The 72089-nt window shown below is 37.0% G+C and overlaps 6 protein-coding genes across 6 annotated transcripts; all 6 read left to right on the top strand.

Annotated features, from left to right (window-relative positions):
- The first annotated feature begins 3388 nt into the window (after window positions 1–3388).
- LOC113766264 (cytochrome P450 71A2-like) lies at window positions 3389–5721 on the top strand. The gene is made up of 2 exons (XM_027310474.1): window positions 3389–4309; window positions 4940–5721. The coding sequence occupies exons 1-2, from the start codon at window positions 3389–3391 to the stop codon at window positions 5549–5551; spliced, it is 1533 nt and encodes a 510-aa protein (XP_027166275.1). The 3' UTR covers window positions 5552–5721.
- Window positions 5722–24093: 18372 nt separating this feature from the next.
- On the top strand, window positions 24094–25065 carry LOC113766263 (cytochrome P450 71A3-like). Its single transcript, XM_027310473.1, has one exon. The coding sequence runs from the start codon at window positions 24094–24096 to the stop codon at window positions 25063–25065; it is 972 nt and encodes a 323-aa protein (XP_027166274.1).
- Window positions 25066–26402: 1337 nt separating this feature from the next.
- LOC113766262 lies at window positions 26403–30732 on the top strand. The gene is made up of 3 exons (XM_027310472.1): window positions 26403–26573; window positions 26671–26726; window positions 30681–30732. The coding sequence occupies exons 1-3, from the start codon at window positions 26526–26528 to the stop codon at window positions 30730–30732; spliced, it is 156 nt and encodes a 51-aa protein (XP_027166273.1). The 5' UTR covers window positions 26403–26525.
- LOC113764540 (DNA polymerase I A, chloroplastic/mitochondrial-like) lies at window positions 27089–29067 on the top strand. Its single transcript, XM_027308458.1, has 3 exons — window positions 27089–27976; window positions 28138–28329; window positions 28436–29067. The coding sequence occupies exons 1-3, from the start codon at window positions 27089–27091 to the stop codon at window positions 28631–28633; spliced, it is 1278 nt and encodes a 425-aa protein (XP_027164259.1). The 3' UTR covers window positions 28634–29067.
- Window positions 30733–46633: 15901 nt separating the features above from the next.
- LOC113766261 (cytochrome P450 71A2-like) lies at window positions 46634–48866 on the top strand. Its single transcript, XM_027310471.1, has 2 exons — window positions 46634–47554; window positions 48185–48866. The coding sequence occupies exons 1-2, from the start codon at window positions 46634–46636 to the stop codon at window positions 48794–48796; spliced, it is 1533 nt and encodes a 510-aa protein (XP_027166272.1). The 3' UTR covers window positions 48797–48866.
- Window positions 48867–57275: 8409 nt separating this feature from the next.
- LOC113766260 (cytochrome P450 71A2-like) lies at window positions 57276–59545 on the top strand. Its single transcript, XM_027310470.1, has 2 exons — window positions 57276–58196; window positions 58881–59545. The coding sequence occupies exons 1-2, from the start codon at window positions 57276–57278 to the stop codon at window positions 59490–59492; spliced, it is 1533 nt and encodes a 510-aa protein (XP_027166271.1). The 3' UTR covers window positions 59493–59545.
- The last annotated feature ends 12544 nt before the right edge of the window (window positions 59546–72089 follow it).

Genomic DNA, 72089 nt, shown 5'->3' with positions numbered 1-72089 from the left:
AGTTACAAACATTTCAGTCAGTGACAAAGCCAAGATTTTTTTCTACACTGGGGCTAAAATTTTTCTAGAGGGGGTAAAATGGATACTCTGTTTTTATAATAGAGAAAAGCCATAAAGAGTTAGTGTTTTATTGAAAAATGAATTTATTTTTATTTCAGCCGATAAATAAATTTGTTTATGAAAAAATGGGTACTCTGTTCTTATAATGGAAGAAAACCATAAAGAGCTAGTGTTTTATTGAAAAACGAATTTTTATGTATTTTATCCGCTAAATAAATTTGTTTATGGGAAAACATCTTTAAAGAGGTGGCATTTGATGGGAAAATGATACTTTAGGATACCAATGGATAACAGTTAAAACACAATCACAGATTTGACATTTTAAATAGTGAAGAATCGGTTCCGTTTGGATTATATATTTTTTGAGATATTTTTCAAAAAGAGCCCTATAGTCCTTCGAACATGAACTACAAGTACGCTATTCTTTTCCCTTTTAGATCATTCCTTTTGACTTATGTGCTTTCTCATAAAACATTTTCATTCATTTTTTTTAAATGCAAAAAAAATTAATGAAATATGTATAAATCGAAAAAAATACTATTTTAATTATTGCTACTTTGCTTATACGTTGCAAGACTGATAAGAAAACCATGAAGCGTTGCTATTTTTATGAATGATAACTTTTCCCGTAAATGGCCTGCTCTTTATGGCTTTCCTTTATTATATGTCAACGCACCTGCTTTTAACGAGCATTTTACATCTAATTTACTTAGTACTGTAAACAATGATATTCAGAATGTTTCTTTCCCTTTTAGACCAACTATTTTGACTTGTGATTTTTTGTGCTCCGAGAAAAAAGATTTTCGCTTACTTTCTTTTAAACTGCAAAAGAAAAAATTAATTTCCCTATAAATTTCAAAAATACTTGTTTATTCACATACGATCAAGTATGTATACAAGTATATTAACAGTACTTACTAAGTAACGTACTCAGTTTTAATCATTAACAATACATTTTAGTGTTATTTCAAATAACACTAAAATATGGGCTTCGTATAAGTTTTTTAAGCATTATACAATATTTTGGCCATAAATTAGTATGTTTTTGTCATTAATCAAATTTACTATGTTATAAGTAAAAATCACTATTTATGTATAAAAACATACTTTTACTTCAAATGAACTTGCTCCCTCAAAAGTATATTTGGGATATGCTATTGTAATTTATCTCTTTAAAAAGTATGTTTCATATTACTTACAATTTACCTTTTGGACTGCAAAAGTTACTAATTTATTACGTTAATTTACTATTTTAGATGAGAAATTTACTTCCTTATTTTTACCCATAATCCTATTTAAGTGGATAGGTCTAACGGGTAATCAAATGGTTGCTAAAATTTTTAGAACCTATTATATCATGTCTAAAACTGTTTTGGTTACCGAAACGATACTTATGGGACCATTTTCCCCAATGCTTAAGCTGAACACTTGAGTACTAAATTTATATATGTATATAAATATAATGAAGGCTTCAATCTCTTTGTGTTTCGCGTTGCCGTGGAATTACTACGTTTACCTCTGCTCCACTTTTCCTTCTTTCAAGTTATTATCCCCGACACGTGTGACATTTACATTTATTAATTGTTAAAACTTCAGTACCTTCTTTACACATATTTTTTTGTCTAAGGCATTTGCAGTATTTTTCCGTTGCTAACGGGTACATTTGCAAATGCATAAATGCCAGTGGCTCTGACCTGCAATTACCCTTCCCTGGCCCAACCTACTACATTGGAAAACGGAAGTCCGAACGTGTGCTTTTTTGCTTGTAGCCGCAGACTAAAATTTAATGTTTGTTCTTCACGTACTTTTTCATAATTTAATGTCTCCGTTTACACTCCATCCAACTCAAACACGTGTCATGCTCTGAGTGGCTGCCAACGGTAGGAATGGTCAAAGGCTTCCTACCATAAAGGTTTGCATCTTACAAGTCCCGGTCCGACGTGACAGAACCTTACAAGTCAAAGAAATCAAGCAAACCAAAGCGGAAAAAATATTAATAAAGATTAATAAGACGCCCATATGTTACACGAATCAAACGTACCTGATGTAATATAGATAAGAGTAAAATAAAGGAAACAATTTGCCCACAAGCCTCAATTGAAGAAAAATCTTTCCTCTTCATTCTGCTCTACGTACAGGGTTATCAATTATGGCATAGCTTTTAGTATAATTGTATTTGACTGCCAGTGGACAGAGTTGTCGAACAACTATGACCAAAGAAAGAGCTAGGCAATAGGCAATAGCTATTGTCATTTCATAGTTATGAAAGAGAAAAATAGCATTCTATCTTTTATATCACAATTAGAACTGAGCTCTCATTCTCATACAACAAAAAACATCCTCATGAATGCGAGCACTCATTCTTTTTAGTTAGAAAACATTTTTAATCTTAAACTCACTTTCAATCTGTTTTTGTAAAACCTGACTCGGTAACGAGAAGATTCTGACAGCCTCCAGTCCATGTACGGTACACCCAAATTATAACAAAAAAAATTCTGATAGTCCTGGCCATCTAGATGAATTGGACTTGCAATTCTTAATTCAATGTTCAACTGTCTGGAGTTGCTTACTTTTCTTCTTTCTTTCTGGTGATCCATGTTTCTCTGCCGAACACCCAAAAAAAAAAAAAAAGTTGAAATAAGTTTCAATTGAATTCCCAGATTGTGATTTCACCCATAACTCAAATAATAATCACCAAAAAGTTAGCCAAAAAGTTATGCAGCAATTCAAGCCAAATCAATTTAAGTCACGAGGAGCAAGATAAAATGGTATGAAAAAGACTATCAAACTCTTAAAAAAACCACATGATCTACCCAAAAATTTTCCTTTCTACCAAACCTTTCTCATATACAAAGAATTAAGCTCCTCTCCATTAACTGAAAAGGATTTTAATGTATATACAAAAATAAAATTAAATTGATTAAATTTTACCATTAGATCAAACTTTAAAACTTTTATCGTTATTTTGACCTATTTTGTGCTGTCCAAATATTTTGTTCAAATTTAATAACAAAAATGTTCATAGATAAGTTTGATTTTTAATTGCGTTGATCTACTTGTGAAAATAAAACTATTCGCATAAATATATTGCTTTGTAAAAATTTATTTGTATAGATATAAATATATAGAAGATTCGAATATCACTGCTCAAAAAATGAACCACCCGAGGACCGTCAATGGTCGTACTCGTACAACGGTGCCCTAAATGATGTATTGACTTAATCATCCCCTCTGGTCCTGATTTATTGGATTTTCTATGGTAAAAGAGCTTGAAAAACTAGTATAAAAGCAGAACACCATCACAGCCAAATGCATGCTCATATACCACATGGCTTTGATCAATCTTGATCTTTCATTTTTCTCAATTTTTTCCTTGCTCGTATTCCTTCTATCCCTTCTCAAATGGTTCTATGCTGCTTCTAAACCCCAGAAAAAGTTACCACCATCTCCACCAAAGCTCCCAATTATTGGCAATCTTCACCAGCTTGGCCAGTTTCCACATCGCTCCCTCCAATCACTGTCAAGAAAATATGGTCCACTCATGCTGCTTGAACTGGGAAGCAAGCCAATGCTGGTTGTCTCTTCCTCTAATGCAGCTTGCCAGATCTTGAAAACCCATGATTTATCCTTTGCAAGCAGGCCTAAATCGGGCATCCCAGATAAACTCTTTTACGGAAGCAAGGACATAGCTTTTGCACCATATGGTGAGTATTGGAGACAACTAAAAAGCATTTCTATGCTTCATCTTTTGAGTAACAAAAGGATTCAGTCTTTTCAACATGTCAGAGAAGAAGAGACGTCACTCATGATCGAGAAGATCAGCCGAATGTGTTCTTCCTCAGCTGTAAACTTAAGTGACATGTTTTTAATTCTCACAAATGATATAATCTGTAGGGTTGCCTTGGGGAGGAAGTATAGCGAGGAAGAAAATGGGCGGAAAAGTATGGAGAATTTGAAGGTGTTTGGTGAGTTACTGGGTATTTTTGATGTAGGAAACTATATTCCTTCGCTTGCATGGGTTAATCGCTTCAATGGTTTGGATTCTAAAGTGAAGAAAACAGTTAAACAGATTGACGGATTTCTTGAGGGTGTGATAGAAGAGCACATGAATAAGAGAAAAGGAAAGGCTGAAAGTCACTCTACTGCTGAGGCAAGATGCCAAGACTTTGTAGATATCTTGATTGAGATTAATGAGGAAAAGACTATGGGCTTTGCTCTTGAACGAGATGCTATGAAAGCTATCATCCTGGTAAATTTCTCTCTCCATCTCTTTGTATTGGTAGTAAATCTTTGGGATTGAGGCAAGTATGGTAGATTTTGGTATAGTTGCATACGGTCGTTTTATTCTTACTTTTTAAATTTGGTATACACTTATATCTCACTAAATTGGCATACGCAAGTGATATTTATATAAGTTATATTAGTATAAATCAAATTAGGTAAGAAATCAATAGTTGTACAACATATAAATCACAATCGAACTTGTGTCAAATTCTAAATCTTTTACCTGTTTTAACCACTCAAACATATAAATATTCAGGTTTGTTGAGTTAAGCCTTATGAAGCCTGGATTGATGTGTGAATGGAGTAATAATTGGGTTTTGTCAATCGAGATTTGGCAAACCTAAACTCAGCCCATTTAAATATTCATATATACGTTAGAACTATAAAAGCTCACAAACCTTAGGCTGTTTATTGGACTATGAGCCAGCCCAAGCTAGCTTATATTTATTGATTTTAAAATCATTTCATTGATAAAGTTTGATTACGACATGGTTTTGAATAAAGTTGGATTGGTACACAATAGAAATAAAGGTTATTGCCATTATATAATCCAAACATGTTCTAATGCAACACTTTCTTTGATTCCATTATTTAGGATGTCTTTGGTGCTGGATCTGATACAACACATTCAGTTATGGATTGGGGAATGTCAGAACTTCTAAAGAACCCCAAAGTCTTGCATAAATTGCAGGCTGAGGTAAGAGATGTGACTCAAGGAAAGCCAGAAATAACTAGAGCTGATATGGAGAAAATGCACTACTTAAAAGCAGTGATTAAAGAAACTATGAGACTTCATACTCCAGTTCCATTACTGGGTCCTAAAGAATCGAATCAAGACGTCAAAGTAATGGGGTATGATGTACCAAAGAGCACACAGGTACTTGTGAATGCTTGGGCAATTGCAAGAGATCCATTGTTGTGGGAGAACCCTGAAGAATTTCGACCTGAGAGGTTTTTGGGTTCGAGTGTAGATTTTCATGGTTTGAACTTTGAGTTAATTCCGTTTGGTGCCGGACGAAGAGTTTGCCCGGGTATCAACTTCGCCATGTCAGTAACTGAACTTGCATTGGCAAAACTGGTCAACAAATTTAACTTTACATCACCCGATGGAATCAATCCAAACGAGTTGGACATGACCGAATCATTTGGTATCACAGTCCACAGAAAATTTCCTCTGCATGCCATTGCCACACCATATTCTTGCTAATGTCTTTGTTTATGATGTTTCAGCTTTACTTGTTTTGTTTCATTGCTAGTGACTATAGTGATGGGTTATTGTATACTATGCCTTAAGGATACCGAATAAGGGGTGCGTTTGGCATTATCTTATTTGCACGATGTAACTATAGTTAATAATGCTAGTTAAGTTATACACAATTCACACCGACAATGTTGAAATTTCGTTGTGGCTTAGTCCCTCTTTTTGGTGTGCTTATCTTGGGCTTTTTTTTTTGAATGTCGGCCCAAATTTTATTAGAAACAAACCAAATACGAGGGGGACATCAACCTTACCTCATATAGTACATGATAAAATGACTAATTAAGAACATTGACAAGCAATTTTATATCTACGAAAAGACCGAAAAACTAACTTGTCCAATCTATACTCTCCCCTCGCCATCATCAATAAGTCAGCTACTCGTTCAGACAAACAAATCTCGGTTTCTAAAATAGAACAACCTTCATTCAACAACAAATCTGCCACCTTATTAGCCTCCCCATAACAATGCCGGAGTTGGAAACCACCTCTAGGGAACTCAAAAACCTGCTCCACCTCACTACAAATAGACCACGAGCACCGATAGTAATCCTTCAGAATCCGTACTAATATCATTGAATCTGATTCAACAATAACCTGCATAAATCCTCTTTGAACACACAATTTCATCCCTAATAATGAAGCTTTAGCTTCCGCCTGTATACTAGTACCCTTACCGAAGAAAGAGGAGAAGGCAAACTATAAGCACCCCCATTGAATCTCGGAGTACCCCTCCTCCACCACACACACCTGGATTTCCTTTCGAGCATCCATCAATATTGAGTTTCAACACCCCCCTCTACGAAAGATGCCAAAAAACAATCCTGACATTAAAATCATCCAATCGTCACTCAACTAGTTCCAAAAAAGGATGCCAAGACATAATATTGTGAAATTCCCTGAACTTAATCCAATACGCAGACCTCAAATCACTAAAGATAGCTCCGCACACTGAATGAAAATCCACAAAAACTCCTTGGTATAAAGCTATATTCCTTGCCTTCCATAAATTCCAGCAGACAAAAATAGGCAAAAGGCGAAAGATAAACTTTAATCTTTTGGACTTGGCTGGTTTATACCACCAATTAGCCAAGACCGCATGCAAATGATCTCCAGCGTAATGAATTCCAGAAGGCGATCCAAAAAACTTCCACACGGCCATCGCCAGCTCCCCTTCCAAGATCAAATGTTTTACCGTTTTAGCTTGAGAGTCCACACAGCAAAAACATTTGGACAACATATGAAACTGAAACTTAGTCAGCACATCATCCAAAGGCATCCTACATCTAAACAATCGCAGCATAAAAAATGAAATTTTCAATGGCACTTGCGTATGCCAACATCGTTTAGACATGAAAGAAGAATCCTTAGCATCCTGTATCTCCTGGAATGCAAAGAATAAAGAGAACCTGCCTGATGTAGATACAAACCAAGTCATGGTATTTGGAACATCCCTAGAAAGAATAACCATACCCGCAATTTCTTGAACAACTTCCACTGGCAGCAGTTGACCCAACAAGATTATATTCCACTCACCATTGTCAATAACATCTTTGAAAAACAGATTTCCTTGCACCTCAGCTTTAAGAGACAGAGCTCCTGATCCTACCCAGTTGTCATACCAAAAGTTACAACTTCCACTGTGAAGTTGCTAGACTATAAATAATTGTGCAAACCCCCTAATGTCCAACTTCCTTCTCCATGTAGGTGAGCTTGTTGAAGAAATGAGGGCTTCACATGGAAGAATTCCAAAACAATACTTGTCGTGCATAAATTTTGCCCACAAGGAAGAACCACTCCTAAAATTCCACTACAACTTACAAGAGAACGCCATATAAACCTGACAAGTAGATATTTTACGTGTTTTATTGGTTAGTTTTGGTGTATTTTATTTAGTTTTATAGCTAATTAACTAGGAATCTAGTAAAAATATGCATTTTGTGATTTAATTGGTGAAAATTGCATTTTTATGGATTTTAATGGTGAAAACTTCATGTTTTTGTAGGTTCAATGATTCAATCATCAAATGGTATGAATTGAGAAGATAATTGGATGATTGATGATGGTTTAAAGTGATAAAAAGAGAATATGAAGTGCAAAAGAGGAAATGCAATCAAGAACAAAAGGAAGCAAGTTTCATAGATTTGACACCTTGTGGTATTTTGACAATATCTTGAGCTACAAGCATTGGATTGAGATGATTCGTAAACCATTTTGACACTAAGAGATAGATATATATTTCATATGAAGACATTGAAGTCCAGTTCAGTTGTTTTCCCTGTTAAAAAGTCAAAATACAGAAGTTCAACTCTGTTGTCAAAAACTGAAATAGAGCTTTGACCAGTTTTTGGTATTCTGATCATATCTCGGTCCACAGAGCTCCAAATTGGATGATTCTTGAGGCATTGGAAAGATAACTCAAAGGGCTACAACTTTTTTATTTTCACAAGAGTTATTTCGGCCTCCATCATCATGAAAATAGCAGTTGAAGTGGTATCAAATTCATAGAAGTGAATACGCGACTCATGAATACATGGCTCAAGTTGTGTATTCTCTAGTCACGTATTCTTGCCTGATTTCTGCAACTTGCTCATCAACTTACCTTACTTTCACACAACTTTTCAGCTCAATTCTAGCTAGCAATTCTGGCTATATTTGACCAAGAAAAAGGTGGAAAGTTGGAGAGACAACTCATAGAAGTTCAAGAGTAAAAAAATGACAACTTTAATAACTCTTCTTAACCTTGTGTGACAGCCCCACCTTCCCCTAAGGCGTACCAAAGGGGTTAGCAGACTGCCTGCCCAACTCTCGCCAGGACTAACGAGGCAGTTAAATACAATCTAAAACGTTCCGAAAAATAAAAGCGCGCTTAAACGATGCAAAAACCACAAACTAAAAAAAACGGAATCCGAAGCCGAACGTGAACAGTGACGGCCACGTCAGCAATCCGGCCGGAGTCTGTACAAAATTCATCCTAACATCAACAAACCACGTGAACCATGAAACCAAACATGTACAAGCCAAAAAAACACATGAACATGTCCAAGCACTTTTATATATACATGTTTGCACATCTACAACTTAAAGGAACTTGTTTGATCAAAATACATTTGAGGTTTATACCCCATCGAGGAGCTATACAAAAGAATATGTAAACCAGCTCAACTTGGCCTCAAAATACAGTCTTCAAAAGTTATTCATTTCCTGTAAGGAAAACAAATATAACAAAGTGAGCTTTCGCCCAATGAGGTACCATCACCCAAGTAATAAAGTTCAAATAAGCACCAAGCCACTCAATCCAAATACATTCCATAGGTGAAACGACTAACACCATGTAATAGTAAAATTATTAAAAGGATACAGACGGCTCTCAAGAGCCGTCTTGATCTCGCCCCGTTGACCCTTCGTCAACGTTTAAGGAGTAACAATTACCGTAGACTCCACTTTCTCCAATTTCCATGCACCTCTCATACCCCTACCGGGCCTGAACTCCAACCAGTTCAGTAATGGTAATACTCGAGTATACCGGAACCAAGAGTCTCATACTCAATGATTCCTTATAACAGTCCCCTTGGTTTATCAATTTCCTCGACCAAGCCCTAGCTGGCTCGATTCAATTGACCACCAATAGGGTTGAGCTCAGATTCAACAGTATAAGTCATTGGAGACACGTCCAAATGACACAGTTCAAGTATAATCAAGTCACTTCAAGCAATACAGTAAACAGTCAATTAAACCCTAGAGTACGAGAGTGATAAAGTACACCCTCGTCTTACCAGTATCATCAGTAAACACAAACATTCCAATCGTAAATCTCAAGTATAACAAGCCAAGAAGTATCAATAATGTGAGTAGTACACTCACCACTCAAGCAAAGGAAGTTATCACAAATTTCCGCCCTACGAATGCCTTGCGTCACCGACACGCCCTAAAACATTCAAATAAACACAATAATACTCGAATACGAGTCATAAACCAAACCCGCATACTACTAAAGTAAGGTCAAATAGAACATATAAGTGCAAAATCAACCTAAGACATGTGCGGAAATGAAATTTACGTTGGAAACCAAAAGATAGTTTTGACGTTACTGTGCGGAACGGGCACAACAATAGCTACACTTATGGGATTACGGTGCAAGTTACACTGTTTCGAAGCTAACAGAAAGGGCTACAATGTTGAAGAAGGCCACTCAGTCCAGTTTGTAGTGCAACTAGGTCAAAAGTTCAATGTACCAAACCAGAACCGCATAAACAGGTTAACGAACCGCATTCTGGTTAAATAATCATAATTCAGGCTACCAAAGTCCAATTCAAGTGATTCCAAAGCCATACGAAAGATAAGATACTAAGCTATATTTCTTAATAAGACATAAACAACAAAATCAGTAGTATTCCTAATCAAATTAACCAATTACCAAAGCTGATTTTCAGTTTCGGACAGAAACAGGGCAGCAGGGGTATTTCAGTCTTTTCACAGGATACGTTTCTCCGATTGGCCTGAAATTTTGTAGGCAACTATAAAACATCATTATCTACAACTTTCATGTTTTAACCTAAGGCTAATTTGGTCTCTAACTATGGGAAACAGTACCGGAAAGAATGGGGTTCAATGAAACCCTAATCTGGAAATTTTTGTACAAAGTGGAAATTTTCCGCAAATAGCTACAATTTACGCATCAAAGCTTCATTCTAGACCATTCTAAGCCATCATTTATTACACATATAAAACAGAAAAATCATGGAATAAAATAAAAATTTCACCAATCTCTACCAAAGTCAAGAAATCTTTCACAAAATCATACCTTTAACCAACACAAGTCATTAATTTGACATTATCAAGACCAAAGAAAGCATTCCCTAGCTACTCACCTTGAAATGCAAGAAAGGAAGCAACTAAACACCTTTGTTTCTCAAACCACTTCACCAACAACTTCACTACCACTCAACTAAGGGTTTTTATGGAGAGATTGGAAGTTTAATCGGTTGGATTACAACTTGAGCAAGATTTGGGATGAAGAAAGTTGAAGAGTTTTTTCCTTTTCTCCCTAGCAAGGTTCGGCCAAGAGGAGCTTACAAGATGATGAATTTTGGTCAATTTTTTTTTTTGATTTATTGGTAAAGTTGGTCCAAAGGTCAAAGTCCAACCCAATCACAAAGTGACACTTGTCACTCTCATTAATGCATGGTTATCCTTTTGTCCCTCTCACACTAATCTATTTAGTAACCTCTAGTTATCTCTGAACACCTGCTAAAGTAAACCCGGTATCCAAAACTTAAGCTAACTGGCCGAATTTTTCCGAACTTTCGGCACTAGCGGGTCCCACGTCCGGCATACGCTCTTAATTTCTCAAAAACTAACCGATACCAGAAAAATCATCTAAAAACTATATTTACTCATAAAAATTATCTAGAAAATTTCTCTAATAAAGAAAATGAAGAAAAGCATGCCATTAAATAGAATAAAACCTAGAAAATGAGAAAATTTACGGGGTCTCACACCCTCTCCCCCTTAAAAGAATTTCGCCCTCGAAATTTCTCAACTTAACTCATGAAAAGTTCAGGGTATTTCTTTTGCATCTCTTCTTCCACCTCCCAAGTAGCCTCCTCCACACCATGGTTTCTCCACAATATCTTCACCAAAGGAATCTGTTTGTTTCTTAGCTCTTTAACTTTTCGATCAAGTAACTGTACGGGTTTTTCTTCGTAAGTGAGCGATTCATCTATCTCGATTTCCTCTGGTTGTAAGATATGGAATGGGTCGGGATAGTACTTCTTAAGTATCGAGACGTGAAAGATGTCGTGAATTCAAGAGAGATTGGACGGTAGTTCCAAGCGATACGCTACCTTACCAACCCTTTGGAGAATCTTGTAAGGTCCGACAAACCTCGGTTGGAGCTTCTTTCCTCTACCTGCCGTGACTTTAAGAAACACATGGTCTCCAACTTCGAACTCCAAATCTTTTCTTCGATTATCCGCGTAGCTCTTTTGTCGGCTTTGAGCTGTTTAGAGTCGTTGTCGTATCAATTTAACCTTTTCCCGAGCTTCTTCCATCCATGAAATAGTTGCTAGATCCAGTGCCTTCCTCTCGCCAACTTCGTCTCATTAGATCAGTGACCGGCATTTTCGTCCATATAGTGCCTCGTATGGAGCCATTTGAATCGACGCATGGTAGCTATTATTGTACGCAAACTCCACTAAGGTCATATATTGACCCCAGTTACCTCCAAAATCCAGAATGCAGGTTCTTAACATATCCTCGAGAATTTGGATTGTCTGCTCCGATTGGCCATCCGTCTGTGGGTGATAGGTGGTGCTTAGATTGAGTTTAGTCCCCAGAGTCTCTTGGAACTTCTGCCAAAATCGGGATACAAAGCGTGGATCTCGATCGGAGACGATGCTCACTGGAACGCCATGTAACCTCACAACCTCGTCCATGTACACTTGAGCCAATTTGTCCATGATATACTTCATGTTTACCGGCAGGAAGTGAGCCGATTTGGTTAATCGATCGACGATCACCCACACGGCATCATGCCCTCTTTGCGTTCGCGGTAATCCTGAAACGAAGTCCATGGTGATGTTCTCCCACTTCCATTCGGGTATCTCAAGGGGTTGTAGTAAGCCTGATGGTTTTTGGTGCTCCGCCTTAACTTGTTGGCAAACAAGACATTTCTGCACATACAGAGCAATTTCTTTCTTCATATTATCCCACCAATAGGCTCCTTTCAGGTCCTGATACATCTTGCTGCTACCCGGATGGATTGTATACTTGGATCGATGAGCCTCCTCTAAGATCTCTGTTTTCAACGCTTCATCTTTCGGCACCACTATTCGGTTCTGGTATTTTAAAATACCTTCAGGACTAAGGTTGAAATCAGTCGTTTCCCCTTTTTCCACCTTCTCTCCCCATTTTCGCACCATTGAATCCTCCTTTTGAGCTTCTTTAATCCGCTCCAGTAGGGTGGAGGTTACCCTAATATTACCGAAAACCATCTTATGACTCCCAAGGCAGGGTTTCCACTCACAAACGGATTCCAACAAATCCCACTCTTTGATCATCAGCCCTGCTACCTGAGCCTTGCGACTTAAGGCATCGGCCACCACGTTCGCCTTTCCCGGATGGTAGTTAATGGTGCAGTCGTAATCCTCTAAAAATTCCATCCACCGCCTCATATTCAGTTCCTTTTGGGAAAAAAGATACCTAAGGCTTTTATGGTCTGAGTACACCTCGAACGTTACCCCATAGAGGTATTGCCTCCATTTCTTTAGAGCGAGAACAACCGCGGCTAGCTCCAGGTCATGAGTTGGGTAGTTCTGCTCGTGGGGTTTTAACTTCCTAGAGGCAAAAGATATCACATTTCAGTTCTGCATCAGCACACACCCTAAACCTTCCCGCGACGCATCAGTATAAACGGCAAACCCGTCTACTCCGTTAGGCAGGAATAAAACTGGCGCCGTAGTCAACCTTTTCTTTAACTCCTGAAAGCTCGCGTCACATTTGGCATTCCATACAAATCGACCATGCTTCTTCGTCAGGTTGGTTAAAGGACCGGCCAACTTGAAAAAATCTTTAATGAAACGCCGGTAATACCCCGCTAAACCTAGAAAGCTGCGAACCTCGGTGGGGTTTTCTGGTTTCTTCTAATTAGTCACGGCCTCTACTTTCGCCAGGTCAACCGAGATGCCCTCTTGTGAAATTACATGCCCTAGAAAGAAAATTTTCTCCAGCCAAAACTCGCACTTGCTGAACTTAGCGTACAATTGATGTTCCCTTAGGGTTTGCAGGACGGTTCTCAAGTGCTGCTCGTGCTCCTCATGCGTCTTGGAATAGACCAGAATGTCGTCGATGAAGACCACGACGAATCGATCCAAGTAGGGCTTGAAAACCCTATGCATTAAGTCCATGAAGGCGGCAGGGGCATTGGTCAGTCCGAAGGGCATAACCGCGAATTCACAATGCCCATATCTCGAATTGAAAGCAGTTTTTGGAATATCCTCTTTTCTAATCAATAATTGGTAATACCTCTGGCGGAGGTCCAGTTTCGAGAAGACCACCGCTCCTTACAGCTGGTCGAACAACTCATTAATATGGGGCTGTGGGTACTTATTCTTAACCGTAACGTTGTTTAGACCCCGATAATCAATACACATCCTCAAACTGCCGTCTTTTTTCTTTACAAACAGCACAGGGGCTCCCCAAGGAGACCCACTCTCTTGAATGAACCCTCGCTCCAAAAGATCTTGTAATTGCAACTTTAGCTCCTTGAGCTCCGCGGGGGCCATTCGATACAGGGTTTTTGAGATAGGCGAGATTCCCGGTAATAAGTCGATCTTGAATTCTACTTCTCTCTCCGGAGGTAAAGATACTAACTCATCAGGAAATACATCCGGGTATTCCTTTACTATGGGTACGTCCTCCACCTTCAACTTATCTATGGGGATGTTAATTAGGAAAGCTGAAAATCCTTGTGCCCCTCTATTTAGCAATTTCCTAGCCCGAATGCCCGAGATTAGAGCGGATGAGGCTAACCTTCCCCATATATCTAACCTTAGGGTCGCCTCCCCAGGAATGCGGAACTCCACCACCTTCTTTTTACAGTCCAATTGGGCATTGTACCTGGCTAACCAGTCCATGCCTAGAATCACATCATACCCCTTGATGGACAGGCTAATCAAGTCCCCTAACAACCTCCTCTCTCCTACCCAAACCTCACAATCCCTATAAACCAGACTAGTAACCAAACGATGATTCCCGGTAGGCGTACTAACTTCTAGGTCGTAAGGTAAACTAGCAAGTTTTATATCAATGCCACACATGAAATTAGGGTTAACAAAGGAATGAGTGGCACCAGGATCTACTAAAACCTTTGCAAAGCGGTGAAATACAGGGATCGTACCTTCTACGACCTCAGAGGAATCTGGGACCTGCTAGGGCTCTAATGAGTATATGCGAGCCGCGACCTTAGGTTTCGTCCCATCTCCCTTAGCTGGTCCCGCATTGGTCTTTGGCACTGGTTAGGCTCCCTTTCCGTCTTGCTTTAGGACTGGGCATGTGGCAAGCTGGTGGCTTGCGCTTCCACAACACAGACACTTCTCTTCCTTTTTCCAGCAGTTGTCTTCTGTGTGGTTCGGCTTTCCGCAATATCCACAGGATCCACGGGAGGCCGAACCTGAATCCCTCTGGAACCCTCCTACCTGGCCTCTCCCAGCTAGGCCACCTCTTGATTGAGCCCCTCTACCAACGCCCGACTGCCTTCCCCCTCCGGCTCCCCGTCCGAACTTGGGAGGAGCACTCTTATCTCCCTGTCCTGAGCTGCTTCCAGGAAATCCACGCTTCTTCGCCTGGAAGTTTCTTACTTATAACCTAGCATTTTCCACCCGTTGAGCCTTCTCTACGGCCTCACTAACAGCATTAATTTGGGTTGCCGCAAGGTCCTTCTGAATTTCCACGTTCAGCCCCTGGATAAAGCGTCTTACCCGCCGTTGCTCGGTCATGATTAGTTCGGGGGCAAATTTGGATAAACGGGTGAACTGACTCTCGTACTCCGCTACGGACTGGGTTCCCTGACGAAACCGAATAAATTCATCTTCCTTCCGTTCCTGAACTAGCAGAGGGAAGAATTTAGCGTTGAACTCGCGCATGAAGTTCACCCAAATCCAAGGCATTTGTTCCCGCTCCTATTTTGTCGAATAACGTTCCACCAGGAACGGGCCGCCCCTTACAGCTGAAAGACGGCAAAGGTTACCTGCCTCTCCTCGGTATAGTGCAAGGCAACAAAAATATCTACCATTTTCTCGAGCCACCTTTCGGCGACATCCGGGTCGGGCCCCCCAATGAACTTCGGTGGGGTGAACTTCTGGAATCTCTCAAGAGCCCTATCGTCGCTCTCGACGTGATTGCCAGGGTTTCCAGGATTAGGGTTCGGGTTTTGGCCCTGTTGCTGTACCACTTGTGCTAGCAGGTTGGTCATTTGCTGCATGGCGGCAGCTATTTGAACGTTGGGGTCAACCCTCGGTTCAGGGCTAGGTCCAGATGAGGTTTCCCCAGCGCCCCTTGCCGACGTGGGTTGCCTACTCCCGCGTCCACGTCCCCGACCCCTACGTGTCCCTTCCATGAAGTCTAATCGATCTAAGGTAAATCACGAATGTAACATTAAAGAGAACGGGAATGTAAATAAGGAACCAAAAATATGCACAATCAAAACATATACACATATCATACATCGGTATCAAACAAGTCACACAGTAACAGTTAGTCAAGTACAAACAAAGACAATCCATGAGAGAACAGCGTCATCAAAAGTTACATACAAAGCTAGTCCAAACATAACAAAAATGGTTAGCTAAAGGTTCCTCCCCTGAACTACTCCTCTCACGGAATCAAAACTTAACTCAAAAGAGCTCTAGCCTAGCTTCCTCTTTGAACACACAATTTCATCCCTAATAATGAAGCTTTAGCTTCCGCCTGTATACTAGTACCCCTACCGAAGAAAGAGGAGAAGGAAACTGTAAGCACCCCCATTGAATCTCAGAGTACCCCTCCTCCACCACACACACCTGGATTTCCTTTCGAGCATCCATCAATATTGAGTTTCAACACCCCTCTCTACGAAGGATGCCAAAAAACAATCCTGACATTAAAATCATCCAATCATCACTCAACTAGTTCCAAAAAAGGATGCCAAGACATAATATTGTGAAATTCCCTGAACTTAATCCAATAGGCAGACCTCAAATCACTAAAGATAGCTCCGCACACCGAATGAAAATCCACAAAAACTCCTTGGTATAAAGCTATATTCCTTGCCTTCCATAAATTCCAGCAGACAAAAATAGGCAAAAGGCGAAAGATAAACTTTAATCTTTTGGACTTGGCTGGTTTATACCACCAATTAGCCAAGACCGCATGCAAATGATCTCCAGCATAATGAATTCCAGAAGGCGATCCAAAAAACTTCCACACGGCCATCGCCAGCTCCCGTTCCAAGATCAAATGTTTTACCGTTTTAGCTTGAGAGTCCACACAGCAAAAACATTTGGACAACATATGAAACTGAAACTTAGTCAGCACATCATCCAAAGGCATCCTACATCTAAACAATCGCAGCATAAAAAATGAAATTTTCAATGGCACTTGCGTATGCCAACATTGTTTAGACATGAATGAAGAATCCTTAGCATCCTGTATCTCCTGGAATGCAAAGAATAAAGAGAACCTGCCCAATGTAGATACAAACCAAGTCATGGTATTTGGAACATCCCTAGAAAGAATAACCATACCCGCAATTTCTTGAACAACCTCCACTGGCAGCAGTTAACCCAACAAGATTATATTCCACTCACCATTGTCAATAACATCTTTGAAAAATAGATTTCCTTGCACCTCAGCTTTAAGAGACAGAGCTCCTGATCCTACCCAGTTGTCATACCAAAAGTTACAACTTCCACTGTGAAGTTGCTAGACTATAAATAATTCTGCAAACCCCCTAATGTCCAACTTCCTTCTCCATGTAGGTGAGCTTGTTGAAGAAATGAGGGCTTCACATGGAAGAATTCCAAAACAGTACTTGTCGTGCATAAATTTTGCCCACAAGGAAGAACCACTCCTAAAATTCTACTACAACTTACAAGAGAACACCCTATAAACCTGACAAGTAGCTATTTTACGTGTTTTATTGGTTAGTTTTGGTGTATTTTATTTAGTTTTATAGCTAATTAACTAGGAATCTAGTGAAAATATGCATTTTGTGATTTAATTGTTGAAAATTGTATTTCTGTGGATTTTAATGGTGAAAATTTTATGTTTTTGTAGGTTCAATGATTCAATCATCAAATGGTATGAATTGAGAAGATAATTGGAAGATTGATGATGGTTTAAAGTGATAAAAAGAGAATATGAAGTGCAAAAGAGGAAATGCAATCAAGAACAAAAGGAAGCAAGTTTCACAGATTTGACACCTTGTGCTATTTTGACAATATCTTGAGCTACAAGCATTGGATTAAGATGATTCTTAAACCATTTTGATACTAAGAGATAGATATATATTTCATATGAATACATTGAAGTCCAATTCAGGTGTTTTCCTTGTCAAAAAGTCAAAATACAGAAGTTCAACTCTGTTGTCAAAAGCTGAAATAGAGCTTTGACCAGTCTTTGGTATTCTGATCATATCTCGATCCACAGAGCTCCAAATTGGATGATTCTTGAGGCATTGGAAAGATAACTCAAAGGGCTACAATTTTTTTGTTTTTCACAAGAGTTATTTCAGCCTCCATCATCATGAAAATAGCAGTTGAAGTGGTATCAAATTCATAGAAGTGAATACGCGACTCATGAATACATGGCTCAAGTTGTGTATTCTCTAGTCGCGTATTCTTGCCTGATTTCTGTAACTTGCTCATCAACTTACTTTACTTTCACACAACTTTTCAGCTCAATTCTAGCTAGCAATTCTGGCTATATCTGACCAAGAAAAGGGTGGAAAGTTGGAGAGACAACTCATAGGAGTTCAAGAGTAAAAAAATGACAACTTTAACAACTCTTCTTGACCTTGAATTCCTCCATAAATAGAGACCTTTGGAGAACATTTTCATAACTTTGGAAGGCTAGAAAAACTCACCAAAAATGTAGTCCTCACTAGAATTTTCTTAGTTCATTAGTTAGAGTAGTATAGTATAGGTAGTGTAGTTTATCCTCTTGTATTTATAGCTAGATTTGGATGAAGATTGAGGAGCAAAGATGGAGAGGTTGATCTCATGTGACAAGGGTGATATCTCTTCTACTACTTTCTCTTTTGTATTTGATTTCATGTTTAGTTATAATACAAGTTTGCATTTGTGTGTTTATCATGTTTAGTTAAAGTTTATGCCTAGAGTTATGGATGAACGTTCTATATCTTGTTTGTGATATTTACTTGGTTATTTGATGATATTATTTTGAGCAAGTTATTTATCACTTTGTTTTTCTAATCATGATTAACTGGCCATTAATTGTGATTATCTAAAGGTGTTAAGTTTGCAATAAGAATTGGAATTTAACACTAATTCAAAGAAATGATAAACCTAAGGAGTACACTCACGAGATTAGAGGTGCACCTATGTGGTTTTAGTGACTTGTTTCATGTAATTTCATAGAAGAAATGAACTTGTAGTTAATTTATAACCACGAGAGTAGGTATGGTTTAGTTACAAGTATAGTTGATTCACTACGAGAGTAGGTTTCATATACATTGGAAATTACACCATAATTAGCCAAGATAATAGCATTCACTTAACCAGTAATCTCATTTGCAAGAGTAGTAAGGAATACCATACCTCTAGGAGTTTTCTAGTGTTATTTTCATTACTTTTATATTTATGGTAGTTTAGATAATAAAGGAGTTCGAAAAACCGTCGGTAATTGAAAATCTTCTCTGTGAGATCAACCCTTAATACCTTATACTCGCTCACGATTCGTATACTTACGATAAATCGCGTGTGGGGTATTTAGGAATTATAAATGTAAAACTTAATTGTGGATGAGTTAATTATATACGTATACCCCGCGCACATCAAGTTTTTGAGGCCGTTGCCGGGAAAGATTGAGCAATATCGGTGCTAAGAACAACTTTATTAGTTTAGACATTTTTACTTGTTTGTCTTGTTTTTGTTGTGTCTAGTGTATTAATTGTTATATTTAGTGTCTTGTTGAGTCTTTATTTGTATATTTTTATTTGTTTAGAGTCATCTATTCTTCTTGACTAAACTTGTTTTTAAGTTACTTTAAAAACATGTTTAGGGACTCAAGGAGCGTAGAAAATATGGGCGGACAATACATGAAAAGTGGAAGATCGGCAATCGATAGTTATTACGTGCAAAGCTCCATGAATAAAGGTGACCAAGAAATTTCCAAAGGTATGTCATTTGAAGATGGTTTAAAGTGCTTATAGGCTAAACTTGATATTATAATGTTAAAAATTCAAATGGAAGCCATTATGAATATGCTGGAGCAAAAGAGGAATGTTAATGCTTTTAATTCTAATCATGTGATTGTGACTTGTGTGAAGGATTTCATGCTATTCATACATGTAGACAAGTACAAAATATGGATTATTATGGTGAATTTGGGCATTACAATCCTTGTTTAGATCAATATGGTGCTAATTGGAATAATTCTTCTACTTATGGTTGGGATAATCAACATACTAATAGTGATTCTTCATGTTGTTATGATTATCCACCTGAATGTGTCCAATATGAATCAAAACCATCTTGGGAATTGGCAATAGAAAGATTAGTTAATGCACCTTCACCATCGGAATTAGAAAGTGAACCATTAGCTAATGATTCTAAGCCATCTTGGGAGTTAGATTTAGAAAAGCTAGCAAATACAACCTCCGACCGTTTTGATAGGGTTGAGGAATGGTTAGATGAATTAATTTCTCACTTTGGTAGAATACAAGAACAATTACATATTTTATGTGAAGTTATTTCCTCTAATGATATGCAAATTGACCCTAGCATGAATGGTGAGCATGTTGCATGTGAACGTGGATTGCATTTTGATGAAAATGATAAATCTCAATTGTGATTCAATAACAAAATGTCCATTTCATATGATAGTACCTTTGGAGCTAATCTTGAACCTCAAAAGATGAGCCTTAGCGACTCATTTTTCACCCTCTTGAGAAATGTATTGATAGTATAGGTTTTAAAGATATTATTACCCAAGAAGGTCAAGCGGACGTTCGTTTGGTGAGTTCTCAAGTGATACACATTCAAGGTAATATCTATGAATCACTTGAGATAGGTAAGCCACTTCTATCTCTCTTATCATTAGAACATGTGGCTTTAGCTATTAAGCCACCTTTTAATGATCCACCACGACCAAAATTGGCGGATTATTCATTAACCAAGCCTCCTTGAGAAATGAGGCAAAATAGTCAAGCCAATTTCACACATTTTCTACTGTTTTTTTTTTTTTTAAAAAAAAGGCAACTTGAGTTTAAACATTTGATAATGATGAATTTAGTACTTGGCATAGATTTAGACCCCATTTGAGGTTCCAGTACTTTTGGTTAAAAAAATACATTTTTATGTGCTAAAAGTATTATTAAGGTATTTTGTAAACATTATCTCATAAAAATAGAAGTAGGGCTTTTGGTGTTAAAAGTACTTTTAGCAAAATATCAAAATTTGGTGCTTTTTAAAGGGGAAAAATCTAAAAAAAATTTCAAAAAAATCTACAAAGAACATTTGATCATTAAGCAACTAAGGGGAAAAAATCTACAAAAAATGGGACATATACAAAGGAAGTAGAAGACAATAACAAAAAAGATTCTTGTCAAATTTAAATATCTTGGAGAGGTTAGCTATCAATATTTTGACTATTTGTTTCTAGCTCCACTTGTTTTTTGTGAATTATTCAAATGTTCAACTATGACGTTCTTTAGTATTAATGTGGACTTCAAGAACACCAATCTGGAACGAAGAAGTTGCAGGTCCTGACTTGACTTGCATGCAAACTGTTTGTAGAGTTGCTGGTGGGCGTGAGATGAGTGTTGGTCCTCGTTCCCATAGCAATCTATTTTCCTAAATGGATTTATATGGATCATGTGAATAATTCATGCGCCACTGGCCATTTGGTCCAGTGGTCATCACTCTCTTGGGTGATGCTGGAGGTCAAGGGTTCAACCCCTGCCTCCCACAAACTTGCTACCCTACGTGGCTGGTCTTCTGCCCCCACGGAATAGCTCGAGCGGTCCGCTCCCCCTTCTTAGGGTATGGCGACCTTCCTGGTTTATCCAGGGTTCGAGTCCCGTTGTTAACGTGCTCGGTGTGGAGTGGGGCCTCCTCTCCCGGGCCGCAGGGAATTAGTCGGGCTCCGTAAGGATTGATCCGGACACCCTGTGTCGACAAAAAAAAAAAAAAAGAATAATTCATGCAAATCCATCAATTCAATTGGGTCAACTAATTAAAACCGGACTGGGAAGGAACGGCGAAGGAGATGGCATGGGTCAACTAATTAAACCAATGGATTGCTAAATATATTTAAATATTATGTTTCATAATTTTTGATATAAGATATATGATATAAATTGTAATAAACAATGCCGTAGGAAATGCTTAGTTAATTTAATTTGCTATAGAACAATTAATTCATATAAGAATAAATAAAAAATAAATTTATTTAGTAATTCACCAAATTTCAAGTGTAAAATTTTATCTATGTTTAGTATAATTATTTAACCACCAGTCTTTTGATTGGTGACCACCACCAAAGGATTAAGGTTGGTGGGATAGGAGGTCAAGAATACAAACCTTACCTCCCACCAATTGCCACATTATGTGAGTTTATTTAAAAAATTCATACGGATGCATAGTGTACCCATCTGGTTCGGTGGTGGTTCAATCCCCTCTAGGTTACCTTTGGGCCCTTTCGGGTCCCCCCTCCCTCTAGTGTAGAATAGTTTATCATATAAACAAAAAAAAAGTGTAATTATCTAGCTTATTTAGGAATTTTAAGTGTAAAAAGTATTAAAAATAATATTTTTCTTTAAAATGAATTATGTAACATGTTATTTTTGAAATCCATTTGATAACTTATAGAGTTTGGGTGGTCATAAATTTTTATTATAAGATTCCAAATAAATTTATTTTAGAAATATTTAAAAAAAAAGATAGAATTGACAAAATATTTATATACTATAAGAAAGCTATTCTATTAACATATGGCAAAGTGACCTAGTGGTAAGTATACTATAGCATATACCAAAGGTCTGAAGTTTGAATCTTAACAAAGCTAACTAAATTTTTTTCCATAGAACCTGGTTCATGGACAAAATCAATCAGATTTCCGTTTTAATACGGGATCATTGACCAATCAACGATCTCTATGTTTAAATAATCTAATTAGAAACCCAGTCCGATCTAATGATCGGTTCACCAGATTGACTAGTTCGATTGCTAGACCGGATCGGATTTAATAACCATGCATGCAATGACCCTAAATTGTACATCTTGACCGAAACAGATATCCATCACTATCTAAAATTAGAAGTTGAAGCACGAAACAAAAAAATTGTGAAGGGAGAAGCAAATAGAGAGCAATTAATGTATCCAAAAGTGAAAACTGCAGCTTGATTGGAAGGTGGACAATATCCTGGTAGGAATGCCAAGCTTATGCGAGGTGCGCGCTTCAGTTATTGAATGATGGATGGGTGCTTCTTTTTTTTTTGACAATTTGTCTGCATATGTCCTTAATTTCCTGTTGAAATATAATACTATCCACTTGGGTGTAGGATGCTATGTTTTTAACTATGTTAGACTCTGAGGCTAGTAGTAGTCATTTTGTAAATATATGTAACTCAATTGCTGTAAATAATAACAAAAAACAACTATGACCAAAGAAAGAGCTAGACAATAGCTATTGTCATTTCATAGTTATTAAAAAGAAAAATAGCATTCTATCTTTTATATCACAATTAGAACTGAGCACTCATTCTCATACAACAAAAAACATCCTCATGAATGCGAGCACTCATTCTTTTTAGTTAGAAAACATTTTTAATTTTAAACTCACTTTCAATCTGTTTTTGTAAAACCTGACTCGGTAACGAGAAGATTCTGACAGCCTCCAGTCCATGTACGGTACACCCAAATTATAACAAAAAAAATTCTGATAGTCCTGGCCATCTAGATGAATTGGACTTGCAATTCTTAATTCAATGTTCAACTGTCTGGAGTTGCTTACTTTTCTTCTTTCTTTCTGGTGATCCATGTTTTTCTGCCGAACACCCAAAAAAAAAAAAAGTTGAAATAAGTTTCAATTGAATTCCCAGATTGTGATTTCACCCAAAACTCAAATAATAATAACCAAAAATTTAGCCAAAAAAGTTATGCAGCAATTCAAGCCAGATCAAATTAAGTCACGAGAAGCAAGATAAAATGGTATGAAAAGGACTATCAAACTCTTAAATAAACCACATGATCTACCCAAAAATTTTCCTTTCTACGAAACCTTTCTCATATACAAAGAATTAAGCTCCTCTCCATTAACTGTAAAGGATTTTAATGTATATACAAAAATAAAAATTAAATTGATTAAATTTTACCATTAGATCAAACTTTAAAACTTTTATCGTTATTTTGACCTATTTTGTGTTGTCCAAATATTTTGTTCAAATTTAATAACAAAAATGTTCATAGGTAAGTTTGATTTTTAATTGCGTTGATCTACTTGTGAAAATAAAACTATTCGCATAAACATATTGCTTTGTAAAAATTTATTTGTATAGATATAAATATATAGAAGATTCAAATATCACTGCTCAAAAAATGAACCACCCGAGGACCGTCAATGGTCGTACTCGTACAACGGTGCCCTAAATGATGTATTGACTTAATCATCCCCTCTGGTCCTGATTTATTGGATTTTCTATGGTAAAAGAGCTTGAAAAACTAGTATAAAAGCAGAACACCATCACAGCCAAATGCATGCTCATATACCACATGGCTTTGATCAATCTTGATCTTTCATTTTTCTCAATTTTTTCCTTGCTCGTATTCCTTCTATCCCTTCTCAAATGGTTCTATGCTGCTTCTAAACCCCAGAAAAAGTTACCACCATCTCCACCAAAGCTCCCAATTATTGGCAATCTTCACCAGCTTGGCCAGTTTCCACATCGCTCCCTCCAATCACTGTCAAGAAAATATGGTCCACTCATGCTGCTTGAACTGGGAAGCAAGCCAATGCTGGTTGTCTCTTCCTCTAATGCAGCTTGCCAGATCTTGAAAACCCATGATTTATCCTTTGCAAGCAGGCCTAAATCGGGCATCCCAGATAAACTCTTTTACGGAAGCAAGGACATAGCTTTTGCACCATATGGTGAGTATTGGAGACAACTAAAAAGCATTTCTATGCTTCATCTTTTGAGTAACAAAAGGATTCAGTCTTTTCAACATGTCAGAGAAGAAGAGACGTCACTCATGATCGAGAAGATCAGCCGAATGTGTTCTTCCTCAGCTGTAAACTTAAGTGACATGTTTTTAATTCTCACAAATGATATAATCTGTAGGGTTGCCTTGGGGAGGAAGTATAGCGAGGAAGAAAATGGGAGGAAAAGTATGGAGAATTTGAAGGTGTTTGGTGAGTTACTGGGTATTTTTGATGTAGGAAACTATATTCCTTCGCTTGCATGGGTTAATCGCTTCAATGGTTTAGATTCTAAAGTGAAGAAAACAGTTAAACAGATTGACGGATTTCTTGAGGGTGTGATAGAAGAGCACATGAATAAGAGGAAAGGAAAGGCTGAAAGTGACTCTACTGCTGAGGCAAGATGCCAAGACTTTGTAGATATCTTGATTGAGATTAATGAGGAAAAGACTATGGGCTTTGCTCTTGAACGAGATGCTATGAAAGCTATCATCCTGGTAAATTTCTCTCTCCATCTCTTTGTATTGGTAGTAAATCTTTGGGATTGAGGCAATGGTTGATTTTGGTGTAGTTGCATACGGTCGTTTTATTCTTACTTTTTAAATTTGGTATACACTTATATCTCACTAAATTGGCGTACGCAAGTGATATTTATATAAGTTATATTAGTATAAATCAAATTACCTAAGAAATCAATAGTTGTACAACATATAAATCACAATCGAACTTGTGTCAAATTCTAAATCTTTTACCTGTTTTAACCACTCAAACATATAAATATTTAAGTGTGTTGAGTTAAGCCTTATGAAGCCTGGATTAATAAAGGCCAATTGATACCCCTAGTCATAAGACTCATAACCTTCAAGAGTTCTGAAGGTTGTGAATGGAGCAATATTGGCTTTTGTCAGTTGAGATTTGGCAAACCTAAACTCAATCCATTTAAATATTTATATATACATTAGAACCATAAAAGCTCACAAACCTTAGGCTCTTTATTGGACTATGAGCCACTACAACAAAAATGGTCTTTTCTGACATGTCTATAAGGACACTTGCTGGTTTGTGCCATTATAACACTTCTATCATGACACTAGTTATCAACTCAATAATATATACTCTAATTTTTTTTATTTTATTTGACATAAAAATAATAATGTACCTCTAGACTCCCTATTATGACACTTGCGGAAATGTGAGATACACCAAAAAAAAATTAAAACACAAAACGACGTCATTTGATTTTGGTGGAAGATCCCTTTGCCAAAACACTTAGTGAAATCTCAAAATTTCATTTTGCCTCCTAGTGAAATTTTGCTTCTTCTCTATCTCTCGCAGAAACTCTCTCTCTCGGCAAACTATCTCTCAAAACTCTTGGCCAAAATTTTGCTTTCCCGCAGAGTCTTTTCTGTTGAATCTCTCCGCAATCAAACTACCCTTGCTTTCCCATTGAAGGGATGTAATTGCATGATAAATTTTTGCCCTAAATTGATTTCTCTCGGTTGCCTAAATTTTTGCCCTCCGCCTCGCTCGGCCACTCTCCTCTCCTCTGCTCCCTACCTCCGCCGTCCCGTTGCCCCTACTCCTTCCCTCTCATCATCAGGTTTAGGTTCGTCAAAACCAGAAAATGGAACAACATGACATCGAAAAGGACGAGTTCGGATTCTCCAGAAATTATTTCTTAGCAAACGAATTAGGCAATTCCGGTAAGAAATCCAGCCGCATGCTCGCAGATATCGATGTCGTCGATGAACAGGTTATACTCTGCAATTTTTCTATATGTAAATTTGGTTGGTGGTTTCCTGCAAAAAGAGTTACCTTTTTGGGCCTTTTTCCTTACTGAATAATGCAGGAGCTAAGGGAAGCCCTTGCCCATCTCCCCAACATTTCTAATTTCCAAACTGGTGTCCGACGAAAATTAGGGCTCTGAGTCTGAGAGAGACCTTAGATTTGGGGCAGTATTCGCAGCATCTGCAGTTATTCTTTCTTCGATTTCAGCGATCAGCAGCAAATGTCGCCTCCTCCTGGACCCTACTCCAGCACCAGCACTCTCGCCTTGGTTAACCATCCACCTCCGCCAGCTTTAATTTCTCACAATTTCATTGATGTCTGATCTAATTTGGATTTTTTTTTCGTTTTCGTATAACTGGTGGCAGGTGGCTCGTGCTTCAGCCTTCACGTTTGGAGTCGTCTATGGAAATTTGAAGCTTAAGTATCTTAAGGTATTATTCTCTATTATTTTTCTATTTTTCTCTAATTTTTGAAAATTTTCTTTTGTTTACTTTTGTCTGATTTTGAGTTCTTTTTGGGTAATTATTTTTTGTCATTTGGTGATTTGGGTTTACATAGTCAGAAATGAACATGTAAGGATATCTGTTCACTTTTCTGTTCTGCACTTTTGTTCACTTGAAAACTGCTTTTCTGTTCTGCTGTAAGAATATCTGTTCCATAGCACCATATGTCAGAGAGAGCTGTAATGCTATTGAGATTTGTACAAATTCATTAAACATAGGATAAATAGTTGATAATGCAAATGTTTGTACTTGTCATGAGTTCAATTTGTGTGACAAAATAATGTATTTTCATTTATTTTATTTGAGTATTTTGTTGGCTTTGGGCTTTCATGACACCGTGACTCTCAGGCCAGAATATTGCAAAACCCATTCTGGCTACGTATCCTTCTCAAATGTCTCAAATGGCCCTGCTTCTGATCATTCCGTTGTGAAGATATCAAGTAGGAGTCATGTGTTTGTGCATGACTATCAGAGGCCTACTTACAAATCCTGGGGTGACGTGACTCAATACTATAAGAGAAGAAAGGAAGCTTATTGTGCTGAACGGACTTCTAGTTTGCCTAGTTTGACAGATGGAAGTGATCACAAATTTAGACAACAAAGCACTGATAATGACTTATCTTGTCCATCTACTAGTAATTCACCTCTCTCGTTCAGAAATGTTCATGATTCAGCTTGTTCTTCAGGAAACCTTAGCCTACCGAATATCGTAAGTGTGAATACAATTGCACCAGATCGTGAGATGAAGGACAACTTTTCAAGTAGCAGACAGTCTTATACATCAAATAGCCAACAAGCAGATATACACTGGAAAATCTCTCCGAGGACAATGCAGTTACTTCCAAAGTCTTCCCAACCTAAAATTTCCCTGCCAAAATTATTCGAAGAACAGAAAGAAAAGTATCCCTCAATTGATAAAGGCAGTGCTCATAATGTAACAAAAAGGGAGGCTGCTGCTGAAAAGTCTGTTGGTGTTGACAAAATAAATGGAACCCCCACAGGAAAAGGATCTGTGGAACCAGAAGCTATTATCCAGTCAAATCTTCGTGAGAGGCTTGGTTGCATTTATGACAAGGTTCTTGTGGTTGATACTGTCTCTGCTGCAAAGGAAGTAGTTGGTATGCTCACAAATCAATACAGGCATATGGTCCATGCATGTGACACGGAAGTATGTTTTTCATTTGACTTGCTTTTAGACTATTTTACATTTGCATACAACCAGTTGAATTCTGTACTTTAATTATCTTATTCGCTTAATATTCATGTTCTCTCCAGTAGCATTCAATTTTTTTTTGGGAGCTCATTTTACTGGTTTCTGCTAATGTCTAGGTATCAAAGATTGATGTTAAGCAGGAAACACCAGTTGATCATGGAGAAATTGTATGCTGCAGTATTTATTGTGGACCGGAAGCGAATTTTGGAAATGGCAAGTCTTGTATCTGGGTAGATCTTCTTGATGAGGACGGGAGGAATCTTTTGGCTGAATTTGCTCCTTTTTTTGAAGACCCGTCAATTAAAAAGGTAAAGATTTTTTGTATGTAATTCTATGTGGGGCTCTTTGTTGCTCATCAGTTCTTCGAATGATTATATGCCATGTGGGGAACTGCACTGGCTTGTTTTTTTGTAGGTGTGGCACAACTATAGCTTTGATAACCATGTTATAGAGAATTATGGACTTAAACTTGATGGTTTCCATGCTGATACAATGCACATGGCCCGATTGTGGAATTCATCAAGAAGATTAGAAGGTGGGTATTCTCTGGAAGCCCTTACCGTGATTCTTCTGTCATGTCTGATGCTAGGTTATGCCTTGGTGAAGAGTTGATTGGTAAGGTGTCAATGCAAAACCATCTTTGGGAAGAAAAAAATTTCTGTTCACTTGAAGCTCCTGAATCTGTGCAGAGCAATGGGTGGTGTAGAAAGGTTGAAATTGAATGGGGAAACCATGCCCTATCCAACAGAGTTCAGGAAGCTGTCCAGGCAATGTTAAACTTTGTCAAAAGAGAGGGCCCCAAGGGATGGGATGACCCATGGAGTTAAATATCAACTTTTTTTTTCCTTTTTTTTTTGAATTGTTATGTCATTGAATTCAGGCAATGGTGGTCCTCCTTTTAGTTGTTTGATTTTTTTATAGGTACGGAATGGCATCTATAGCGAAGTTAGTAGATTAGTATAGTTTCTTTTCTTCTGAAAGAACTTAGAGTTTCAATGGAAAGTTCAAAGACTTGTATATCTGACATAATTGTGGCATGAATGAAGTGAAGGATTATTTGTTGTTCTACATTGGATCTCGGTGTTATTATATGGTGTGATTAATTTCTCTTTACCTATGTATTCCTAGCAATTAAAAGTGTTAGCATAGCGTAGCTTCTAAAGCAATATTCTAATGTGGTAGAATAGCTATCTTGACACTTTCAATTATCAAGAAAAATATTTTTGTTGGTAGATGAGATGCTATAACAACATAGTTTTCCTGACACATTTTAATGCTACGAGGCTATCCCCACATTGGAAGGGACAACACTCGTCCCAGGTGTGAGGAAAGGTAAAATGTCAGCCTAGATTATCTATACTGACACCTTTAAATGCCGCTAAAGGGCATTTTTGTTGTAGTGAGCCAGCCCAAGCTAGCTGATATTTATTGATTTTTAAAATCATTTCAGTGATAATGTTTGATTACTACATGGTTTTGAATAAAGCTGGATTCGTACATAATAGAAATAAAGGCTTATTGCCATTGTATAATCCATACATGTTCTAATGCAACACTTTCGTTGATTCCATTATTTAGGATGTCTTCGGTGCTGGATCTGATACAACACATTCAGTTATGGATTGGGGAATGTCAGAACTTCTAAAGAACCCCAAAGTCTTGCATAAATTGCAGGCTGAGGTAAGAGATGTGACTCAAGGAAAGCCAGAAATAACTCGAGCTGATATGGAGAAAATGCAGTACTTAAAAGAAGTGATTAAAGAAACTCTGCGACTTCATACTCCAGTTCCATTACTGGGTCCTAAAGAATCGAATCAAGACGTCAAAGTAATGGGGTATCATGTACCAAAGAACACGCAGGTACTTGTGAATGCTTGGGCAATTTCAAGAGATCCGTTGTTGTGGGAGAACCCGGAGGAATTTCGACCTGAGAGGTTTTTGGGTTCGAGTGTAGATTTCCATGGTTTGAACTTTGAGTTAATTCCGTTTGGTGCTGGACGAAGAGTTTGCCCGGGTGTCCACTTCGCCATGTCAGTAACTGAACTTGCATTGGCAAAACTGGTCAACACATTTAACTTTACATCACCTGATGGAATCAATCCAAACGAGTTGGACATGACCAAATCATTTGGTATCACAGTCCACAGAAAATTTCCTCTGCATGCCATTGCCACACCATATTGTTGCTAATATCTTTGATTATGATGTAACTATAGTGATGGGTTATTGTATACTATGCCCTGAGGATACCGAATAAGGGGTGGGTTTGGCGTTATCTTGTTTGCAAGATGTAACTATAGTTAATAATGCTAGTTAAGTTATATACAATTTACTGACAATGTTGGAATTTCGCAGTGGCTTAGTCCCTCTTTTTGGTGTGATTATCATGGGTTCAGCCATATATTTATCGTTATTATATAGTGATATAAATTTACCATTCTTATAGTAATGCATTGATCTAAGTTACCATTGGTGTCGGCCTAGTGATTACGGGATGGCTCTTTGAATTCTCTTCGCTATCAGATTTAAGACCTAAATTTTGTGCGTAACAATTGAGATTGAAAGGGCATGGGAAGGATTAAGAAGGTATTTAAAAAAAATGTTAATCCAAGTTAAAGCCGCTGCTGGTTCTATTGCGACATCATTAGATGGAGCCAAGAGCGTTGCGATGGTTGTTCAAGCTTTTGTGTTTGTTACCACTCGATGTTTAGGACTTATGAACAAATCATTACTGATTACCCGTACCATTTATGAAAAAGATTGATACCTAGCTGGGGGATATACATGATTATTGGCAAGAATTACAGTTCAATGAGCTTCAGGATAATACGTACATTTAATAGGAGACCACAAATGACAATTAATGCATCAGGCAAAGGGTCAACACCAACCCACTGTTTTCTTCCTTGAAGAGCTAAAGTCCAGGTCTTGTGCCTTGATGAAGCATAGTTATGAGATTAAGATCATATTGTTCTGGCATTCCTAGTCTAAGAACAGCTGAACTTTGGTTAGCTGACCTTCAAAGTAGCCTATGAGTCCCAATCCTTCACAAATAAGATCCAAAATCCTCAAGAGAAACTTCCGTGCTTCAAAAAAGGTTGTATGAATTGTGGTGCTAATCATTGTAAGGGAATTCCTGACTTCATTCTTATTTAAATAAGTTAGGTCATCCGTAGAGGCTTTACCGATATCTGGTAGGCTTTTCAGGCAAAGATTGAATATGATCCTCCACAGGATGGCAACTGTGTGTGACGTTATCACTCCAGTAGTGAAAATCTTCTTTGTGATAATTTAGAATGCTTGAGAAGATTCTGCAGATTTGGCTGATGTCGCTGTCGTTGGAGTAAAAGCCTAGCAGCCTAAAGAATTCCTGGATAACATTCATTGTCTCCTCCATTAAGCCTTTAGAAACTCTATGATTAATGACCTGAACTAACAGCATTTACTTATGAGTAACAAGATTTTTTTTTTTTCATAAACCGCCAATCATATCTGGCGGGCGAGCTTGGTTACCCTATTTATTAACTCAAATCAAAGTCATATAAAGTTGGGAGAGACTACAAGAGACCTTCTCTTAGAGACTAGCTGAGGGATGCCTCCTAAAATACCTAAAGCAATCAATAACCAGGCGGTCAACATTACACAGTCCTTGCACAACCCTAGGCAAAGAATGAAAAGACAAGAAAAGAGAAAACTTGTGTATGGCACTACCAAAGGTAGCCAAAGAATCTGCCACCGCATTGCCCTCCCGGTAGATATGGTGGTATGTGAACCCTGTTCCAAAGACCTGACCAATACGATGGAATATCGGAACCACTGATGTCGGCGCACCACCAATCCCTTTGATGGCGTCAATCACAATCTTGGAGTCGCCCTCAACCAAACCTGCAGTTATACCCATCAACAAACACAATTCAAGCCCTGTGCCCAACGCCCTAGCCTCAGCCTGCAAAGACGTCACGTTTGTGTAGCTCTCTGAAAAAGCAAAAACTAGTCGACCGTGTGAGTCTCTCAATATCCCCCCTCCCTCAGCCTGCTGGGGAGCTGTAAATGAGCTATCAAAATTAAGTTTATAACCTCCTTCTGGGGGTGAACCCAGTGAATATAGCACGCTTGTACAGACATCTCAACCTGCCCAAGCTGTTGAACAATCCACTGCCAGCTTGTCTCCAGAAAACCCCGTTGTAGGAATGGAAACTTCAAGACCAACAACTCTTTCAGGTCACCCAAAATCCTATTCGAAAGGATATCGACCGACAGAACCTGTCCCTCATATACAAACCCATACCTCGTACACCACAAATGCCATAAAATTACTGGGGGCACAATCCGTGTGAGCCACTGCAGTATCCAATTCGGTGAGGAAAATACCCACCAGCACATACACCGGTTGAAAACCAGCCTATCATGTGAAGAGAAGTCAAATGGCACTTCAAATCGCCTCCAAATGACATAAGGGGTATTCCTAAGGGAAAGAACGTGTTGTAACGTCTCTGAGCTAGACTCTCTGCAACAATAACAGCGGGACGGCCCGTGAACATTGAACTTGGCCAGCACATCCGATATTGGTAGCGTGTAGTGCAGGACACGCCACACCAAACAAGAAAACTTCAACGGTAGGCCTTCGACCCAGACCTGCTTGAAAACCCACGATGTTCCAGGGTCCGGATCCACAAGTATCGCAGCAGAGCTGATGGTAAATCTCCCAGAGTATGTAGCAGCCCAAACCAGCGCATCTTTGGAGCCCTTTAGCCAGCAGAAAATCTAAGAGTCAATTCTCCTCAACAAATCCTTCGGAAGCACCGTATTCAGCTTTCCCAAATCCCATCCACCATCTGACCAGTAGTCCGATATTGCCTCCAATCCTACAAGATGCGGGAACTGCCACGCCAAAGGCCCAACGCCTAACCAATTATCCCACCAGAACGAAATCTCCCTTGCTGTCAAATCCCAAACTGCGTAGAGTTCCACCAGCGCCCTCACCTGGAGCATCCTCTTCCAAGTAGCCGACGCCCCGACACAGGCTGCACTTGATTCGGATGGGAGGTATTACAGTACCTCACCCTCATGAAATCCGACCACATGGACCCGCCCATTCGGAACCTCCACCATAGCTAACAAGAAAATGACTGGACCGTGGTGAAAAGTGATCGGAGCGCTAATCTTCCTACCTCCTTCGGCTGGCAGAGGTGCGTCCATGAGAGCCAGTGTCTCCTCGTCTCACCCTCAGCCGATCCCCATAAGAAATTCCTCAATATTCTGTGGATATTATGAATCACTCCATTTGGGGGGTTCAAAATCGATAGCAGGTAAACCGGCAATGATAGCAACACCGATTTGAGAAGAACTAGACGCCTATCGAAGGAGAGCCACTTGGATGCCTAGCTCCGTATCCTACTAGCAATGGAGTCTACCAACCCCGAGAAAAGAGAACAAACTCTCCTCCCCAAAAATATAGGACATCCTAGGTATTTGGGAGCGCCTTAAACGAGAACCCGGTGAGCCTAGCCACTACCACACACCGGGCTGGAGGACACCTAGTTGGGGCAAGAAAACAACTCTCCACCTTATTAACAAGTTGCCCTGAGTAATCTTGATAGTCCTGAAGCACTTGCATCACACACCGAAGCGAGCGAGCATCCCCACAAGAGAAAACAATAATGTCATCAGCATATGCAAGGTGAGTAATGGGGCAGATATTCCTTCTTACTGAAAATGGAGTGAAACTGGACTCATCAAGCAAAGCATTAAGGCCTCATGAAAGAACTTCCACTGCAATAACGAATAACACGGGGGAGAGCAGGTCCTCCTGCCTCAACCCACAAGCAGACTTAAAGAAGCCACATGGCTGGCCATTTACCAGGACAGAGAAGTGACAGTTGGAAATCAGGCGCCAGACCATATCAATGAAAATTTTCCCAAAGCCAAACGCACGCAGCACCGAGATTAGGTAGACCCATGTGACTTTGTCGTATACTTTGGCCATATCTAACTTTATGGCTATGTTCGCCCCACGAACCTTCTTATTAATTGCAGATATCACCTCTTGGGCCAACAGGACATTATCCGATATCAATTTTGCCTTTAACAAAAGCGCTTTGCTGAGGGGAGATAATTTTAGGCAATACCCCTTCCAACTGGGATGCCAGCAACTTTGAGATGACCTTATTAACAAAGTTGCAAAAACTAATAGATCGGAAATCTGTAAAATGCGATGGGTTTGCAACCTTTGGAATAAGTGCAATCAGTGTTGATGTGTACCCAACTGGAAAACTCCCTCCAACAAAGAACTACTGAACCGCCGATACCACATCATCCCCCACGATGCCCCATGAGTTAGTAAAGAATTTCCTCGTGAATCCATCTGGTCCCGGCACCGACTCCCATCCATAAAGAAAACAATTCTTTTAACCTTGTCACCATCCGGAACCCCCTGCAGCATCCCATTCTCCTGCTCCCAACCAACTTAGGGATGAGTTTCATTAGATTCGGCGCAACCACGCAATCAGCGACAGCAAACCCGGATCCTGAGAAAATGCTGAATAGAACTGCTCTGCCATGACTTTTATCTGATTAATATTCTACTCCCAGTTGCCATCGTTCTTCTTAATTCGGTGGATAAATAACTTAGCTTTCCTCTGTCACACCGTCGCATGGAAGAATTTCGTGTTGGGGTCCCTTTCCCGTAACCACTTGATCTTGGCCTTTTGCTGCCAGAATCCCATCTCCTTACACAATTCCCGCTTCAACCTCGCCTGGGTGAGGTTTAAAAGAGTTTGATTTTGGTCAGAGTGCTCTTCTTCTAGGGCTAATACCTGTACACGTACTGCCTCCTCTGCCTTCCTGACGCTATCAACAATGTTGCCAAAAACTTCTCTATTCCACTTACTTAGTGCCGATTTGACCGCCTGTAACTTCAGCAACAATCTTCGGAGAGGCAGTCTTTGTACAGGCGGCAACCATGCTTGTTGAACAATCTCCAAAAATTGGGGATGGGATCCCCAAGCATGCAAGAATCGGAAACTCTTGCCAGGAGTAATTCCTTGATGGCGTGCAGAAATCAGAAAAGGTGAATGGTCCGACCCCGCCCTACTCAAGTGTAGCATCGAAGCACTTATCTGCAACTTCTCCCACTCCGAGTTCACCAGCATACGATCAAACCTTTTCCACATGCGAGATCTCCCAAACCTATAGTTACATCATGTGTATTTGGAGCTCGAAAACCCGACATCGCATAACTCTACCCGTTCAATAAAATCAAGAAAATCTTTTGCCTTGGACTGGGCAAATGGTCTCCCACCCTTTTTCTCCTTAGCCCCCAAAATCACGTTAAAATCACCCATCAACACCGTAGGAAGTCCATAGGAGCATAACAAGGCTAGATCCCCTACAATATAGAACGCGCGTCTCTATCACAAGACACATGGATGAAAATAGCCAAAACTTATCTACTAAGAAATGGGTTAGACATCCGTAAAGCAAGAAATTGTGCACTCTGAGCGACTACCACAGCCGACCAGGAATGATCAAAAAACACCCAAATGCGACTTTCAGTGTTTGCTAACCCATGAGGGAAATTTAGCGTTACCCGCACAGAATCCAACTGGGACAACCCAAGGAGCGGCTCACACAAAGCAACTAAAGACAACGAATACAAACGACACAACTTTCGTAACCTAGCTATAGTGGGTTTATTACCCACTCTCCTAGCATTCCAAAATAAAGACATAATCATTTAATAGAGGGAAAAGTAGAATAGCAAGGAGAAGAACCTGTCTTCTTATTGCGGCGGGCCACTGTATGCCAATCACCAGTCCCTCTTGCTTTCTTGTGAGATTAGCAACAAAGCCCTTATCAGCGGCCTTCTCCCCATCATCCTCGCCAACTATCTCATCTGTTATGCGCTCCAATTCCTTCGCCGCAGTGCTCTGATTTGCCTCATCCACCATCTACTCCAACCCCCCATGGTGGTAAGCTCCTACACCGTGACGGTCAGCTCCTGTCCTTCCCCTACTAGCCTCCATAGTCACTTCCTGAGCGCACGCACGATCACCCACCTCTGCTGGAGCATGCACGTCCATGGCCATGACCCTCTCGACATGATGGCAGCTCGTTGCCATTGGATTTGGGGCAGCAATGGGTGCCACGCCTTGGGCAGTTGGTGCCAAGGTCCTTTGAGTAGATACCAAATCCTTCCCGTTAGCGTGCAGAGAAGCAACCGTAGTTACGTTGTCAGTCTGAGGCAGGGAGTCACCCTTGCCTGAGATTTCCACAGTCAGGAATGTTCCACCTGTCTTAACCGCGGCCACTGGAGGGTAGGCAGACCCCACCTGATCCTTTCTCCTCCCCTCCCAGACCCAGCCATCGAAACCCTCTTCGGTTTGTATGTCGCCACTGCCTTCTTTCCCTCCACTTTGGGTTGACCCAGAACCTCAGACCGTAACTCAGGATTCTTAATCCGACAATCACCCTTTTTATGGCCTTGATACAGGCAATGAACGCAATACTTGGGAAGGTTTTCAGGGAGCAACGTTTGCCAAAACCAGCCTATCGCCCATAGAAACCCAAACCCTACGCGGCAGCACCTTCTGAAGGTCCATCTCCACGTATGCAATCCCAGCGTAGTCGTGGAATCCACACACAGCGGCCGACCGAGGCAGCCTACAATCGCAAAAAGACACTCTTTTTGGAACAAGTGAACTGGGAACTTTGGCAAAGCGAACCAAACAGGTACTAGGAAAGATTCATGATCAACATGGAAATCTATGGTCCATTTGAAAACCCTCATTGGAGCTTCCTGTATGTACCAGATAGAGCGTGACCAGATGCAGTAGTAGTCCGCCTCATTTAAAAGCCGAATCAGAATGTGCCTTCGGTCCAGCAAACCCAACGAGACCGTATTTTTCAAATCCAAAGTTTGGAAGAATTTGCGGAGCTCCTTCATGGATAGGCGACCTTTGGAAAATTTGCCCACCAAAGCAAATTGGAAAGGGGCCACAAGTCTCTCAACGTCAGCCATAGAAAATCTCACAGCCGGCTCCCCCCTGTGAATAGAGGTGGCGGCTTGAACTTTTGGCCCTAAAGAGAACAGCAGTGACGTAAAGGATTTAGCTTGAAAACCTAGCGGCTGATTGGAAGAAACCACGTCGGCAAAAGAAGGACGGAACGCGGCCTACCTGCCATCTTGTGGCAGTATCCTCTCCCCCAGAGAGGAGGGCTGGTCGGCCATGGAGGCCGGAAGCCCAGGCTATCCTAGCTGAAAACCCTAAACCCACGAAAACCCTAGAAACATGCAAACCCTGGTAGATCTCTAGTTCTTCCGATCAGTATCTTATTTGAAGGGACCATAAATTGTTCCGATCATTAACTTTTTATCTGAAGTGTCAATGTCAAATCTAGCGGATGCTGATAAAGTTATTTTTGATCTGTATAGGTCAATCGTCAAAAGCTATGAAAACCTCACTCTGATTGTGACTGATTGGTCGAAGCCCCACCTGGACTTATCTCTTCTCTGGATACCCTTCAAGACCTCTCTTCTCCAGCCTAGACAACCCCACATGCATGAAATTGTTAGATCAAAGATGGTAAGAGATAGGGAAATAATGCGTTCCAAATGATGGTCTTAGACAATCATCATCAAGGATTATGTTTAATTTTTTAGTTCAAACAAAACCAGTACTATGAACCTGAAAGAATACAAATTCTTGGCTTGCTTTCATAATCAGCTCAATGACTTCAGCTTGTTTATGCCTGCAGCTTCTTCAAGATCAATGGTTGGAATGTTGATAGGGTGCAAAACTGTTATTCAATTTATAATTATTTTTCCCTTGATTTTAGCTAAATATTGTATTAATTGATTGATTCTACTTATATTTAGTATTTGGTGTTAATTGTAGGGAGGTGGAACAAAAAGGTGATAAAAGATGTGATTTTTGAAAAATTACTTTCAAGTCTAGAAGACTCTGGAATTTATCGCACACAGAGATTTCCTAGTTTGAGTTAAATATGGACATCTTAGGTGGAATTTGGAAGACTTTAATTATATTTTTGAGTTGTAGAGTTGAATTAGGAAACATGAGTTATTATTGTTTTTATTTCCTTTTTTTCTAATTAGGCAACAGGCCTTTATTATGAGTAGTAGACGTGAAGTAGGAAACAAAGAATAAGGGAAACTGAATTCCCGTTTGATTAGTACTTCGTAGAGTAGAAACAATAAAAAAAGGGTCGTGACTCTTTTGCTAGAGAGGAGAAGAACGGCCGCTTGGCCTTTCTATTCATCTTTTCTTGAGTTTTCTTCTTTTGTCGAACGTTCACGCAATCTTCATCAATGGAATTGTTTGGGTTGTTCTCAATAGAGAGTAGCTAAATTTCTTTTTCTAGTTGAAAGTCAACTTAAAGACTCGGTTCCAAACATCTGTGAGATCGTATTATTTTACTTATTTCTTTTATTCATTGGTATTCGTACATTTTTTTATTTAACTTCTTATAATTGTTGTGTTATTTGAATGTTAAGGGTCCGACATTTGAATTAAACTAATAATCTACTATTAGATTAACCAGTTGAATCCGTAATTATTTGATTGGTTAATGCCAGTGGCGATTTACATGATTGGTCCCATATTAGGAAAACATATGATCTAACTTAAATAGCGTGTTTGTTGGTTAGGGTTGGATTTTTCTAATTCTTAATGCAATCAAGGAATTAAATCCTACGATCGTACCTAAGATTGTCTCTTGGTTAGAGAAAGAGTCAACAGTTGTACCTTGCCTATCAACAAAGTAAGGAAAAGTTGGTTGTCAGAGTTTGTTGATAGCTATAACCAGTCTATTAATGAGTAATTAAATTATCTTTGCATCGATGATCAGTTGAATGGACTGTGTCTGAAAAGTTGCACCTTTAACTAGAATCGTATCTACTGTTGACTAACTCCTATTTATTTCCGTTAGTTGTTATATTAGGTGGTTAATTAAGTTATTTTTATATTTTCTAAAATTCCCTCTATTCGGGACTTTAGAAGAAATGAATTATTCCCAATCCCTGTGGATTCGAGCCTACTCACTGTTATATATAAAAATTTGTATTTATCTTGTGTAGATAATTATTATTGCATAGGCTCGACACCTGTCAATTTTTTGCGCCGTTGCCAGGATCTGGTACGTAATTAATTTGTTTCTTTTTGAGTTCATCTTATTTTTATTTTTATTTTTCTCTTAATATTATTTTTTTTACTAGTTTATGACTGCTAACATTTAATATTTTTGTGATAGATTGGATTTTATTCTTAGGAGGAGTAATGAAACTCGTGTATTTTCTAATGGTCAATATTTAGATACATTGACCTTTTTTGGAGAAAGATTGACTGTTGCAACTTGTGGATTCTGTTATGCCTCAAATCATTCAATTGATAGGTGTCTCATATTTCAAGATGGCCTGAATGCCCCAATCGATACTTTTAGAGATTTTTCACCCCGATTTCAAACGTTGTATGACCCTTATTGAAATGAATATGATCAAGGATGGCAAGATAATTCCAATTTTAATTATGCCACAGGGCCAATAGATTTTCAACAGCAAGAGTCTCAAGAACCATCATTCACGCCAGGTATGTCTCTTGAAGAAATGATTGAATCACTAGCTACTAACACATGTCGATTTCATCAAGAGACACAAATGAACATTCACAACTTGGTGGATCGAGTGCGTCTATTGACATCTAGAATAATGTAATTGGCTTCTCAAATGTGTGAAGAATTGCCCTCACATACTATTATCGATCTTGAGAAAGATAAGAGTGCAATTACCTTAACATGTGATGAGGAGCAGCAAGAGTCCTTAGGAGAAGGATCTACAGATGCAGTTGACAATGAAAAAATAAAACCCCAATCTCTAATTGTTCGAGTAGATGAATTCAGCAAACAATTCTCAAATATGGTGACATCGTCTCCATTCTCTAGCCAACATTGCCCTGTCTCTTATTCTATAATTTCTACTAGTGCGATTAATTTTGTTATATCAGAAATTTTTGAGTTTCATGGCAGGAATAAGTTAGGAGTAGCTATGGTCAAATATCTTGAACCGATAAGTGCTCGTGATGGAGAAGCAAGTGAAGAATTAAGGTCATTGTTTAACTGTTTGGTGCCATCTACTAGTCAATGGAAGAAAGCAACTAGTATGCTTAATGACCATTCTATTTACGAGGGTTACTAGGATTACATAGAGGATGAAACATTGAAACGAGTTATAAGATTTTATTCTCCGTGAACAAGCATAGCAATGTCTAGCCAAAGACATTAAAGAAAGACGCTTATTGGGAGGTAACCCAATTCAATTTTTTCTTTATTTTTATTATTAGTTTCATTATATTTATCTTATGTTTTTCATATTTAGTGTGTTTAATTTTCATTTTTGATGTTTCAATGGTCAGAAGACTTTCTCCCGACAGGACGTGCCCGTGCGTAGATGGCACATGGTAATGCGCTAATAATCCGCTCCACCATCAGAAACGTTAACACCATCATGCCGTGCCCACGGCTACTCGCCTAGAGAGCTCATGTTTCGAGTTTGAAGGCCAACAAGGCAACATGACACTCACGCGCCTAGAGGGCACGCTGTAACTCGTAATTAGTCAACTTTATCATCAGAAGAGTTTCAACCAACAAAACATGCCCACGTCTTGTTCCAACAAGGGGGAAGTAAAAAAAAAAACAGACAAAAACATTTTTCTTTCTTTCTTTCCTTTTCTTTTTCCTTTTCTCTTTCCTTTCTTTCTCTCTTCTTTTTTTTCGTCTCTTCTTTCTTTCTATCTTTCTTCCCTTTCCATTTTCTTTGCCATAGCTGTCCATCTTTCTTCACCATCGACTATTACGTCCCAAGGAAGGTCACCGTTGCTATTGGACCAATTTCATCCCCCTCCAATTTGCTTCACCGTCGGCAATCGTAGCCCCTAAAATTTGTCGGCCAAATTGGTGCACCACTAAAAGAGATTTCTCACCTGCATAGACAAGTCCATCAAATGGATGGTCGGTTGGCCAATGTCGAGCTTCACATGTCTTTTGCCTCTTACCCATAGCTATGCCACAACACCTCCTGATGATCAGGAAAGTTTCATTGCTCCCTTCCTCAACTTTTATTTTTTTATTTCTTACATTAGGGACAATGAAAGATGTATGTGTGGGGGGTAGTATATGAAAGTATATTGGAAAAGTACAAGTGTAGGCATTTTTGTTGGAATTTTTGTTCAACTTTGTCGAATTTTATCCAATTTTTGCCATTTCTTGCATATTTTTGTGGTTATTCCTGATTAACAATGGCTAGATATTTCAAAATTTTCTATTACTAAGGTTTTATGTTTTAATGTATCAAGTATGGCATGGTTAAGTCTAAGCGTGTCTCTCTGGTGAATATTTGAGATTTGTGACTTTGACCATTTTTGATTAACTTTTCTAGGTATTGTAAATATTTTTCTGCCATTTTTCATATAAATTGGTTCAACTATTAATCTTAGTTCTCCATGTTTGGGAGATGAAGCGGACTTGTGATCTTTAAGTTTATTTTGTTGCTAATCTGTGAATCATATTTGGTTATACTCCACTGGTTATCGTTGCATAGTAACTAGCGGTTTTCGCCAAAAGTGTCGACTTTCGCGTCAAAAAGTGGTGATAGCTATGAGTATGTGGTCATTAAGTGATGAGAGTTGAGTAACCGGGCTCCGTCATTTAGTAGATGTCGGAGTTTGCGTCAAAAGGTTTGAATGGCTGAGGACTAAGTTTTTTCTCCCGAATTTAAAAAAAAACTCAAGTGTGGAGATATTTTAGAAAAGAAAAAAAGATGTACTAATAGTGAAAAATGTGAAAGTGTATTTTGTTTAATAATCGAACTATTTGCTAACAAATGTTAGTTGAATATTTTATATCCTTAGATTGGTTAATCAGAAATTGGGAGAGTCTTTTGGTTATAAAAGCTAACCAGAGAGATATCTTGGAGACTAACCACTAGTGCTTGACATGTGTTTTAATTGTATCTTGGCAATGGGTAATTTGAGTGATAGCCATTATTTGAACTTATTTGTTTGATTTGTTGTTTTTCAAATTTGAGGACAAGCATGATCTAGGTGTGAGGGGAATTGAAAGGGTGTAAAACTGATATTCAATTTATAATTATTTTGCCCTTGATTTAGCTAAATATTGTATTAATTGATTGATTCTAGTTATGTTTTGTATTTGGTGCTAATTGTAGGAAAGTGGAGCAAAAAATGATAAAAGAGGTGATTTTTCAAAAATTACTTTCAAGTCCAGAAGACTCGGAAATTTATCACGCACGGAGATTTTCTAGTTCGAGTTAAATACGGATATCTTTAGTGAAATTTGGAAGACTTTAATTATTTTTGTTAGTTGTAGAGTTGAATTAGGAAATATGAGTTATTATTATTTTTATTTCCTTTTTTCTAATTAGGCAATAGGCCTTTTTTATGAGTAGTAGAAGTGAAGTGGGAAACAAAGAATAAGGGATGTCGGATTCCCGTTTGATTAGTACTTCGTAAGGTAGAAAAAATAAAAAGAGGGTCATGACTCTTTTGTTAGAGAGGAGAAGAACGGCCGCTTGGCCTTTCTGTTCGTTTTTTCTTGAGTTTTCTTCTTTTGTCGAGCGTTCATGCAATTTTCTTCAATGGGATTGCTTGGGTTGTTCTCAATGGAGAATAGCTGAATTTCTTTTTCTAGTCGAAGGTCAACTTAAAGCCTCGATTCCAAACATTTGTGAGATCGAATTATTTTACTTATTTCTTTTATTCATTGGTATTCGTACATTTTTTGGTTTAACTTGTTATGATTGTTGTGTTATTTGAATGTCAAGGGCCCGATATTCGAATTAATTTAATAATCTACTGTCAGATTAACCAGTTGAATGCGTAATTGTTTGATTGGTTAATGCCAGTGGCGACTAGCGTGATTGGTCCCATATTAGAGAAACATGTGATCTAATTTAAATAAATTCTTGTAGCGTGTTTATTGATTAGGGTTGGATTTTTCTAATTCTTAGTGCAATCGAGAAATTAAATCTTACAGTCGTACCTAGGGTTGTTTCTTGGTTAGAAAAATAGTCAACGGTCGTACTTTACCTATCGACAAAGTAAGGAAAAATTAGTTGTCAGAACTTGTTGATGGCAATAATCAATGTATTAATGAATAATTGAATTATATTTGCATCGATAATCAGTTAAATGGACCGTGTCTGAAAAGTTGCACCTTTTGTTCGAGTCGTATCTATTGTTGATTAATTCCTATTTATTTTCGTTAGTTGTTTTATTAGTTGGTTAATTAAGTTGTTTTTATATTTTCTAAAATTCCCCCTATTCAGGACTCTAAAAGAAACGAATTATCTCCAGTCCCTGTGGATTCGACTCTGCTCATCGTTATATACAAAACTTTGTTTTTTTTTTAGTAAGTAATTATTATTGCATAGGCTCGACACCTGTCAAATATCTTGTAAGACTTGCCTCCTTTAGGGGCAATTATGACCCATATGATTGATTTTAAAGTGATTGATATTTTAATTAATTAATTGAGATTTTGTTAATAATTAATTAGTATCTCTCATTGGATAATGATTAATGATTGATATTCTAATTAGTTGATTGATATTTTGAAAAAATTGCACAATAGTCCCTCACATATGACTGATGTAAAATTTTAGTCCCTTAGAATTAAAATGATTGATTTTAGTTTCTAACAATTGAATAACGCTCATTTTTTATCCTTCGTCACCTTTCCGGCCAAATTTTATCGAAATGCGTCACAGATTCAGCATGTGATTAATTTTTTAAGGGCAAATTTGGTAACTTATTTAATATTGAACTAATTTTCCATTTAATCTACCATTTTTTCAAATTATTCTCCACCTAAACCTAATTTCACAAATCTAAATCCACATCACTTGTTTACCTTTTCTACCATCATCTTCTCATATCACTCCCACTTCCGCCACCGCCACCACAACCATATGACCCTTTTCTCACTTCTCAACCTCCACCTCTTCCCTTTTCCCTCTTTTCTCCTCTTCTTCCCCCAACTTTATAGGTCTTGTAAATAAATATATTTCTTTCTGCCTCGATTTTTAAAAAATCATGGAAATGTGTTATGTAAAATTTCAAGATTTGTTGTAACTAAACAACAAAGCTCAACAAGGCCTGGCGTAAAGATGGATGGCAGAGGTGAGGCGATGTCACCAACAGCACATCCAGTAGTCCAACCTCTCTTCTTCTTGCGAGGGACCTAGAAAAGCCAAGGCGAAGGTGGTTCCCTGCCATCACCCGTTTTCAATAATACTTTGAAGAAATGATTGATTCTCACCACCACACCGAATCTTGATAGCTTATTCCCAAAGGACTTGAAAATTAAAAGATTCTGGAGAGCCTTAGCAAACCCATGATAGATATGATAGCATATCTAATTTCTCCTTCTTGTCCACATAGACAAGAACAAGGCAAGAAGATAAAGGAGTTGTAAGGATTAATCTTTGTTTAACAACAATGGCTGGAGGTAAGTCATTTAAATTTCTACTGCTTAGTACAATTTAGTTGTAATTATTTGGTTTACATGTGGTATCAAAGCCACCCTCTAACCATGTTGTTTAACATATAACTTCATGGTTTGTTGGCAATCTGAGAAGAGCTACGTACATAGATTCATTTAATATTAAATGAATCAAATTCAATTTGTCATGGGATCTATGTATCCAATATCTCAATGATTGAGAATTAATGACTAATCCCATGTTTATGTATCATCCTGGTGATGATTTATTTGGTCATGCAAGTATGTATCATACATATATTGTTAGTCTGATATATGATCTTCATTTGGTTATGCTTGTATATGACAACATAACTAATTATATTTTTGCATGAATTATGGTTAGTATACTTATGTCTTTTGACTTTGCATCATGTATGCTAAAATATCATAAACTAAAATATTAAAATGGTCACTCACATTGTCTTAGAGATGCAAAATTAGCTATAAATAAATTAAAATATATACAATCTATTAGGTAAAATGGACACTTGTCACCATCACTATCTAAAATTAGAGGTTGAAGCACCAAACAAAAAATGTAAAGGGAGAAGCAAATAGAGAGCTATTAAGGTTATCCAAAAGTGAAAACTGCAGCTTGATTGGAACGTGGACAATATCCTAGTAGGAATGCCGAGCTTATGCAAGGTGCTTCAATTGTTGCAAATCTATACTATATATAAAAGTGTTTTGAATGATTTAATGATGGTTTTTTTTTTACTTTTTTTATTTATCTAATATGACTTTAAGATAATTTGCCTACATATACCCTTAATTTCCTGTTGAAATACTAATACTATCCACTTGGGAGTAGGATGCTATGTTTCTAACTATGTTAGACTCTAAGGCTAGTAGTAGTCATTTTGTAAATAGAAATGACTCAATTGCTGCAAATAATAACAAATCAGCCTTCTAAGAAGAAAATAAGATATTTTGTAATGGAAATGACTCACGCTACTTTGGTCTACATGCATACGAAAAGCATGTCAAATGAAGAGCACAAAAAGAGTTAAGTATATGTGGGATTACAAAAGATACAAATAGAAAGCTCTAATAAAAATGAGTAGAAAAGTCAAATTGATTATTTTGTGATTAACTTTGTGTACATGCATGCAGTTGCTCTTTCGAATTTTCTTTCCATTCTAGCCAAAGAAAAACAATAAAAAAAAAGTTTTGCATAGCAAATGAGTTGACTCTATATGATAATTTGTGATATCTCACTCCTACTTTTATGAGAAGAAAAGACTGCTTTTTCCATAAGAACTTTCAGAAAAGGTTGTTTTTTCCAATAAGAACTTTCAAAATGTTTGAAGACCGAACTTTACGTACGAGTCAAAGAAATAAAGCAAACGAAAGCGGAAAAAATCCAACGTCATAAGATAATAATTATTAATAAGACGCCCATATGTTACACGAATCAAACGAACCTGATGTAATAAAGATAAAAATCTTTGCCGACAGACCTCAATTGAAGAAAAATCTTTCCTCTTCATTTTTTGTTCCAAGTACATAACAAGGTTATCAATTATGGCATAGCTTTTGGTATAATTGTATTTGACTACTACTGGACAAAGTTGTCGAAAGAGCTAGACAATAACTATTGTCATATCATAGTTATACTCATTAACAAGAAAAATAGGATTCTATCTTTTATATGACAATTAGAATTGAGCACTCATTCTCATACAACAAAAAACATGCTCATGAATGTGAGCACTCATTCTTTTTAGTTACCAAGAGATTATTCCTTTCTATGTAATGGTTAGAAAACATTTTTAATCTTAAACTCACTTTCAATCTGTTTTGTAAAACCTGACTTTGTAACAAGAAGATTCTGACAGCCTCCAGTCCATATACGGTGCACCCTAATTATAACCAAAAAAATTCTGATAGCCCTGACCATCTAGAATTGGACTTGGACTTTTCTATTCAATGTTCAACTGTCTGGAGTTAAGTTTCAATTGAATCCCAGATTTAAAAGAGCTTGAAAAACTAGTATAAAAAGAGAACACCATCACAGCCAAATGCATGCTCATATACCACATGGCTTTGATCAATCTTGATCTTTCATTTTTCTCAATTTTTTCCTTGCTCATATTCCTTCTATCCCTTCTCAAATGGTTCTATGCTGCTTCTAAACCCCAGAAAAAGCTACCACCATCTCCACCAAAGCTCCCAATTACTGGCAATCTTCACCAGCTTGGCCAGTTTCCACATCGCTCCCTCCAATCACTGTCAAGAAAATATGGTCCACTCATGCTGCTTGAACTGGGAAGCAAGCCAATGCTGGTTGTCTCTTCCTCTAATGCAGCTTGCCAGATCTTGAAAACCCATGATTTATCCTTTGCAAGCAGGCCTAAATCGGGCATCCCAGATAAACTCTTTTACGGAAGCAAAGACATAGCTTTTGCACCATATGGTGAGTATTGGAGACAACTAAAAAGCATTTCTATGCTTCATCTTTTGAGTAACAAAAGGATTCAGTCTTTTCAACATGTCAGAGAAGAAGAGACGTCACTCATGATCGAGAAGATCAGCCGAATGTGTTCTTCCTCAGCTGTAAACTTAAGTGACATGTTTTTAATTCTCACAAATGATATAATCTGTAGGGTTGCCTTGGGGAGGAAGTATAGCGAGGAAGAAAATGGGCGGAAAAGTATGGAGAATTTGAAGGTGTTTGGTGAGTTACTGGGTATTTTTGATGTAGGAAACTATATTCCTTCGCTTGCATGGGTTAATCGCTTCAATGGTTTGGATTCTAAAGTGAAGAAAACAGTTAAACAGATTGACGGATTTCTTGAGGGTGTGATAGAAGAGCACATGAATAAGAGAAAAGGAAAGGCTGAAAGTCACTCTACTGCTGAGGCAAGATGCCAAGACTTTGTAGATATCTTGATTGAGATTAATGAGGAAAAGACTATGGGCTTTGCTCTTGAACGAGATGCTATGAAAGCTATCATCCTGGTAAATTTCTCTCTCCATCTCTTTGTATTGGTAGTAAATCTTTGGGATTGAGGCAAGTATGGTAGATTTTGGTATAGTTGCATACGGTCGTTTTATTCTTACTTTTTAAATTTGGTATACACTTATATCTCACTAAATTGGCATACGCAAGTGATATTTATATAAGTTATATTAGTATAAATCAAATTAGGTAAGAAATCAATAGTTGTACAACATATAAATCACAATCGAACTTGTGTCAAATTCTAAATCTTTTACCTGTTTTAACCACTCAAACATATAAATATTCAGGTTTGTTGAGTTAAGCCTTATGAAGCCTGGATTGATGTGTGAATGGAGTAATAATTGGGTTTTGTCAATCGAGATTTGGCAAACCTAAACTCAGCCCATTTAAATATTCATATATACGTTAGAACTATAAAAGCTCACAAACCTTAGGCTGTTTATTGGACTATGAGCCAGCCCAAGCTAGCTTATATTTATTGATTTTAAAATCATTTCATTGATAAAGTTTGATTACGACATGGTTTTGAATAAAGTTGGATTGGTACACAATAGAAATAAAGGTTATTGCCATTATATAATCCAAACATGTTCTAATGCAACACTTTCTTTGATTCCATTATTTAGGATGTCTTTGGTGCTGGATCTGATACAACACATTCAGTTATGGATTGGGGAATGTCAGAACTTCTAAAGAACCCCAAAGTCTTGCATAAATTGCAGGCTGAGGTAAGAGATGTGACTCAAGGAAAGCCAGAAATAACTAGAGCTGATATGGAGAAAATGCACTACTTAAAAGCAGTGATTAAAGAAACTATGAGACTTCATACTCCAGTTCCATTACTGGGTCCTAAAGAATCGAATCAAGACGTCAAAGTAATGGGGTATGATGTACCAAAGAGCACACAGGTACTTGTGAATGCTTGGGCAATTGCAAGAGATCCATTGTTGTGGGAGAACCCTGAAGAATTTCGACCTGAGAGGTTTTTGGGTTCGAGTGTAGATTTTCATGGTTTGAACTTTGAGTTAATTCCGTTTGGTGCCGGACGAAGAGTTTGCCCGGGTATCAACTTCGCCATGTCAGTAACTGAACTTGCATTGGCAAAACTGGTCAACAAATTTAACTTTACATCACCCGATGGAATCAATCCAAACGAGTTGGACATGACCGAATCATTTGGTATCACAGTCCACAGAAAATTTCCTCTGCATGCCATTGCCACACCATATTCTTGCTAATGTCTTTGTTTATGATGTTTCAGCTTTATTTGTTTTGTTTCATTTCTAGTGACTATAGTGATGGGTTATTGTATACCTGATGTAACTATAGTTAATAATTCACACTGATAATGTTGGAATTTCGTAGTGGTTTAGTCCCTCTTTTTGGTGTGCTTATGATGGGGTTTTTTTTTTAATGCCAGCCCAAATTTTATTAGAAACAAACCAAATACGAGGGGGACATCAACCTTACCTCATATAATACACGATAAAACCTCACATACTACATGATAAAATGACCAATTAAGGACATTGATAAGCAATCCTACATCTACGAAAAGACGGGAAAGCTAAATTGTCCATTCTACACTCTCCCCTCGCCGTCATCAATAATAATCCTTCAGAATCCGTACTAATACCATTGAATCTGATTCAACAATAACCTGCATAAATCCTCTTTGAACACACAATTTCTTCCCTAATAATAAAGCTTAGCTTCCACTTATATACTAGTACCCTCATCGAAGAAAGAGGAGAAGGCAAAATGTAAGCGCCCCGTCCAATTCCAGAGTATATATCCCCCCTCCACCACACACACCTGGATTTCCTTTCGAGCATCCATCAATATTGAGTTTCAACACCCCCCTCTACGGAGGTTGCCAAAAAACAATCCTGACATTAAAATCATCCAATCGTCACTCAACTAGTTCCAAAAAAGGATGCCAAGACATAATATTGTGAAATTCCCTGAACTTAATCCAATACACAGACCTCAAATCACTAAAGATAGCTCCGCACACCGAATGAAAATCCACAAAAACTCCTTGGTAGAAAGCTATATTCCTTGCCTTCCATAGGCGAAAGATAAACTTTAATCTTTGGGACTTGGCTGGTTTATACCACCAATGAGCCATGACCGCATGCAAATGATCTCCAGCATAATGAATTCCACAAGGCGATCCAAAAAACTTCCACACGGCCATCGCCAGCTCCCCTTGCAAGAACAAATGTTTTACCGTTTTAGCTTGAGAGTCCACACAACAAAAACATTTGGACAACATATGAAACTGAAACTTAGTCAGCACATCATCCAAAGGCATCCTACAACTAAACAATCGCAGCATAAAAAATGAAAATTTCAATGGCACTTGTGTATGCCAACATTGTTTAGACATGAATGAAGAATCCCTAGCATCCCGTATCTCCTGGAATGCAAAGAATAAAGAGAACCTGCCCGATGTAGATACAACCCAAGTCATGGCATTTGGAACATCCCTAGAAAGAATAACCATACCCGCAATTTCTTGAACAACCTCCACTGGCAGCAGTTGACCCAACAAGATAATATTCCACTCACCATTGTCAATAACATCTTTGAAAAACAGATTTCCTTGCACCTCAGCTTTAAGAGACAGAGCTCCTGATCCTACCCAGTTGTCATGCCAAAAGTTACAACTTCCACTGTGAAGTTGCTAGACTATAAATACCCCCTAATGTCCAACTTCCTTCTCCATGTAGGCGAGCTTGTTGAAGAAATGGGGGCTTGACATGGAAGAATTCCAAAACAGTACTTGTCGTGCATAAATTTTGCCCACAAGGAAGAACCACTCCTAAAATTCCACTACAACTTACAAGAGAACGCCCTATGAACCTGACAAGTAGATATTTTACGTGTTTTATTGGTTAGTTTTGGTGTATTTTACTTAGTTTTATAGCTAATTAACTAGGAATCTTGTGAAAATATGCATTTTGTGATTTAATTGGTGAAAATTGCATTTCTGTGGATTTTAATGGTGAAAACTTCATGTTTTTATAGGTTCAATGATTCAATCATCAAATGGTATGAATTGAGAAGATAATTGGATGATTGATGATGGTTTAAAGTGATAAAAGAGAATATGAAGTGCAAAAGAGGAAATGCAATCAAGAACAAAAGGAAGCAAGTTTCACAGCTTTGACACCTTGTGGTATTTTGACAATATCTTGAGCTACAAGCATTGAATTGAGCTGATTCTTAAATCATTTTGATGCTAAGAGTTAGATATATATTTCGTATGTAGACATTGAAGTCCAGTTCAGTTGTTTTCCTTGTCAAAAAGTCGAAATACAGAAGTTCAACTCTGTTGTCGAAAGCTGAAATAGAGCTCTGACCAGTCTTTGGTATTCTGATCATATCTCGGTCCACAGAGCTCCAAATTGGATGATTCTTGAGGCATTGCAGAGATAATACAACTTTCTTGTTTTTCACAAGAGTTAGTTCGGCCTCCATCATCATGAAAACAGCAGCTGAATTGGTACCAAATTCACAGAAGTGAATACGCGACTCATGAATACATGGCTCAAGTCGCGTATTTTTGCCTGATTTCTGCAACTTGCTCATCAACTTACCTTACTTTTATACAACTTTCCAGCTCAATTCTAGCTAGCAATTTCGGCTGTATCTGACCAAGAAAAGGGTGGAAAGTTGGAGAGACAACTCATAGGAGTTCAAGAGTAAAAAAATGACAACTTTAACAACTCTTCTTGACCTTGAATTCCTCTATAAATAGATAACTTTGGAGAACATTTTCATAACTTTAGAAGGCTAGAGAAACTCACCAAAAATGTAGACTTCACTAGAATTTCCTTAGTTCATTAGTTAGAGTAGTATACTATAAGTAGTGTAGTTTATCCTCTTGTATTTATAGCTAGATTTGGATGAAGATTGAGGAGCAAAGATGGAGAGGTTGATCTCATGTGATAAGGGTGATATCTCTTCTGCTACTTTTTCTTTTGTATTTGATTTTATGTTTAGTTATAATACAAGTTTGGATTTGTGTGTTTATCATGTTTAGTTAAAATTTATGCCTAGAGTTATGGATGAACTTTCTATATCTTGTTTGTGATGTTTACTTGGCTATTTGATGATATTATTTCGAGCAAGTTATTTATCACTTTGTTTTTCTAATCATGATTAACTGGCCATTAATTGTGATTATCTAAAGGTGTTAAGTTTGCAATGAGAATTGGAATTTAACACTAATTCAAGGAAGTAATAAACCTAGGGAGTACACTCACGAGATTAGAGGTGCACCTATGTGGTTTTAGTGACTTGTTTCATGTAATTTCATAGAAGAAATGAACTTGTAGTTAATTCATAACCACGAGAGTAGGTATGATTTAGTTACAAGCATAGTTGATTCACTACGAGAGTAGGTTTCACATACATTGGAAATTACGCCATAATTAGCCAAGATAATAGCATTCATTTAACCGGTAATCTCATTTGCAAGAGTAGTAAGGAATTCCATACCTCTAGGAGTTTTCTAGTGTTATTTTCATTACTTTTATATTTATGGTAGTCTAGATAATAAAGGAGTTCGAAAAACCATCGGTAATTGAAAATCTTCTCTGTGAGATCAACCCTTAATACCTTATACTCGCTCACGATTCGTATACTTGCGATAAATCACGTGTGGGGTATTTAGGAATTATAAATGTAAAACTTGATTGTGGATGAGTTAATTATGTACGTATACCCCGCGCACAACAAGTTCTTGGGACTATTGCCGGGAAAGATTGGGCAATATCGGTGCTAAGAACAACTTTATTAATTTAGACATTTTTACTTGTTTTTCTTGTTTTTGTTGTGTCTAGTGTATTAATTGTTATATTTAGTGTCTTGTTGAGTCTTTATTGTATATTTTTATTTTTTTAGAGTCATCTATTCTTCTTGACTAAACATAAGTTACTTTAAGAACATGTTTAGGGACTCAAGAAGAGTAGAAAATATGGGCGGACAATACATGAAAAGTGAAAGATCGGCAATCGATGGTTACTACGTGCAAAGCTCCATGAATAGAGGTGACCAAGAAATTACCAAAGGTATGTCATTTAAAGATGGTTTAAAGTGTTTATAGGCTAAACTTGATATTATAATGTTAAAAGTTCAAATGGACACCATTATGAATATGCTCGAGCAAAAGAGTAATGTTAATACTTTTAATTCTAATCATGTGATTTGTGACTTGTGTGGAGGATTTCATGCTATTCATACATGTAGACAAGTACAAAATGTGGATTATTATGGTGAATTTGGGCATTACAATCCTTGTTTAGATCAATATGGTGCTAATTGGGATAATTCTTCTATTTACGGTTGGGATAATCAATATACTAATAGTGATTCTTCATGTTTTTTTGATTATCCACCCGAATGTGTCCAATATGAATCAAAATCATCTTGGGAATTAGCAATAGGAAGGTTAGTTAATGCACCTTCACCGTCGGAATTAGAAAGTGAACCATTAGCTAATGATTCTAAGCCATCTTGGGAGTCAGCTTTAGAAAAGCTAGCAAATGCAACCTCCGACCGTTTTGATAGGGTTGAGGAAAAGTTAGATAAATTAACTTCTCACTTTGGTAGAATACAAGAACAATTACATGTTTTGTGTGAAGTTATTTCCTCTAATGATATGCAAATTGACCCTAGCATGAATGGTGAGATGTTGCATGTGAACGTGGATTGCATTTTGATGACAATGATAAATCTCAATTGTGATTCAATAACAAAATGTCCATTTCACATGATAGTACCTTTGGAGCTAATCTTGAACCTCAAGAGATGAGTCTTAGCAACTCATTTTTCACCACTCTTGAGGAATGTATTGATAGTATAGGTTTTAAAGGTATTATTACCCAAGAAAGTCAAGCAGACGTTCCTTTGGTGAGTTCTCAAGTGATACACATTCAAGGTAATATCTATGAATCACTTGAGATAGGTAAACCACTTCCATCTCTCTTATCATTAGAACATGTGGCTTTGGCTATTAAGCCACCTTTTAATGATCCACCACGACCAAAATTGGCGGATTATTCATTAACCAAGCCTCCTTGAGAAATGAGGCAAAATAGTCGAGCCAATTTCACCATTTTTCTACTGAATTTTTTTTTTTAAAAAAGGCAACTTGAGTTTAAACATTTGATAATGATGAATTTAGTACTTGGCATAGATTTAGACCCCATTTGAGGTTGCAGTACTTTTGGTTAAAAAATACATTTTTATGTGCTAAAAGTACTATTAAGGTATTTTGTAAACATTATCTCATAAAAATAGAAGTAGGGCTTTTAGTGTTAAAAGTACTTTTAGCAAAATATTAAAATTTGGTGCTTTTTTAAGGGGAAAAATCTAACAAAATCTACAAAAAAATCTACAAAGAACATTTGATCATTAAGCAACTAAGGGAAAAAAATCTACAAAAAATGGGAAATATACATAGGAAGTAGAAGACAATAACAAAAAAGATTCTTGTCAAATTTAAATATCTTGGAGAGGTTAGCTATCAATATTTTGAGTATTTGTTTCTAGCTCCACTTGTTTTTTGTCAATTATTCAAACGTTCAACTATGACGTTCTCTAGTATTGTGGACTTCAAGAACACCAATCTGGAAAGAAGAAGTTGCAGATGCTGACTAGGCTTGCATGCAAACTGTTTGTAGAGTTGGTAGTGGGCGTGAGACGAGTGTTGGTCCTCGTTCCCATAGCAATCTATTTTCCTAAATGGATTTATACGGATCATGTGAATAATTCATGCAAATCCATCAATTCAATTGGGTTGAAATCGTTATCAATCTAAAGTCATTACCCTTCATACAAATACATTTAAACTTGCTTTGTATGGACTCCATTGTGCCATCTCTATTATGCAGGATGAGTTGGAAGTCATGACCCATGCAGGATGACTTTTTTAAGTTTTTAAGCGAGTCATGCAATCACGGTTATTAAAACCGGACTGGGAAGGAACGGCGAAGGAGATGGATCAACAGGCCACTAATTAAACCAGTGGATTGCTAAATATATTTAAATATTATGTTTCATATTTTTTTGATGTAAGATATATGATATAAATTGTAATAAACAATGCCGTAGCAAATACTCAGTTAATTTAATTTGCTATAGAACAATTAATTCATATAAGAATCAATAAAAAATAAATTTATTTAGTAATTCACCAAATTTCAAGTGTAAAATTTTATCTATGTTTAGTATAATTATCTAACCACGAGTCTTTTGATTGGTGACCACCACCAAAGCATTAAGGATTGGTGGGATAGGAGGTCAAGGGTACAAACCTTACCTCCCACCAATTGCCACATTATGTGAGTTTATTTAAAAAATTCATACGGATGCATAGTGTACCTATCTGGTCCGGTGGTGGTTCAATCCCCTCTAGGTTACCCTTGGGTCCTTTCAGGTCCCCCTCCCTCTAGTGTAGAATAGTTTATCGTATCAACAAAAAAAAAATGGTGTAATTATCTAGCTTATTTAGGAATTTTAAGTGTAAAAAATATTAAAAATAATATTTATCTTTAAAATGAATTATGTAACATGTTATTTTTTAAATCCATTTGATAACTTATAGAGTTTGGGTGATCATAAATTTTTATTAAAAGATTCCAAATAAATTTATTTTAGAGATATTTAAAAAAAGATAGAATTGACAAAATGTTTATATACTATAAGAAAGCTATTCTATTAACATATGGCAAAGTGACCTAGTGGTAAGTATACTATAGCATATACCAAAGTTCTGAAGTTTGAATCTTAACAAAGCTAACTAAATTTTTTTCCACAAAACCTAGTTCATGGACAAAATCAATCAGATTTCCGGTTTAATACGGGATCATTGACCAATCAATGATCTCTATGTTTAAATAATCTAATTAGAAACCCAGTCTGATCCAATGATCGGTTCACCAGATTGACTAGTTCGATTGCTAGATCGGATCGGATTTAATAACTATGCATGCAATGACCCTAAATTGTACATCTTCACCGAAACAGATATCCATCACTATCTGAAATTAGAAGTTGAAGCACGAAACAAAAAAAATGTGAAGGGAGAAGCAAATAGAGAGCAATTAATGTATCCAAAAGTGAAAACTGCAGCTCGATTGGAAGGTGGACAATATCCTGGTAGGAATGCTAAGTTTTTTTTTTTTTTTTTTTTTTTACTTTTTTGATTTATCTAATTTGCCTTTAAGACAATTTGTCTACATATGTCCTTAATTTCCTGTTGAAATATAATACTATCCACTTGGGTGTAGGATGCTATCAGTTTATGAGAAGTAAAGGCTGCTTTTTCCACAAGAACTTTCAAAATGTTTGAAGTACCTAAGAATCTTACAAGTCCCGGTCCGATGTGACAGAACCTTACAAGTCAAAGAAATCAAGCAAACGAAAGCGGAAAAAATATTAATAAAGATTAATAAGACGCCCATATGTTACACGAATCAAACGAACGTGATGTAATATAGGTAAGAGTAAAATAAAGGAAACAATTTGCCCACAAGCCTCAATTGAAGAAAAATCTTTCCTCTTCATTCTGCTCTACGTACAGGGTTATCAATTATGGCATAGCTTTTAGTATAATTGTATTTGACTGCCAGAGGACAGAGTTGTCGAACAACTATGACCAAAGAAAGAGCTAGACAGAAAAATAGCATTCTATCTTTTATATCACAATTAGAACTGAGCACTCATTCTCATACAACAAAAAACATCCTCATGAATGCGAGCACTCATTCTTTTTAGTTAGAAAACATTTTTAATCTTAAACTCACTTTCAATCTGTTTTTGTAAAACCTGACTCGGTAACGAGAAGATTCTGACAGCCTCCAGTCCATATACGGTACATCCAAATTATAACAAAAAAAAATTCTGATAGTCCTGGCCATCTAGATGACTTGGACTTGGAATTTTTAATTCGATGTTCAACTGTCTGGAGTTGCTTACTTTTCTTCTTTCTTTCTCGTGATCCATGTTTCTTTGCCGAACACCAAAAAAAAAAAAAAACGTTGTAATAAGTTTCAATTGAATTCCCAGATTGTGATTTCACCCATAACTCAAATAATAATAGCCAAAAAGTTATGCAGCAATTTAAGCCAAATCAATTTAAGTCACGAGGAGCAAGATAAAATGGTATGAAAAAGACTATCAAACTCTTAAATAAACCACATGATCAAAGAAACCTTTCTCATATACAAAGAATTAAGCTCCTCTCCATTAACTGAAAAGGATTTTAATGTATATGCAAAAATAAAAATTAAATTGATTAAATTTTACCATTAGATCAAACTTTAAAACTTTTATCGTTATTTTGACCTATTTTGTGCTGTCCAAATATTTTGTTCAAATTTAATAACAAAATGTTCGTAGATAAGTTTGATTTTTAATTGCGTTGATCTACTTGTGAAAATAAAACTATTCGCATAAACATATTACTTTGTAAAAATTTATTTGTACAGATATAAATATATAGAAGATTCAAATATCACTGCTCAAAAAATGAACCACCCGAGGACCGTCAATGGTCGTACTCGTACAACGGTGCCCTAAATGATGTATTGACTTGATCGTCCCCTCTGGTCCTGATTTATTGGATTTTCTACGGTAAAAGAGCTTGAAAAACTAGTATAAAAGCAGAACACCATCACAGCCAAATGCATGCTCACATACCACATGGCTTTGATCAATCTTGATCTTTCATTTTTCTCAATTTTTTCCTCGCTCATATTACTTCTATCCCTTCTCAAATGGTTCCATGCTGCTTCTAAACCCCAGAAAAAGTTACCACCATCTCCACCAAAGCTCCCAATTATTGGCAATCTTCACCAGCTTGGCCAGTTTCCACATCGCTCCCTCCAATCACTGTCAAGAAAATATGGTCCACTCATGCTGCTTGAACTGGGAAGCAAGCCAATGCTGGTTGTCTCTTCCTCTAATGCAGCTTGCCAGATCTTGAAAACCCATGATTTATCCTTTGCAAGCAGGCCTAAATCGGGCATCCCAGATAAACTCTTTTACGGAAGCAAAGACATAGCTTTTGCACCATATGGTGAGTATTGGAGACAACTAAAAAGCATTTCTATGCTTCATCTTTTGAGTAACAAAAGGATTCAGTCTTTTCAACATGTCAGAGAAGAAGAGACGTCACTCATGATCGAGAAGATCAGCCGAATGTGTTCTTCCTCAGCTGTAAACTTAAGTGACATGTTTTTAATTCTCACAAATGATATAATCTGTAGGGTTGCCTTGGGGAGGAAGTATAGCGAGGAAGAAAATGGGAGGAAAAGTATGGAGAATTTGAAGGTGTTTGGTGAGTTACTGGGTATTTTTGATGTAGGAAACTATATTCCTTCGCTTGCATGGGTTAATCGCTTCAATGGTTTAGATTCTAAAGTGAAGAAAACAGTTAAACAGATTGACGGATTTCTTGAGGGTGTGATAGAAGAGCACATGAATAAGAGGAAAGGAAAGGCTGAAAGTGACTCTACTGCTGAGGCAAGATGCCAAGACTTTGTAGATATCTTGATTGAGATTAATGAGGAAAAGACTATGGGCTTTGCTCTTGAACGAGATGCTATGAAAGCTATCATCCTGGTAAATTTCTCTCTCCATCTCTTTGTATTGGTAGTAAATCTTTGGGATTGAGGCAATGGTTGATTTTGGTGTAGTTGCATACGGTCGTTTTATTCTTACTTTTTAAATTTGGTATACACTTATATCTCACTAAATTGGCGTACGCAAGTGATATTTATATAAGTTATATTAGTATAAATCAAATTACCTAAGAAATCAATAGTTGTACAACATATAAATCACAATCGAACTTGTGTCAAATTCTAAATCTTTTACCTGTTTTAACCACTCAAACATATAAATATTTAAGTGTGTTGAGTTAAGCCTTATGAAGCCTGGATTAATAAAGGCCAATTGATACCCCTAGTCATAAGACTCATAACCTTCAAGAGTTCTGAAGGTTGTGAATGGAGCAATATTGGCTTTTGTCAGTTGAGATTTGGCAAACCTAAACTCAATCCATTTAAATATTTATATATACATTAGAACCATAAAAGCTCACAAACCTTAGGCTCTTTATTGGACTATGAGCCAGCCCAAGCTAGCTGATATTTATTGATTTTTAAAATCATTTCAGTGATAATGTTTGATTACTACATGGTTTTGAATAAAGTTGGATTGGTACATAATAGAAATAAAGGCTTATTGTCATTGTATAATCGAAACATGTTCTAATGCAACACTTTCGTTGATTCCATTATTTAGGATGTCTTTGGTGCTGGATCTGATACAACACATTCAGTTATGGATTGGGGAATGTCAGAACTTCTAAAGAACCCCAAAGTCTTGCACAAATTGCAGGCTGAGGTAAGAGATGTGACTCAAGGAAAGCCAGAAATAACTCGAGCTGATATGGAGAAAATGCAGTACTTAAAAGCAGTGATTAAAGAAACTCTGCGACTTCATACTCCAGTTCCATTACTGGGTCCTAAAGAATCGAATCAAGACGTCAAAGTAATGGGGTATGATGTACCAAAGAACACGCAGGTACTTGTGAATGCTTGGGCAATTGCAAGAGATCCGTTGTTATGGGAGAACCCGGAGGAATTTCGACCTGAGAGGTTTTTGGGTTCGAGTGTAGATTTTCATGGTTTGAACTTTGAGTTAATTCCGTTTGGTGCTGGACGAAGAGTTTGCCCGGGTGTCAACTTCGCCATGTCAGTAACTGAACTTGCATTGGCAAAACTGGTCAACACATTTAACTTTACATCACCTGATGGAATCAATCCAAACGAGTTGGACATGACCGAATCATTTGGTATCACAGTCCACAGAAAATTTCCTCTGCATGCCATTGCCACACCATATTCTTCCTAATGTCTTTGTTTATGATGTAACTATAGTGATGGGTTATTGTACACTATGCCCTGAGGATACGGAATAAGGGGTGGCGTTATCTTGTTTGCAAGATGTAACTATAGTTAATAATGCTAGTTAAGTTATATACAATTTACTGACAATGTTGGAATTTCGCAGTGGCTTAGTCCCTCTTTTTGGTGTGATTATCATGGGTTCAGCCATATATTTATCGTTATTATATAGTGATATAAATTTACCATTCTTATAGTAATGCATTGATCTAAGTTACCATTGGCGTCGGCCTAGTGATTACGGGATGGCTCTTTGAATTCTCTTCGCTATCAGATTTAAGACTTAAATTTTGTGCGTAACAATTGAGATTGAAAGGGCATGGGAAGGAGTAAGAAGGTATTTTAAAAAAAAAATGTTAATCCAAGTTAAAAAAAATGTTAATCCAAGTTAAAGCCGCTGCTGGTTCTATTGCAACATCATTAGATGGAGCCAAGAACGTTGCGATGGTTGTTCAAGCTTTGTGTTTGTTACCACTCGATGTTTAGGACTTATGAACAAATCATTACTGATTACCCATACCATTTACGAAAAAGATGGACACCTAGCTGGGGGATATACATGATTATTGGCAAGAATTACAGTTCAATGAGCTTCAGGATAATACGTACATTTAATAGGAGACCACAAATGACGATTAATGCATCAGGCAAAGGTTCAACACCAACCCACTATTTTCTTCCTTGAAGAACTGAAGTCCAGGTCTTGTGCATAGTTATGAGATTAAGATCATATTGTTCTGGCATTCCCAGTCTAAGAACAGCTGAACTTTGGTTAGCTCACCTTCAAAGTAGCCTATGAGTCCCAATCCTTCACAAATCAGATCCAAAACCCTCAAGAGAAACTTCCGTGCTTCAAAAAAGGTTGTATGAATTGTGGTGCTAATCATTGTAAGGGAATTCCTGACTTCATTCTTATTTAACTAAGTTAGGTCATGCGTAGAGGCTTTACCGATATCTGGTAGGCATTTCGGACAAAGATTGAATATGATCCTCCATAGGATGGCAACTGTGTGTGACGTTATCACTCCAGTAGTGAAAATCTTCTTTGTGATTATTTAGAGTGCTTGAGAAGATTCTGCAGATTTGGCTGATGTCGCTGTCGTTGGAGTAAAAGCCTGGCAGCCTAAAGAATTCCTGGATAACATTCATTGTCTCCTCCATTAAGCCTTCAGAAACTCCATGATTAATGACCTGAACTAATAGCATTTACTTATGAGTAGCAAGATTGATAATGCGTTCCAAATGATGGTCTTAGACAATCATCATCAAGGATTATGTTTAATTTTTCAGTTCAAACATAATCAGTACTATGAACCTGAAAGAATCCAAATTCTTGGCTTGCTTTCATAATCGGCTCAATGACTTCAGCTTGTTTAAGCCTGCAGCTTCCTCAAGGTCAATGGTTGGAATGTTGATAGGGTGCAAAATTGTTATTCAATTTATAATTATTTTTCCCTTGATTTTAGCTAAATATTGTATTAATTGATTGATTCTACTTATATTTGGTATTTGGTGCTAATTGTAGGGAGGTGGAACAAAAAGTGATAAAAGATGTGATTTTTGAAAAATTACTTTCGAGTCTAGAAGACTCGGGAATTTATCGCGCACGGAGATTTCCTAGTTTGAGTTAAATATGGACATCTTTGGTGGAATTTGGAAGACTTTAATTATCTTTTTTAGTTGTAGAGTTGAATTAGGAAACATGAGTTATTATTGTTTTTATTTCTTTTTTTCTAATTAGGCAATAGGCCTTTATTATGAGTAGTAGACGTGAAGTAGGAAACAAAGAATAAGGGAAGCCCAATTCCCGTTTGATTGGTACTTCGTAGGGTAGAAACAATAAAAAAAAGGGTCATGACTCTTTTGCTAGAGAGGAGAAGAACGGCCGCTTGGCCTTTCTATTCGTCTTTCCTTGAGTTTTCTTCTTTTGCCGAACATTCACGCAATTTTCGTCAACGGAATTGATTGGGTTGTTCTCAATAGAGAGTAGCTAAATTTCTTTTTCTAGTCGAAAGTCAACTTGGAGACTCGGTTCCAAACATCTGTGAGATCGAATTATTTTACTTATTTCTTTTATTCATTGGTATTCGTACTTTTTCTGATTTAACTTCTTATGATTGTTGTGTTATTTGAATGTTAAGGGTCCGACATTCGAATTAACCTAATAATCTACTATTAGATTAACGGGTGGAATCCGTAATTATTCCAGTGGCGATTTGCATGATTGGTCCTATGTTAGGAAAACATATGATCTAACTTAAGTAGCGTGTTTGTTGGTCAGGGTTGGGTTTTCTAATTCTTAATGCAATCAAGGAATTAAATCCTACGGTCGTACCTAGAATTGTTTCTTAGTTAGAGAAAGAGTCAATGGTTGTACCTTGCCTATCAACAAAGTAAGGAAAAGTTGGTTGTCAGAGTTTGTTGATAGCTATAACCAATCTATTAATGAGTAATTGAATTATCTTTCCATCGATGATCAGTTGAATGGATTATGTCTGAAAAGTTGCACCTTTAACTAGAATCGTATCTACTGTTGATTAACTCCTATTTATTTCCGTTAGTTGTTATATTAGGCGGTTAATTAAGTTATTTTTATATTTTCTAAAATTCCCCCTATTCGGGACTTTAGAAGAAACAAATTATCCCCAATCCCTGTGGATTCGAGCCTACTCACTGTTATATATAAAAATTTGTATTTATCTTGTGTAGGTAATTATTATTGCATAAGATCGATACCCGTCAATTTTTGGCGCTGTTGCCGGGATCTGGTACGTAATTAATTTGTTTCTTTTGGAGTTCATCTTATTTTTATTTTTGTTTTTCTCTTATTATTATTTTTTTTTACTAGTTTATGACTGCTAACATTTAATATTTTTGTGATAGATTGGATTTTATTCTTAGAAGGAGTAATGAGACTCCAGTATTTTCTAATAATCAATATTTAGATACACTGACCTTTTTTGGAGAAAGATTGGCTGTTGCAACTTGTGGATTCTGTTATGCCTCAAATCATTCAATTGATAGGTGCCCCATATTTCAAGATGGCCTAAATGCCCTAATTGATACTTTTGGAGATTTTTCACCCCGATTTCAAACGTTGTATGACCCTTATTCAAATGAATATGATCAAGGATGGCAAGATAATTCCAATTTTAATTATGCGACAAGGCCAATGGATTTTCAACAGCAAGAGTCTCAAGAACCATCATCTACGCCAGGTATGTCTCTTGAAGAAATGATTGAATCACTAGCTACTAACACATGTCGATTTCATCAAAAGACACAAATGAACATTCACAACCTGGTGGATCGAGTGTGTTTATTGACATCAAGAATAATGCGATTGGCTTCTCAAATGTGTGAAGAATTGTCCTCACATACTATTATCGATCTTGAGAAAGATAAGAGTGCAATTATTCTAACATGTGATGAGGAGCTGCAAGAGTCCCTAGGAGAAGGATCTACAGATGTAGTTGAAAAGGAAGTTGAGAATGAAAAAATAAAACCCCAATCTCTAATTGTTCGAGTGGATGAATTCAGTAAACAATTCTCAAATATGGTGACATCTTCTCCATTCTCTAGCCAACATTACCCTGTCTTTTATTCTATAATTTCTGCTAGTGTGATAAATTTTGTTATATCAGAATTTTTTGAGTTTCATGGCAGGAATAAGTTAGGAGTTGATATGGTCAAATATCTTGAACTGATAAGTGCTCGTGATGGAGAAGCAAGTGAAGAGTTAAGGTCACTGTTTAACTATTTGGTGCTAGCTACTAGTCAATGGAAGAAAGCAACTAGTATGCTTAAAGATCATTCTATTTACGAGGGTTATCAGGATTACATAGAGGATGAAACATTGAAACGAGCTATAAGATTTTATCCTTCGTGAACAAGCATAGCAATATCTAGCCAAAGACATTAAAGAAAGGCGCTTATTGGGAGGCAACCCAATTCAATTTTTAGTTTATTTTTATTATTAGTTTCATTATATTATCTTATGTTTTTCATATTTGTGTGTTAATTGCATTCTTTGATGTTTCAAATGCGTTAGAAGACTTCCTCCCGACCAGGACGTGCCCCGTGCGTAGAAGGGCTCAATGGTAATGCGATAATTAATCCGCTCCACCATCAAAAACGTTTACACCATTAGTCGTGCCCACGCTAAACTCGCCGGAGCAGCTCACGCTTTCGAGTTTGAAGGCCGACAAGGCAACATGACACGCACGCGCCTAGAGGGCACGTTGTAACTTGTAATTAGTCAACTTTATCATCAGAAGAGTTTCAACCAATAAAACATGCCCACGTCTTGTTCCAACAAGGGGGAAGTAAAAAAAAACAGAGAGACAAAAACATTTTTTTTTCTTTCTTTCTTTCCTTTTCTTTTTCCTTTTCTCTTTCCTTTCTCTCTTCTTTTTTTTCCTCTCTTCTTTCTTTCTATCTTTCTTCCCTTTCCATTTTCTTTGCCATAGCTGTCCATCTTTCTTCACCATCGACTATTATGTCCCAAGAAAGGTCACCGTTGCTATTGGAGCAATTTCATCCCCCTCCAATTTGCTTCACCGTCAGCAATTGTAGCCCCTAAAATTTGTCGGCCGAATTGGTGCACCACTAAAGGAGATTTCTCACTTGCATGTACAAGTCCATCAAATGGATGGTCGGTTGGCCAATGTCGAGCTTCACATGTCTTTTGGCTCTCACCTATAGCTATGCTACAGCACCCCCTAATGATCAGGAAAGTTTCATTGCTCCCTTCCTCTACTTTTATTTTTTTATTTCTTACATTAGGAACAATGTAAGATGTATGTGTGGGGGGTAGTATATGATAGTATATTAGAAAAGTATAAGTGTAGGCATTTTTGTTGGAATTTTTGTTCAACTTTGTCGAATTTTATCCAATTTTTGCCATTTCTTGCATATTTTTGTGGTTATTCCTGATTAACAATGGCTAGATATTTCAAAATTTTCTATTACTAAGGTTTTATGTGGTAATGTATCAAGTATGGCATGGTTAAGTCTAAGCATGTCTCTCTGGTGAATATTTGAGATTTGTGACTTTTACCATTTTTGATTAACTTTTCTAGGTATTGTAAATATTTGTCTGTCATTTTTCATGTAAATTGGTTCAACTATTAATCTTAGTTCTCCATGTTTGGGAGATGAAGCGGACTTGTGATCTTTAATTTTATTTTGTCGCTAATCTGTGAATCATATTTGGTCATACTCCGCTGGTTATCGTTGCCTATTAATTGGTGGTTTTCACCAAAAGTGTCGACTTTCGCGTCAAAAAGTGGTGATAGTTATGAGTATGTGGTCATTAAGCGATGAGAGTTGAGTAACCAGGCTCCTTCATTTAGTAGATGTCGGAGTTTGCGTCAAAAGGTTTGAATGGCTAAGGACTAAGTTTTTTCTCTCGAATTAAAAAAAAAAACTCAAGTGTGGAGATATTTTAGAAAAGAAAAAAATGTGCTAATAGTGAAAAATGTGAAAGTGTATTTTGTTTAATAGTCGAACCATTTGCTAACAAATTCTAGTTGAATATTTTATATCCTTAGATTGGTTAGTCAGAAATTGGGAGAGTCTTTTGGTTATAAAAGCTAACCAAAGAGATATCTTGGAGACTAACCACTAGTGCTTGACATGTGTTTTAATTGTATCTTGGCAATGGGTAATTTGAGTGATAACCATTATTTGAACTTGTTTTTGTTTATTTGTTGTTTTTCAAATTTGAGGACAAGCATGATCTAGGTGTGAGGGGAATTGATAAGGTGCAAAACTGTTATTCAATTTATAATTATTGTCCCCTTGATTTAGCTAAATATTGTATTAATTGATTGATTCTAGTTATGTTTTGTATTTGGTGCTAATTGTAGGAAAGTGGAGCAAAAAGTGATAAAAGAGGTGATTTTTCAAAAATTACTTTCAAGTCCAGAAGACTCAGAAATTTATCACGCACGGAGATTTTCTAGTTCGAGTTAAATAAGGATATCTTCAACTAGGAAGTTCTATATGCTTTTTATTCTAAGTCTTTTATTTTTCAATATTGAAGTATTGTTTACTCTTATAGGTATGATGAACTAATTTATATTTAGCATTAGGGTTTTATGATGGAGTTTTGATTATTTATCTTAGTTAATTTCTTAACTTTTGCCTTGATTTATTTATTTTGATTTAATTATATATTTGTGATTGGCCACCATGGACATCTTTTTTGGAGTGTATTGAATTGAAAAGCGATGTACAACCATGCACTACATAAATAAACTTACTTAACCTAATCATGACACTAGATTAGAGTTTGTATGATGTAACTATATCACCTAAGATCTTAAAGAGTTTAATTAAATACACATGATATCGAGAGAGATGTGAGATTTAATAGGCAAAACTTAGATGTATTGATACATAATTTAAGGTACTTGCATGTGATACATTCTTGCCATATTAAGAAATTAACTGGTTAATTAACTCAAACTCTAGATCAAAATTTGAAACCCTAGTCTTTTGCCATTTGTTTTCTCCCTACCTTGCATACTCAATATTTCCTTTCGACCATCCATCAATATTGAGTTTCAACACCCCCCACTGCGGGATTGCCAAAAAAAATCCTGATGTTAAATGATCCAATCATTGCTCAACTAGTTCCAAAAAACAATGCCAAGACATAATATTGTGAAATTCCCTGAACTTAATCCAATACGCAGACCTCAAATCACTAAAAATCGCTCGACACACCGAATGAAAATCCACAAGAATTCCTTGGTAGAAAGCTATATTCCTTGCCTTCCATAAATTCCAGCAGACAAAAATAGGCAAAAGACGAAAGATAAATTTTAATCTTTGGACTTGGCTGGTTTATACCACCAATTAGCCAAGACCACACGCAAATGATCTCCAGCAGAACGAATTCCACAAGGCGATCCAAAAAACTTCCACATGACCATCACCAGCTCCCCTTCCAAAAACAATTGTTGTACGTTTCAGCTTCAGAGTCCACGCAGCAAAAACATTTGGATGGCATATGAAACTAAAACTTAGTCAGCACATCATCCAAATGCAACCCACCCCTGATCAATCGCAACATAAAAAATGAAATTTTCAATGGCACCTGCGTATGCCAACATTGTTTAGACATGAATGAAGAATACAAAGCATCCCGTATCTCCCGGAAAGCAGAGAATAAAGAGAACCTGCCCGATGTAGATACAACCCAAGTCATGGCATCTGGAACATCCCTTGAAGGAACAGCCATACCCGCAATTTCTTGAACAACCTCCACTGGCAGCAGTTGACCCAACAAGATTATATTCCACTCACCATTGTCAATAACATCTTTGAAAGACAGATTTCCTTGCACCTTTAGGAGATCATATATTTACCGTTCTTATATAGTGATATAAATTTACCATTCTCATAGTAATGCATTGATCCAAGTTATCATTGGCGTCTGCCTAGTGATTAGGGGAAGGCTCATTGAATTCTCTTCGCTATCAGATTCAAGATTTAAATTTTGTACACAACAATTGAGATTGAAAGGGCATGGGAAGGAGTAGGAAGGTATTTAGAAAAAAATGTTGATCCAAGTTAACTTTATGACTTATTCAACATTGGTACCGGAGAAAATTAACAGAGCAAGGTTGATCTTTAGAACATTTAATTGAAAAACATGCATATTTCACATCAGAGTTACTCCTATTGTATTTTATTTCGAGACAAATGACATACAAACACCATGATCATTCCACTGCATTCTTAAGCATCCTAGAGCATTTAGAGCATTCCTAATATCTTGCCCAAGGTAGCTAGGAGCTACGGAACTCTTTGTATGTGAAAGCTCCATAAAGTATAAATAGGAGGATTTCCTTTGTCAGTCAAAGCCGTTGCAGGTTCTATTGCGACATCATTAGATGGAGCCAAGAACATTGCGATGGTTGTTCAAGCTTTTGTGTTTGTTACACACTCGATGTTTAGGACTAATGAACAAATCATTACTAATTACCCGTATCATTTACGAAAAAGATGGATACCTAGCAAGGGGTATACATGATTGTTGGCAAGAATTATAGTTCAATGAGCTTCAGGATAATACGTACATTTAATAGGAGACCACAAATGATGATTAATGCATCAAGCAAAAGTTCAACACCAACCCCACTGTTTTCTTCTCTGAAGAACTGAAGTCCAAGTATTGTGCCTGATGAAGCATAGTTATGAGATTAAGATCATAGTGTTTTGGCATTCCCAGTCTAAGAACAGCTGAACTTTGATTAGCTCATCTTCAAAGTAGCCTATGAGTCCCAAACTCCCAATCCTCCACAAATCAGATCCAAAATCCTCAAGAGAAACTTCCGTGCTTCAACACATTATGTACTTATGACATCCTAAAAAAAGGTTGTATGAATTGTGGTGCTAATCATTGTAACGGAATTCCTAACTTTATTCTTATTTAAATAAGTTGGGTCATATGTAGAGGCTTTACCGGTATCTGGTAGGCTTTTCGGGCAAAGATTGAATACTATCCTCCACAGGATGGCAACTGTGTGTGACGTTATCACTCCAGTAGTAAAAATCTTCTTTGTGATAATTTAAAGTGCTTGAGAAGATTCTGCAGATTTGGCTGATGTCGCTGTCGTTGGAGTAAAAGCCTAGCAGCCTAAAGAACTCCTGGATAACATTCATTGTCTCCTCCATTAAGCCTTCAGAAACTCCATGATTAATGACCTGAACTGACAGCATTTACTTATGAGTAGCAAGATTGATAATGCGTTCCAAATAATGGTCTTAGACAATCATCATCAAGGATTATGTTTAGTTTTTCAGTTCAAACATAACTAGTACTATGAACCTGAAAGAATCCAAATTCTTGGCTTGCTTTCATAACTGCTCAATGACTTCAGCTTGTTCAAGCCTGCAACTTCCTCAAGGTCAATGGTTGGAATGTTTTGTAAGACTTGCCTCCTTTGGTAATTATGACCCACATGATTGATTTTAAAGTGTTGATATTTTAATTAATTGATTGATATTTTGTTAATAATTAATTAGTATCTCTCATTAAATAATGATTGGTGATTGATATTCTAATTAATTGATTGACATTTTGTCAATAATTAATTAGTATCTTTCATTTGTTAATGATTGATTGATATCTACTGTTAATTGATGTCTTATTCAATCTATTAATCAATCAAATTAATCAATTAGTCAGAAAATATTATTTCAGTTATAAATTTTGACAAGATTTCCTTGATGGAAGGAAATCCTAGGGATTTTTGTATTTACCAATAAGGGTCCCTAACCTAACCTACAAAAAGCCTGTGGCATTTCATCAGTTGTACACTTTTTGGTTAGGTATTAGTTAGAAGATCCTTACTCTAAATTCTCTTTCTACTTTTCTCTTCTTCTACACATCTACATTGTTTCTTTGTCCACATAGACAAGAATAAGGCAAGAAGTCAAGGGAGTTGTAAGGATTAAACTCTGTTCAACAATAATGACTGGAGGTAAATCATTTAAATTTCCACTGCTTAGTATAATTTATTTGTAATTATTTGATTTGCATGTCTTTGTAGTATGGAATATGCTTCCCTGGTCTCCATTCTGGAGGAAAGACATGTTTCAGGCGCGGCTTTTGGCACATTGGTCAAGTTTGACATAAGCACATCCATCTGTAATTGCTTGGTTTGCAAATGCACGTATGGATTTCAATGTACAATTAGGTGAAGCTATAAATAGAACTTCATTAATGAAAAATTTTTCCCATTCAGTTTTAAGTTTGCAAGTTGATTTATATTACAGAACTTTAATGATTGAGAGAAATTTATCACGGTTCATATCAATTGCTTAGCAAATCTAGCAATTGGTTTTTGATCAATGAAATATCATCAATTGGACAAATATGGATCTCAAGTTTTATTTGGATTTCATTTAATGTGGAATTAGTAGGTTACATAGATCTTATTTGAAATATTTTCATTGGTTAAAGATTAACTATTAGGTTTGCCAAATAGTTGGTTTGGAATGTGATAAACTTTTTCATTAACTAAGTTGTGTAATTTCATGCCATCCATTGAAATCAAACCTATTACCTAATAATTGGTTTGTCTTCGAGATAGGATTGGAGTTCATGTAATAGTGACATCAAAATGAAACAAGAAATTGCACTAATAATTTCAGATTTCAAACTAGAATTAAACAATGCTTAGCCTAAACATCCTTTCATTTTCCATATACTTTGTACCTGCAACAAAAAATACCACCATACTTTTAAACTGGACAGCCAAAATTTTTGCATCACCATTAACGCTTGCATTGTGTGTTGCTATGGCAAAAGTTGCTCGTTGGAAGAAAGAAGCTGTGGTCGTGTGAAAAATCATCTTCAGCATAAAGTGCCATCCCCCCCCCCCACCCACATTCCAACATAAATTGACACTGACAAAATCACATCAATTGGTTGTCCTTACAAAATCTAAAACTAATTTTTTTTTTGTTTTTGCTGTGACTAGTAAATTTATGTCAATATAAGTATGATTCGCATGCTAAGAAGACTATAGTCTAATGGCTAAGGTTGAGACTCCATAATTTAGAGATTTTGGATTCAAATCTCCCTGCTCACTCTTCCTGTGTTAAAAGAAAATTAAAAAGAAAACAGAAAAAGCATGACTCCTGTGAGTTATAACCAGATTCATCTTGAAAGTAGTCCAAGACGGCAGCAAAAGTGACATAAGTTGGTAGCCGCTAATGGTGTTGGCTATCTAAACATTACGATATTTGAAGCTATTTTTTTTCCGTGATTAATTAACTATTGTGGTATTAATTGTGGGTCCTGCAACTACATAAATAACAGAAATGATATAAAAATTACACATGTTGTCTTTTATTCAACTTTGGGCGACAAAATTGCTTTTTTTTTTTGGGTGAAAGAGACATAGTCAAATAATTCCACATTCCTCTTCAACATAGTCCAAGACATTAGCAAAATTGGCATACACCGTTATTGCATTGGCTTTTGCCTATCTAATTAATAGATAAGAGAGATGATATAAACAATTACGCATTACTGTCTTTGTTTCAACTTTGGGCAAAAAACCAAGTTCTTTCCTTTTGTTTTTGTTGAAAGATATATAATTACAGAATATTTTATGACAAACTGGGGCAAGATGCTCTGTCATCATCTGAAAGCTATTTTTTGGCCTTTCCTGGTTGAATATTAGGTAAGTTTTCCAATCCAAATAACGTTTCAATTGTGAATTTGGCATTGCTATTTGTGCCTGATGCTCAATATCTAGATTAATTAACATTGGAACTTTAGACAGTAGAATTACACATCAAGTTTGAGAGTTAAATTCACTAATGCAATCAATAAAAGGTAGTTTGGCTTTATATACTATTAGTTTTCATTACTTTTTAGATATTGTTATTGTCCCATTTTTGAAAATCTCTAAGATGGTCATAATGGTTTGTCCATTTTATTTATGTTTATTAGGGCTAATTTTCATAAATACTACAAGCAACACCTGCATTGTAGGTGTGGTAGGTGTGGTAGTTATTAAGAATTTAAACTAATTACCAATAGAGGATAATAACAGATTCCTTAATGTAGTAATTTAATCTACATAATAATTTTCTTTATAGAGAAGGCAAAAATCCGAAACTGTTTATCCTTCATACTACAACTGACATTGTATACACTATCAGGTCTACATGTAAAAGAACTAATCTTAATTTAAATTTAAATTTTAAATTTTACACATGTCGCATACATTCAAACTGGATACTGTATACATTGAATTTATAGTGGTCATTGATGGGATCAGGCACTAACAGTTGCACGAGTAACTATTTTAGGAGGTTGAATTCATCAGGCACTAATAGTTGCACGAGGAACTATTTTAGAAGGTTGAATTCTAAGAGTTAACTTCTTTAAAAAGTTGAAGGGGTAGTATAATCATTTCTAAACAGTGTAACATCATCCTTATACTGTATAAGAAGGAGTTGAAGTTTGAGTGTTGACTTTGTTTCCTTCTGCCGGAGAAAGTGAAATATCCTTTTTGATTCTTTATTATGTGACATTAGTTGCAGATAGTTGCATAAGTACTATTAAGCTCTTCTTAAATACTATTAAGTACTATTAAGAAGTTGGGTTTTCACTCATTGGTGGGATATACTTCAGGAAGTTATGTAGGGGCATCTCGTATTACTGAATAGAGCACCCACTCTAGGTATACAGGCATTCCAGCCTGTTTTAGTAGAAGGACGTGCTGTTTCTTTTGCCTCTTCATGGATATATAGTATTCGCCATTAAACTGCAATTGCAATCAAATTACTTATTCATTCTCTGCATAACCATTACCTTAGTTACTCCTCCACGTTGAACGAATGGCTATGGCCGTTTCTCTCTTGTGCTTTTGTTAGGCTTCATATATATCACGGGTCTCTAAAATCAAATTAACTTCTTTTGTGATATTTGGATGCAGGTATGGCTTCTCTTTTTAATTGAGGTGAGTTCATTGATGATTGTTAATGGGAGCACAAAAGTTGTCCAAGTGTT

Source organism: Coffea eugenioides, chromosome 3 (genome assembly GCF_003713205.1).
Source record: "Coffea eugenioides isolate CCC68of chromosome 3, Ceug_1.0, whole genome shotgun sequence".
NCBI classification, from domain to species: domain Eukaryota; kingdom Viridiplantae; phylum Streptophyta; class Magnoliopsida; order Gentianales; family Rubiaceae; genus Coffea; species Coffea eugenioides.
Note: the sequence above shows the minus strand (reverse complement) of the source record. Positions and strands in the feature narration are given on the sequence as shown.

Bases quoted from the DNA above. Each gene is read 5' to 3' on its own strand.
- LOC113766264 (XM_027310474.1), top strand. From the start codon at position 3,389: ATGGCTTTGATCAATCTTGATCTTTCATTTTTCTCAATTTTTTCCTTG. The intron at 4,310-4,939 runs GTAAATTTCTCT...TCCATTATTTAG, and splicing joins CTATGAAAGCTATCATCCTG to GATGTCTTTGGTGCTGGATC.
- LOC113766263 (XM_027310473.1), top strand. From the start codon at position 24,094: ATGGCTTTGATCAATCTTGATCTTTCATTTTTCTCAATTTTTTCCTTG.
- LOC113766262 (XM_027310472.1), top strand. From the start codon at position 26,526: ATGTCGCCTCCTCCTGGACCCTACTCCAGCACCAGCACTCTCGCCTTG. The intron at 26,574-26,670 runs GTTAACCATCCA...AACTGGTGGCAG, and splicing joins GCACCAGCACTCTCGCCTTG to GTGGCTCGTGCTTCAGCCTT. The intron at 26,727-30,680 runs GTATCTTAAGGT...GATGGAGCCAAG, and splicing joins TATGGAAATTTGAAGCTTAA to AGCGTTGCGATGGTTGTTCA.
- LOC113764540 (XM_027308458.1), top strand. From the start codon at position 27,089: ATGTATTTTCATTTATTTTATTTGAGTATTTTGTTGGCTTTGGGCTTT. The intron at 27,977-28,137 runs GTATGTTTTTCA...GCTAATGTCTAG, and splicing joins TCCATGCATGTGACACGGAA to GTATCAAAGATTGATGTTAA. The intron at 28,330-28,435 runs GTAAAGATTTTT...GTTTTTTTGTAG, and splicing joins AAGACCCGTCAATTAAAAAG to GTGTGGCACAACTATAGCTT.
- LOC113766261 (XM_027310471.1), top strand. From the start codon at position 46,634: ATGGCTTTGATCAATCTTGATCTTTCATTTTTCTCAATTTTTTCCTTG. The intron at 47,555-48,184 runs GTAAATTTCTCT...TCCATTATTTAG, and splicing joins CTATGAAAGCTATCATCCTG to GATGTCTTTGGTGCTGGATC.
- LOC113766260 (XM_027310470.1), top strand. From the start codon at position 57,276: ATGGCTTTGATCAATCTTGATCTTTCATTTTTCTCAATTTTTTCCTCG. The intron at 58,197-58,880 runs GTAAATTTCTCT...TCCATTATTTAG, and splicing joins CTATGAAAGCTATCATCCTG to GATGTCTTTGGTGCTGGATC.